This window comes from Pelobates fuscus, chromosome 7, assembly GCF_036172605.1.
Source record: "Pelobates fuscus isolate aPelFus1 chromosome 7, aPelFus1.pri, whole genome shotgun sequence".
Lineage (NCBI taxonomy): Eukaryota > Metazoa > Chordata > Amphibia > Anura > Pelobatidae > Pelobates > Pelobates fuscus.
The window spans coordinates 124,455,502-124,527,590 of record NC_086323.1 but is presented as its reverse complement, the minus strand read 5'-3'; the positions used below and the strand labels follow the sequence as shown (position 1 = coordinate 124,527,590).

Genomic DNA, 72,089 nt, shown 5'->3' with positions numbered 1-72,089 from the left:
TATGGCCAAACTGGTGGCAAGTGGCATCTTGGCAGCTGCACGCTTGACTTTTCTCAGTTCATGGGCAGTTATTTTGCGCATTGGTTTTTCCACACGCTTCTTGCGACCCTGTTGACTATTTTGAATGAAACGCTTGATTGTTCGATGATCACGCTTCAGAAGCTTTGCAATTTTAAGAGTGCTGCATCCCTCTGCAAGATATCTCACTATTTTTGACTTTTCTGAGCCTGCCAAGTCCTTCTTTTGACCCATTTTGCCAAAGGAAAGGAAGTTGCCTAATAATTATGCACACCTGATATAGGGTGTTGATGTCATTAGACCACACCCCTTCTCATTACAGAGATGCACATCACCTAATATGCTTAATTGGTAGTAGGCTTTCGAGCCTATACAGCTTGGAGTAAGACAACATGCATAAAGAGGATGATGTGGTCAAAATACTAATTTGCCTAATAATTCTGCACTCCCTGTATAGCGTTAGGAATACAGATAATAGGAATACCATACTGTTTAAGTTTAATTGATGGATGGAAAGAGTTAATAGAGTCATAAATATACTTTAGTGTTTCTTCTCCTGTCCAAATAACCAACATGTCACAGATGTAGCAGTAGATTTTGTAAGGTTTGTAGTTTTGTGTTAGAAGAAATTTCTGTTCTAGATCAGCCATAATCAGATTGGACTATTGTGATGCCAATATGCCATTCTAGTACCCGTAACAGTATTTATTTTTTATAATTAGAGGTCCTAAAGTAGTAATGTATGAATATGAACTGTGTTCAGATGGTTAAGACTACTGGTCTTACATTGTTTGCTGGTTTGATTGTGTTCAGATGGTTATTTCTTAAATGACTTATTGTAGCTCTTCCCCATGGTGAGAGATTGTGCTCTGTTTTATCGTCATTTTGTTTAGTCCCCATGGCTTAGGTAGCAGCTTTCTGTAAAGGTGTGCAGTTTATATTGCATCCTGATGTTAGAGTGAAACCTGGGTTCTTTTTCTTGTTGCTGTAGTTTACCATAGTCGCATTATGCTCCTTATCAAAAGTAAAAGAAAACTTAAAGTGCGCTTATACAGAGCGAGAATTTTTGAATGCATAAGTAATGCATGAAGGGAGGTTTGGCACTAAGAGAAGAGATAATGTCAACATTTTGGAACCAAACTGTCTTGATCTTAAAGGAACACTCCAAGCATCATAACTACTATAGCTCACTATAGTTGTTATGGTGCCTAATAATGCCATGGTGCCCCCCATAGCAAGGAATCGAACCATTTTAGAATGCTTTGACTTCTTACATTGGGTCTGCCGAGTGCCACCCCCCACCTCCACTACAATATCCTGAAAGCCATTAGTTCCTAAGGAGGAACTTCCATTAGCTCTCCTGAGCCAAGTATTCCAATGCAGAGATAGCTCATTGACTGAGTGCTTCAGCTCATTGATAGCCACTACAGCAATTTTGTTTGTGACAAACCTGACATCCTGATACCGGAGAAACTGACGGAAGCCAAGCACAGAGAGATGGACACAGGTTTCTTCAGAAAGGAAGAGATTCTTTATTCGATTCACCGACCGGGACTCAGAGGGACTAATGTCACCAAAAAACAGCAAAGTCTGAGTACTGATCATACAGTGTAGGTCCCTTATATAGGCATGTAGCTCCTCCCATAATCAGTTCAACCTACACATACTCTTATCTAATCAACCGAATAGAGACTAAAATACTGTTTGACCACATGGCTTGCCCAGCACAATGGAGGAGGGGAAATACTCGTATATCCTGTATTCCTACTTATGCTCCTTACACTACTGATTGTATCTTAGCTACGTGTAACTGACTTAACTGGTACATCAACATGTGCAAATGCACATGTTATGGTACTTTTTAGTAGTAAACCAAAATGTTTAAATGTCTATCTGTTCCTGTCCAAATTAAGAAAATTGAATTGCGTATATACGCTGAAGTAATTCAGTCTGACACACGGAGTTCAGGTTAAAATAACTTCGAGAAAATTAGTGGCAAGTGAAGAAAAGCGGGCGCGCAGGCCCTTTTAAGAGGCATTTTGCGTCATCATTGATTATCAGAATATCAGTAAATACACATCTTTAATTGGATTAATTGTTAAGTGTCTGGATTAGTGTCCACCTATCAATATAATTAATTGGCTCAAAAACGAAGTGGTTAGCTATGTGTCCACCCACCGAGAGGTGGTATTGTTTGGACACGGGTGGGGACAAGGGGCTCAAGCGCCATTTCCCTTAGCATGAGGTTTACTCGGTGGAAAGGGGGGCTTGAGCGTCATTTTACACGGTCATGATGTCAGGTCTGTGGTCAGGTGCAAGGTCTCTTATGAATAGAACATTTCATTACTGCAGTGTTCTCATGGCCTTCAATTTATACTATGTTGCGAGTTAGGGGAAATTCAGCAGTTCCTGAGTTAGTCATGTCTTTATAGAAAATACAGTCTTTGTCCATTGTGTTAGATGTGCTGGGAAATTCTGTCATGTAATGTAGTTTTAAAATGAAGAAGTCAGGTTATGAGGACAAAATGGAGGATTTGTCACAGTATGAAGTTAAAATGGAGTTAGTGCAATAATTCAATACAAGTTCAATAAAGATTTTTAATAATTCTACATCAGCCCCCCCTATGAAATGTTAGATTCTAAGAGATAAAACTTTATTTGTTAGTTCCAGAAGACGTGTTAACCCAAAGGCACAGAAACCCCGTGGCCGCTAGCTAGGTGTTAATGCAAAGTGCAAGTCTGTCCCTAGATCTGACCCTAACAGGCTAACTCATCGTCAGCATGGCTCTCGAACACTTCACTCCCATGGGTGGCCCATGGTGGCTTGCCCACCACTTCTCCACACGGGTTCTTTACCATTCACTGACAGATGCTGTCCCTAAGCTGGTCCCTTCCTAGAATTCTCGCACTTTATCAACAAAAGGGATAGTTTGCAGCGGTAAACAGGGTGAGTTGAGATCTTGGAAATCTTGGTCATCAACTTCGAGATGTGTGAAAGTGGGTGCCGCTTGGTCAACAGTCTTCATGAGGGATTTTCTCAGACAAGGGAGGACACAACAAAAGAGAAGAGCAAAGATAAAAAGAAAAATTAGTATTGCCATACCAATATGCATTAAAGCCTTTTGCCATCCTGTCATCCAACCAAACCATCTTTCCCAGGGATCTTTTATTCCAGAATTCCTTTTTAACTCTTCAGAAAGTTCATTCAATTTTTCTATGGCTAATGTAAGTTTACCATTAGGGCCTGTGTTTTCTGGGATGTAGGTACAACATGTCATGGTGTCGGGCAAAATTTTACATACTCCTCCTTTTTCAGCTAGAATCATATCTAAGGCCATTCTATTCTGGAAGGCCATTTGGGATGTGGCCTGCAACTGTTCGGCCAATCCCTGGAGGGCATCTCTGGTATAATTAACAAAACGCTGTTGATTATAATAAATGTAATTTATCCAATTTAAATTCTTGTTTGCGGTAACTATGGTAAAAAGTGATTCAAATCCTGCAGCAACCTCACCTCTTTTTTTAAATTCATTGGGCACCCCCCTAGGCACCCCAACGGCATCAATATAAACATGAGGGTCAAAGCTTCCTTTCACTGGGGCTTCGCGCTTAACCTTAGTGTGTCGGGACTCATGGGTGTTGAGGTGTGTGTCAGAGATGATGTGTATGGGCATAATGGCTTTAGTCAAAGTACACTCCCCCCACCACTCTTTGTCCATTCTGGATCTCTAGCTGTAAATCCCCACACAACCAGTAAATATCCCCTAATGACCTAGTGTGAAACTGCAACAAGTTCATGGAGACATTTCTGTAGGTAGCACAATACCCCTTAGAGAAGTTACCCAAGAATTTACCAATTCCATCATAATTAGCATAACAAGTGTAATTACCTTTATATACTGTAATACCATCTGGGGGTTTGACATCCTTGGTTAGGAGAGGATACTCTTTTGTCCATGCTTTACATATGGACCTGTTGAAATCGTAGTGATAGGCAAAAAGGCTCAAAACACATTCTTCTATATCTACTGGCAGGGTTAAAGGCACAGTGCCCAGGTGAGGCCGGGCACCGCCACACACATAGCATGCGGTCTTATTATGCTTATTAGCATTATATTTCATCCATTCTAACCATAGATTAACATCATTAAAACCTGTTTCAGCGGCCATGGTATCTTCAAAGGTGGGGTTAGCAATGGCCATCATGTCTTGAAAGGTCTGGATGTGTGGTTTTAATGGGTTAGGGACCATATGAGTGGCCCCTTGCCACTCAGAAGAGTTGCACATATCTTTGAGGTAGAAATGCCCTAACTTGTGGTAGGAACCCTTTTTCCAATACATTCCCATCACATATTGGTCTGCATCTGTTGGACTTGGATGCTCAATATTAAGGATTAATTTCATTGGTGTACCCCCCCCAGGCTTTCTCAAAGTCATTCTCTGGAGAAGGGATCTACCATGATCATCTACTTTAGATAAGGCACTTTTTGGTTTGTAACCCCAGGCAGGCCCGGCATTCCATCCCGCCGCCCCCCAATGGTCACAATTGTGCCCCCATTGTTTGTCAACTACACAAACATATGGGTCTTTTGCATGAGGGATATCTCTATAGATATTCTGAATTTGTGATGTAGGGAATGGGCATTCTACGATGTCACAATAATCAAAGGTATAAGTAGCCACATGGGTGCATGATGAGTTATACCAGATCTTTGGTGATGGCTACTTGCTGAGCCGTAATTAGGCTAATTAAGGAGATAATGTACCAGAGGTACATGCTTGTGCGGTATCTGCTTCCTCTGGGGCAGGAGACTTCTTGCAGTGGGAAGCGTGGATCCAATGTGGCCTGCCGGCCAGTTTGACGGAGGTTGCAGTGATCAGAAGAACTTGGAATGGACCGTCAAATCTTGGTTCCAGGGTATTTTTCCGCACAAATTTCTTAACCAGAACCCAATCTCCGGGAAGCAGATTGTGGGTGCCTGTATCCAAATCGGGATCTGGAATTGAAGAGAAAACTTGGGCATGTATTTTGTTTAAGGCACTTGCAAGTTCAGTTACATAGTCTACTAAAACATCTGATTGGAGCTGTAACTGTTGCGGAAAATAACAACCTAGTCTGGGTGCTGTCCCAAATAGAATCTCATATGGGGATAATGAGTGCTTCCCTCTAGGTGTGTGCCTAACGCTGAATAAAGCTATTGACAGGCTTTCTGGCCAGGGCATCTTTGTTTCTTGTGACATTTTTAACATTCTGGCTTTCAAAGTGCCATTCATGCGCTCTACTTTACCACTACTTGGTGGGTGGTAAGGGGTGTGGAAGGCTAGGGTCACCCCCAGAGCAGTCCAAATTTCTTTAGTCACTGTTGCTGTAAAAGCTGGACCTTGATCACTTTCAATGACTTCTGGAAGTCCGAATCTACATACAATATCTGTAAGTAGGCGTCTTGCGGTTGTTTTTGCAGTGATATTGGCCACTGGGTAGGCTTCTGGCCAGCCTGAGAACATGTCCACTATTACTAGTGCATATTCATGAGGCCCACTCTTGGGCATTTGGATGTGGTCAATTTGAATTCTCTGGAATGGGTACATGGGTTTTGCCAGGTGTTTTGAAGGCACTTTGATTGGTTTTCCTGGATTGCATTTTGCACAAATGACACAGGCCCTACAGAAGCTGTTGATCAATGTTGTGATTCCAGGTGCTTCATAATACTTTTGTATGAGGGCAGCCATTAAGTCTTTTGACAGGTGTGCAGGCCCATGTGCCCATTGGACAACTGCTGGATATAAATTTCTTGGAAGGCAGAATTTAAAGTTGTTGTAATATATTCCGTCCTTTAGGATAGCTCCTTTCTTCTTCCATTTCTGGATTTCTTCAGGGGTGATTGCAGCTTGCTGTTCTCGCAAAATTCTTAAATCAGTAGGAAGGGTTTGCAGAGCAAAAACAGGGACTTCTTCTTCTTGTCCGGACACTTCTTCATCCACTTCCTGCAAATCTCTGGCTGCTTGCTTAGCGGCCTGATCAGCCAAATGGTTGCCCTTCGCTTCATCTGTATCCAATTTCCCATGTGCCTTGACTTTCAAAACGGCCACTTCTTCAGGGAGTAGGAGGGCATCCATTAGTTCCTTGATTGCAGAGCTGTGTTTAACTGGTGTACCGGCGGTGGTAAGAAATCCTCTTGTCTTCCAAATGAGGCCGAAGTCATGTGCCACACCCAGAGCATATCTTGAATCTGTATAGATGTTGGCACGTTTTCCTTCGGAAATTTTGCATGCTGAAGTCAGGGCTTGTAATTCAGCTTCTTGCGCAGACATTGCTGGCGGTAAAGATGATGATTTGATAACTTCATCTGTTGTGGTTACGGCATATCCTGTATGGTATTTTCCTTCTTCATCAGCATATCTTGAACCGTCCACAAACAGGGTGAAATCTGGATCTGGTAATGGATTCTCATGCACAGTTGGTAAGTGCACTGTCTCCATTTTCATCTGTTCAAAACAGTCATGAGGTGTTTCTGGGTCATAATCATTCACTATGACCAGATCTTGGAATTCCTTTTCCAGGAAATGGCGTGGCCATGCTTCCAGAAGGTCAGTTGTTGGGTATTTGGCAATACCATTTTCCTGTAGCTGTGTTTCATCCATGGTGGCCCATAACTTTGCCATGGGCCCAAGATCATTCCATGACCTTGTTTTCAACTTGGTAACAGGAATATGTGGGATAGCAGTATCCCAATGACGGTACAGGTAATTGAGTTCTGGAGGTAATTGGATCAGAACCATGCTATTGCCTTCAGAGTCACAATAGAAATCTTGAGCAGTGAGCTTCACATCAATCCAGTGGTAAAGCTCATCTTCGTAGCAAGGTTCAGGGGTAATGTTTGGCTTGTACCACATGGTACAGAAGGCGTAATCCGGGCCTTCACAAAGGGGTGTCTCATCTTCGTAAAATGTTAAATGTGGATGCATGATTTTCTTGATACATCCACAGAGCAGGTAGATGTAGGTCTCATCCGTGATAAATCCATAGTAGATACCCCCCTCAGGGAGTGGAAGAAGAGTGGATGGATTAAGGACTTGACATCTTTGTATAGAAATGTTGTCAGGTAGAAGAAGATGACATTGCAGGCGCAAGTGTCTAGCAGGAGACACGTGCTTGAGCTGGACTTGGTTGATAATGGCAGAGATGTCATGAGGGGCCAAAACAACCAGAGGGTGGCCAAGGACCAGGTCTGAAGTTCTTTCAATGAGTTCTCTTGCAGCAAAAACAGCCCTAAGGCATGAAGGAGTCCCTCTGGCCACAATGTCCAGTTGACATGAGAAATATCCAATAGGCCTCTGGCGGCCTCTTAAGTCATTAGTTTGGGTAAGAACTCCTGTAGCATGGCCTTGTCTTTCAGAGACAAATAATTTGAAAGGCTTGGTATAGTCTGGTAGGCCCAAGGCAGGAGCAGAAGCAATTGCACGTTTAAGAGATTTGAAGTTATCCAGAGCTTCATTGGTCAGGCAGAATGGGTCTGACTTGAGTGCATCATAGAGAGGTTGCATAAGCAGAGAGGCTTCTGGGATCCATGCTCTGCAGTAGGAAATGAGGCCTAAAAAGGCATGAAGAGATTTTGAAGTCCTTGGAGGTGGGATATCCAGTACTGCTCTTAGGAAATACCCCAGCAACACAATTATTATGATACACAAACAATTTCACACCTTTGTGATTTATTTCTTCCTCAACCCAACCTTCCTGCTGAATAGCCTTCGCTACTCTGTACCATGCTTCAGCAGTCTTTAATAAATCGTTATCTGTGAGCTTGCCTTTCTTCTCTGTCAGTAATCTACGCCAGCTTTCTGGTTGTAATCTAACACATGAAGGCACAGCAATTTTACACACTTTAGCAATTCTTTCAACACCTTTAACCATTTCCTCTCCCTCTCTGTCTTCAACTAAATCACATGCGAGCCAGCCCCTACCGGGCTTACTCAATTCTTGCCCCATATTCCCCCCCCCCCCCCCCTACACCAGCGTCCTAGATATAGGGAAAGAAAAGGAAAAAGGAACAAGAACGTCTACAATGCTCGACTGCCACTCGAGGATAGGGGTGGGTCCCCCTCAAGTGCGTCTTCCCAAAACGTAGACTAGTCACTGAATCCGCCTACCCGGGGTGGTAGACACGGATTGGAGCGAGGTGAGAAGTGTGTGACCAATCACTTCTCTATCAAGAGAAATAGGAGTGGATAGAGTAATAATACAGGAAGTGTAGAGAAGGTAAAAAAAAGTAAGGAGAAATCCTTAGAGACAGACACAGGAGTTTGAATGACTCCTAATTAAACAAACAAGACAACAATACAATTGAAATACAGTGCATGCATTACAGTTCAAATAAAATCAACAGTAATTCCTTTCCTTTACTCGTGTGCTTACTCCAAAGTCACCTCCCTCAACCTCGTAGTGTCCCCGCTCGGAGAACGACTTCCTCAGGTCTCACTACCAACGGCCACGGAAAACAACTGACACCGGTCCGAGATCCCTAAGCCTCCCTCGTTACAGCAGTCCACTAAGAGTGGCCACCTCTATCCTCACCCTCGTAGTGCCCCTATGAAACCCACTCATAAGTCTCACTACCCCGTGGTGATGAAGACAGCAATGCCTGCCCGAATCCACACACCACAAATAACAATTGGAATGACTCCAGCTCGGCGCTCAAAGCTAGAGGGTACCACCTCTCTGCAAGCAGAGTTATGTGCACAATGAAGCTAGCTAGGCTATCAAAGTAACACCAGAAGGATCCCCAGGAAACTATGAGTCTACACAATCTCCACAGATCCAACACACCTCTTTTTCCATACAGCCACAGCCACGAGGCTCCTAAAAGAGTTAAACAGGCAAAGAAGACCCCCAGGAAAACTTCCACAGGTCAACCCCCCTTTTTCCCTACAGCCACGGCCACGTGGCTCCTAAAAGGAGTAAAACAGGCAACAGGACTCCAGGCAAATCCCCCGGGTCCACCCCCCTTTATCCCAAAAGGAGTAAACTAGCAAACAGGCGAACAGAGGACCCCAGGCAAAACCCCCGCAGGTCCACCCCCCTTTATCCCAAAAAGGGGAAAACAGGCAAACAAAGGACCCCAGGCAAAACCCCCGCAGGTCCACCCCCCTTTATCCCAAAAGGGGAAACAGGCAAACAATTCAAACACACCCAGGCAACAGATAGACTAAATGCAGGTAAACAAGTGAGTAACGAGACACCGGGCAAGATATTACCTGTCTTTGATGTCCTCCCGGGAAGCAGTCACAGACACGTGGACGGGTCAATCAAAGGGGCCGGAACATACCGGTGGCTCTGCAGTAGTCTCTACCGTGTACCTGGAGGTGATCAATCTCCTTTCCTTCCCCCCGGATTCCTCCGTCCAACCGCGTCTTCCTTAGGACGGCTCACCGGCCAGACATAGCCCGATGCCCCACGTTGGGCGCCAAAGTTGTTATGGTACTTTTTAGTAGTAAACCAAAATGTTTAAATGTCTATCTGTTCCTGTCCAAATTAAGAAAATTGAATTGCGTATATATACGCTGAAGTAATTCAGTCTGACACACGGAGTTCAGGTTAAAATAACTTCGAGAAAATTTATTGGCAAGTGAAGAAAAGCGGGCGCGCAGGCCCTTTTAAGAGGCATTTTGCGTCATCATTGATTATCAGAATATCAGTAAATACACATCATTAATTGGATTAATTGTTAAGTGTCTGGATTAGTGTCCACCTATCAATATAATTAATTGGCTCAAAAACTAAGTGGTTAGCTATGTGTCCACCCACCGAGAGGTGGTATTGTTTGGACACGTGTGGGGACAAGGGGCTCAAGCGCCATTTCCCTTAGCATGAGGTTTACTCGGTGGAAAGGGGGGCTTGAGCGTCATTTTACACGGTCATGATGTCAGGTCTGTGGTCAGGTGCAAGGTCTCTTAAGAATAGAACATTTCATTACTGCAGTGTTCTCATGGCCTTCAATTTATACTATGTTGCGAGTTAGGGGAAATTCAGCAGTTCCTGAGTTAGTCATGTCTTTATAGAAAATACAGTCTTTGTCCATTGTGTTAGATGTGCTGGGAAATTCTGTCATGTAATGTAGTTTTAAAATGAAGAAGTCAGGTTATGAGGACAAAATGGAGGATTTGTCACAGTATGAAGTTAAAATGGAGTTAGTGCAATAATTCAATACAAGTTCAATAAAGATTTTTAATAATTCTACATCACACATACCATGTGGCAATCTTGTCCTAGTAAATTTATTTTTACTGAGATTCCACCACAATCCTACTCAACATGCAGGGCTTAAAGAAGTGATGCCCTGTGTGTTTTGTTCTATCTGAACTTGTGATTACATTGTTTATTGTTAGATTTGTGTAATTTTTACAACCACTTCCAGGAGTCAAACTTTAAAGAAATACCAAAACAACTTAATAGCACCAAAACAACTTAATAGAGTGTAGTGGGGGGTAGTGTACAGGTGCCTATACTTATGTGCACGCGGAACTAGCTGTGGGTGTGGCTTGCGCCCTCTCCCCCCCTCCCCCAGTCCCTTTCCTTCCTGTGCCTCCTACCCCTTTGTAGAGTGGCCGGGCGGCGCGGACCACGGCACAGGAGCATCTGTTTCCTGTACATGACCAGACTGACAGGAAGTGCTCACTGAGAGAGCACTTCCTTTCAGTCAGGCCGGGTACAGGAAACAGATGCTCCTGTACCACGGTCCGTGCTGCCCGGCCACGCTACACTGAGTGACTGGCAGGAGGGAACGCATTGCGCTTACCTCCTGCCGGGTCACTCAAATCTTGCGCCTCCCTGGCCTGTGTGCCCTAGGCGACTGCCCGAATCACCTATAGGACACGTCGGCCCTGCTACCTGCATACACAACATCATTACACATATCCTGTAAAAAGAGATCTAATGTTTGAACGTCCTTCATTGTGCAGTCTAATTAGATTTTCATATCTCCTGTATTGTTAATAGCCAACAAGTGTGTTTGATTAAAGTATATTTATTACACACCTCCCCCAAAAAACATATATCACTGAAAAAAAAAGTCAAAAGTCTATCATTTGCTCAGGTTTTTCATTGGTAGCTCGAGCATTTCTTGCTGGGGTACTCCCAGAGAAATGAAAACTTGGAAAGTGCAATATTGCGAAAAAAAAAAAAATAGAAAACATTTTTCAACTCTATATTTTTTCAACAGCTATATTTCCATCTGGGTTATTTTTTGGCCTGGGATTTGTATTTCCAAAATCAACTTCCAACTTAAAGGAACACTCCAGGCACCAAAACAACTTCATACTGAGCGCATTTTTAGTGTCAGGGGATTAACCGCTTTCGTTTTAACCCCTCAATTCCCTCCCTGGCAGCCTCCGGCTTCTGAAATTTCAGAAAGTTTCTTTCCAAGCCAGTTTTTTGATTGGAGAGTTACTCGATCCGCGATTCCTGAATCTGAAATTTCAGAAGCCAGGGGCCAGTTGGTAAGTATGCCTTGCGGGAGCAGAGAATCGGGCTGGAGGCAACTTCGGGGTTAAGTCATTCAAAAACAGTTTAACCCCTGAAGGTAAAAAGGCTCCCGGGCCCCCCTGGCACCATAACAACTTTATTTAGTTGAAGTGCCTTATTATGCCTAAACTGTCCCTTTAATGCTGAATAAACCCTTATTTGAATAGTGCCGTAAAGCGAGCCCTTCCATGCGGCAAGGGGAAATTGAAAGTGAAGGGGGATTTACGAACTGAAAGGGCAGCACTACACCCGCGCCTAAGCGCGTGTCCTACCGTCACGCGCAGCCATGCCTCTTCCCAACGCACGGGCTCGCGCCCCTCCCCTTTCCTTCCCCATGTTCCGCTTGAGAGCGCGCGCACGCTAACGTGACAGCGGGGAGGGGCTGAGAGCGTGTATGTGCGCCCAGGAGTACGTGCGCGCTCCCCAGAGCCGAGAGCAGGAACGCAGCGATGGCGGAGGGGGGAGGAGGTGGTGGCGGCGGCGGTGGTGAACCGGGCCCGGCACAGCCGCAGCGATCAGCATGTACGCCGTCCCCAGGACCGGCACCGGAGCCCGCCAGCAGCCCGGAGCCCGAGACCCAGAAGGCCGAGCTGGGGGAGATGCTCAAAGCGCCGCTGAAGAAGGGAGATGAGTGGTGAGGGACAGGCCGGGCAGGGCGAGGAGGGAAGTGACTGTTAGGGAGGCTCCGGCCACCGACAACTGTCACCTGGGGAGTGGCGACGGCTGCCTGGCCAGCGGGCTGGGAGTGCTGTGTCATTGGGCCTGGCAGCAGCCCAGAGCCGGGAGATAGGCCTGGACCGGCACCACGAGGGGGGCCAGCATAGGACACTCACTGAGTGACCGCACTCACACTCGCTGGGTGACCGCCCTCACACTCACACTCGCTGGGTGACCGCCCTCACACTGACACTCGCTGGGTGACCGCCCTCACACTGACACTCGCTGGGTGACCGCCCTCACACTGACACTCGCTGGGTGACCGCCCTCACACTGACACTCGCTGGGTGACCGCCCTCACACTGACACTCGCTGGGTGACCGCCCTCACACTGACACTCGCTGGGTGACCGCCCTCACACTGACACTCGCTGGGTGACCGCCCTCATACTGACACTCGCTGGGTGACCGCCCTCACACTGACACTCGCTGGGTGACCGCCCTCACACTGACACTCGCTGGGTGACCGCCCTCACACTGACACTCGCTGGGTGACCGCCCTCACACTGACACTCGCTGGGTGACCGCCCTCACACTGACACTCGCTGGGTGACCGCCCTCACACTGACACTCGCTGGGTGACCGCCCTCACACTGACACTCGCTGGGTGACCGCCCTCACACTGACGCTCGCTGGGTGACCGCCCTCACACTGACGCTCGCTGGGTGACCGCCCTCACACTGACGCTCGCTGGGTGACCGCCCTCACACTGACGCTCGCTGGGTGACCGCCCTCACACTGACGCTCGCTGGGTGACCGCCCTCACACTGACGCTCGCTGGGTGACCGCCCTCACACTGACGCTCGCTGGGTGACCGCCCTCACACTGACGCTCGCTGGGTGACCGCCCTCACACTGACGCTCGCTGGGTGACCGCCCTCACACTGACGCTCGCTGGGTGACCGCCCTCACACTGACGCTCGCTGGGTGACCGCCCTCACGCTGACGCTCGCTGGGTGACCGCCCTCACGCTGACGCTCGCTGGGTGACCGCCCTCACGCTGACGCTCGCTGGGTGACCGCCCTCACGCTGACGCTCGCTGGGTGACCGCCCTCACGCTGACGCTCGCTGGGTGACCGCCCTGACGCTCGCTGGGTGACCGCCCTGACGCTCGCTGGGTGACCGCCCTGACGCTCGCTGGGTGACCGCCCTGACGCTCGCTGGGTGACCGCCCTGACGCTCGCTGGGTGACCGCCCTGACGCTCGCTGGGTGACCGCCCTGACGCTCGCTGGGTGACCGCCCTGACGCTCGCTGGGTGACCGCCCTGACGCTCGCTGGGTGACCGCCCTGACGCTCGCTGGGTGACCGCCCTGACGCTCGCTGGGTGACCGCCCTGACGCTCGCTGGGTGACCGCCCTGACGCTCGCTGGGTGACCGCCCTGACGCTCGCTGGGTGACCGCCCTGACGCTCGCTGGGTGACCGCCCTGACGCTCGCTGGGTGACCGCCCTGACGCTCGCTGGGTGACCGCCCTGACGCTCGCTGGGTGACCGCCCTGACGCTCGCTGGGTGACCGCCCTGACGCTCGCTGGGTGACCGCCCTGACGCTCGCTGGGTGACCGCCCTGACGCTCGCTGGGTGACCGCGTGACCTGTAAGAATTAGCTTGGTAGTGCTATAGGGTCAAACAAGGTCCTGTCCCTAACATGGCAAAATCATAACTGTATTTACGTTTATATTAGTAACATTTGTGTATGTTTCAGTATTCACTCACAACTGATTGAGACCATTCTTTAGGTCAGGTCTAATCCTTGTCACAATGTTTGCCTGTTGCAAGCTGATCTGTCAAGTGTCGAGTTTGATTCAGACTAGGCTCACTCTAAAAGAAAACCTGCTGTTTATTGACAGGTCTAAAGTTATGTATTTATGAATTACATGGTGATCTCTGCTCTTAATATTTTAGCATTGGATGATAGTTACTTGTTTTTTGTTTACTATAGGGTAACACTTTCTTTGGCATGTTAGGGCGGGTTTGGGAAATAGTATGTTTTAAACATCCATCACAGAAGGACAGGGTCAGGCAGTGTTTTGTTAGCATAACTTAGTGTGACTTGAAGTGTTTTTGACTGTTTCTCCCATCAAGCTCCCACATAGTTTTCAGTTGGGATGCTGTGCATGTGCTATAAATCCCAGCTCAAGCCAAGTTGAGTAGTGAATACCGTCAAATATATGTTTTTTGTTTTAAATACATAAATGAAACCACTCGCCATGCCAGTAGAAGCTGCAGAATAGTTTTTTTTTTTTCACTTACCAAAATTATTTTGTCTTCATGATTGAAGTCTCTTTAAACTACATGCATGCAGCGTCTGTACAAGTCCTTCCATTCTTATTCACTTTTGATTTTTTTTTTCAAGTTTGTTATAATGAAAAGGACACAAGCTCCTTGCACTGCAAATAGTTGCGATGCTTGTTGTATCCCTTTAATAGCTGCGCATATTCTTTTGAGGTTTTCCCTCAGGTTTTCCCTGCAGAATAGCATTAATCTCAATGTCCTGTGCCTTTTCTTTCTAGCACTATTGCCTGTGTTTGAATGATCTCAGCATGAGTCCTATTGGTGTGATTTTTTTTGTTTTGTGTTTTTTTTGTCTATCTTAAGATGGCACATCACTCACTAGACTCCTGTGTAATTAGTTAACCCCTTCAGGAAGGAGTCAATAGTACACGTTCTGATCAAAACAAAACGTAAACAAAAACTGGAATTTGCGCTATATGTCTGTTAAACCGTAATTCACCTCTTTCATATTAAATGCACTGACACTTATATATCATTTTGTTCAGGAGAAACAGGGCTTTCATTTCATATCAAAAAGTTAAATATGAAACATAATTTATTATGAATAAAATTTAAAAAAACAGACATTTTAAAATTTTTTTTTTAAAAAATTCTAGTTACGCCTCACATTTTAGCTGTAAATGTCATAATACTGTGCAAAAAAATTCACATATTTGTTATCAGCGATGTCTCATGAGTACAACAGTACCCCCCCATTAACAGGTTTTATGGTCTTTTGGAAAGTTACAGGGTGAAATATAGAACGTTCCATTTTGAAATTGAAATTTGCCAGATTAGTAATGTTACCTTTGAGACGGTGTGGTAGCCCAGGAATGAGAATTACCCCCATAATGGCATACCATTTGAAAAAGTAGACAACCCAAGGTATTGAACGTGGGGTATGTTTAGTCTTTTTTTAGTAGCCACTAAACACTGGCCAAAGTTAGCGTTCATATTTGTTTTTGTCACAAACACTGGCCAAAGTTAGCGTTCATATTTGTTTTTGTGTGAAAAAAGCAAAAATCTAATATTTGGCCAGTGTTTGTGACTAAGTGGCTACTAAAAATGACTGGACATACCCCATTTGCAATACCTTGGGTTGTCTTCTTTTGCAAATGGTATGCCATCATGGGGGTAATTCTTATTCCTGGGCTACCATACGGTCTCAAAGGCAACATAACTAATCTGCCAAATTTCAATGTCAAAAAAATGAAATGCAAGCCTCATATGTGACTCTCTAACTTTCCAAAACACCATAAAACCTGTACATGGGGGGTACTGTTATTCTCAGGAGACTTCACTAAACACAAAAATTAGTGTTTTAAAACAGTAAAACATATTACAACAATAAAATAGTCCATAAAAGTGCCATTTGTTTGTAAAAAAATGCAAAAAACTTCACTTTTTTACTTAAAATATCATCGTTGTAATACAATTTACCAGTTATAAACACTAATATTTGAGTTCAGCGAAGTCTCCCGAGTAAAACAGTACCCCCTATGTACAGGTTTTATGGTGTCTTGGAGAGTTACAGGGTCAAATATAGTGCTTGCGAATTAAATTCTCTGCACTTTCTTCCTGTGTTGTCAGGCATGTCAATCAAATTTTAATTAATCAAATGACATAATTATGTTAAAAAATTACTTAAGTATATACGTAGAATTTTAATATATCTGCATTTATAGGTATTTAAGTTCTACGTGTATACTAATGTAATCTTTTATGTAATTATATGTATTTATCTCTATATATATATATATATATATATATATATATATATATATATATATATATATATATATATATAAAAAAATTTTTGCGGTTATTTGTATTTATAGATATATATAGAATGTCATTCTAAGTGTATTTTGTTACCTATATGTATATATATTAACAAAATACAGTTAGAATGAAATTACATATGAATATATAATTTATTTTAAATTTTGTTTCAATATTTTATTTTTATTTATTTATTATTGTAATTATACATATATAATATGTGTATATATCCATTATATATATATAATATATATATACATATTATATATGTAACGTCATTCTAAGTGTATTTTAATATTAATATATATACTAATATTAATCTTAAAATACACTTTGTATGACGTTACATATATATATATATATATATTATACTTTTAATTTAATTTTACACATGTTTTAATTATTTTTTTTTACAGATCCCACCAGCAGGGGGACTGTCTGACATTTCAGACAGCCCCCCTGCTGGCAGATCCACAGCCAGCTATAGGGGGCCATGTCATCGCTCTTTAAGAGCGATCACATGGCCCCCTGGGGCCTCATTTGCCGTGGGGGGGCTGCCTGGGCTGTCAGGCAGCCCCCCAGAAGAGGATCGTAGCGGAGGTGAGTACCGCCGAGGTCCTGGGGGCTTAAGCCGTTACGGCGTTCCATGCCGCCGCAACGGCTTTAACCCCTTAAGGACACATGACATGTGTGACATGTCATGATTCCCTTTTATTCCAGAAGTTTGGTCCTTAAGGGGTTAAAGCCGCGAGGGCATAGAACGCCGTAACGCGTTAAGTGGTTAAAGGAAAACTACTGTTGGAGTGCTGGGTCACACTCCTTGATGGGGGTTGGGACCTTATGACGTGAGCAGCTAACAATGCTTTCCTATGGGGATTATCGACATGCTGCACGTCTATATGCACAGTGTGAGGATGTCCAGCGTTGTTTCACAGAGCCAAAACACCTAAAATAGCAGGCAGCGACTCTAGTCTTAACACATGCAATGTAAACATTGCAATTTCTCAAAAACGGCAGTGTTTTGCATTGTCGGGTTAAGTGAACAGGGACACTGCACCCAGACAAATTGAATGAGATGAAGTGGTCTGGGTGCCTATCGTGTCCTTAAGCACGGAGGCAATTGTACAAATTGTTACCAAAACCTAGAATTTGAACGGTTTGTTCAAGCATAATTTACTTTTCAATACAATTATTGTATACCATTTTGTTCCGGAGAAATAGGGCTTTCATTTCACATCAAATACCTATGTATGAAACATTTAATGAGTAAAATGTAAAAACGTGTGAGAAATTGAGAAATGTTTATTTTCCAAGTTCTACGCGGCATTTTAAAGGGACACTAGACACCCTTAACGCTAGAGTGGTAATTATTGCAGTTTTTATATACTGCAAGATTTACTTACTAGGGTTAACTCCTCCTCTAGTGGCTGTCTACCAGACAACCACTAGATGGGCTTCCAAGCTTGAAGGCGACTATTGGTCACCTCAACAACGCTGGACGTCCTCACGCTATGCACAAGGGCTACCAGCGTCGCTATTTGAAAGCATTGAATAATGCTTTCCTATGGGGAAATCCTACTTCTAGTGCGGCCATTGCTGCGCATTAGGTCTCGCGTAGGCGGAGTCAAGCAAGCGCCGAGGTACATCGGCGTTGGACCCAGGTAAGTGACTGATGGGGTGCGCATTAACAAAGAGGGAATTTATAGTGCCAGGAAAATGAGTTTGTTTTCCTGGCCCTATAATTTCCCTTTCACTGTTAATGCCATAATTCTGTACGCTTTTAGTGCAATAAAATACACATTTGTATGCTGTGATGTCCCACAAGTACACCAATGCCCCCATGCACAGGTTTTATGGGTTTTTTTTAGGTTACAGACTCAAATATAGGGATTTTCATTTTATACACATTGAAATTGGCCAGATTGGTTTGCTGGGCCTATGTTGTCTTTGACACCGTATGGCAGCTTAGGAATTAAAATTACTCCTGTCATGGCATACTATTTGCAAAAGTAGACAACCCAGGGTATTCAAAATGGGGTGTGTCCAGTCTTGTTTTGTAGCCACATAGTCACAAACCCTGGCCAGTTAGTGTTCATATAGTTTAAAAAAAATGAACACAAAAGTTGCCCTTTCACTGATGATATCTTTGTCAATATACATATTACTGCTCTAAAATAATCATATATGTGTTCTGATGTCTCATGAGTATAGCAGTGTGAGTATAGCCCTGTACAGATTTTTTTTTTGGGGTGGGGGAGGGGGGGTGCGGGGGGAAAAGTGTCAAATATTGGACTTGCAAATTAAATTATCTGGACTTTCTGCCTGGATTGTCAGGCAAGACCCCTAATATATATTTTTTTTTTTAAACATAATTATGTGATTTTACTAATTATATATTTGGGGATCTGCCTGGCATCCCAGACAGTCCCCCTGCAGTGAATCTGTTCATAACTCCAATCTGTCATGTTATCGTGGTGCCATCGCAATCACAGGACTCAGGTGGGCTTGGGTTGTCAGGCAGTTTCCGCAGTTGCCGTAGAGGGTAAGTATCCGGGCTGGGGACGGGACCAATTGTTAGGGCATGCTAACACCCTAAAAATCTCTTGTAGAATGACATGCACTTCGTTGGGAAGGGGTTAAAGGACCACTATAGGCACCCAGACCACTTCAGCTCAATGAAATGGTCTGGGTGCCAGGTCCAGCTAGGTTTAACCCTTTTTTCTGTAAACATAGAGTTCCCCGCCCGGCACTATAGTGCTTCCATGCTTATTCACTTTTGATTATTTTATTAAAGTTTGTTATAGTAAAAAGGACACAAGCTCCTTGCACTGCAAATAGCTGTGATGCTTGTTGTATCCCTTTAACCCGCAGACAAGTGATGTTATTGCATGTAATAAATAAATAATTTCAGGCTTTTCTTGAAGCGATGATGGTAGTGTTTGCTGGCATATTTTGAAAAACATATCATACGTTCTATGTTGTTTTTGTCACGTACTGAAAGTAAATATTTTTATGACTGTGCAGTTTTGTGTTAGAGGCTTTATTACACCTGAGACCTAAGCTATTTTCAATGGTTTTATTTGCAATGAAAACTACTAAATATCAGTATGTTCACGATTGTAATCCTATAAGAAGCCATTTGGTTAAGTTGTGAAATGATTGAGCAGGTTTGCTGTGAATTGCCGGGCCCAGGTTGCTCCAGGCATCCCTGCGCAAGGAGTAGGCGGAAACACAAATGATTTGATAGTTTTGCAATATGATGTGAATTTCTCTATTTTGCAATGTTCTAATGATGGAAAATTAAAGAAATACTATAAATACCAAACCAATACAACATAGTGTACTGGTTATGGTGCTAGGCATTGGTTTTCCTCTCCTACGCTGTATGTTTGTCAGCCTGCCTAAGTGTGAAGGTTACTTAACCCCTTAAGGACCAAACTTCTGGAATAAAAGGGAATCATGACATGTCACACACGTCATGTGTCCTTAAGGGGTTAAAGGACCACTCTAGTGCCAGGAAAACATACTCGTTTTCCTGGCACTAGAGTGCCCTGAGGGTGCCCCCACCCTCAGGGACCCCCGCCCGGCTCTGGAAAGGGGAAAGGGGTTAACTCTTACCTTTTTCCAGCGCTGGGCGGAGAGCTCTCCTCCTGCTCTCCTCCTCTGATCCGCCTCTTCTCCTCCCCGTCGGCTGAATGCGCACGCGCGGCAAGAGCTGCGCGCGCATTCAGCCGGTCACATAGGAAAGCATTCATAATGCTTTCCTATGGACGCTGGCGTGCTCTCACTGTGAAAATCACAGTGAGAAGCACGCAAGCGCCTCTAGCGGCTGTCAATGAGACAGCCACTAGAGGACATAGGGGGAAGGCTTAACCCATTAATAAACATAGCAGTTTCTCTGAAACTGCTATGTTTATGAAAAAATGGGTTAACCCTAGAAGGACCTGGCACCCAGACCACCTCATTAAGCTGAAGTGGTCTGGGTGCCTAGAGTGGTCCTTTAAGTCACATTTCAATGTATAGTTTTACTGTTTGTAACAAGCAGCCTATTATTATCAGTGGCATACCTATAGCTATCAGGAAGTAACGATTCACTTTACTCTCTCTTTTATAGCAACATTTGTGTCATAGTCCTTGCTTATTTTAAGTGTATAAAATGTGTTAATCTGATAAATCTGCTATATTTCTAATATGTATTTATTTGTATATTGGCATCAGGAGGAAGTCATCCATAGATGACTTCCTCCTAATGCTAATATACATATTTTAGACTATAACATTTTTATGTTTTACAGATTATAGATACACCTTATCACTATTCTGTCTTGATTTGCAGTGCTTTGGCTGCTTTTCATTTGTGTGATAAAATATTAGCAACTTTTTGCAACAAAATGAGAAATTAGCAAATCTTAGAATTAGAATAATTCGGTTTAATTTTCTTTTCTGAAGTAACTTTGTAAATATGAATGCTATTGTTCATGTGTTTAACACAGAAACTTTTAGTTGGTTATTAAAATCATCATTGGAAGCATTTAAATGGATACTGTAGTGCCAAGGCTACAAAGCTGTATTCCTGACACTACCAATCCATCTGCCTGCCCCCTCCCTCGCACCTCCTCCCCGGTAAATAAAGGGTTGAAAATCCTTTATTTACTTACCTTATCCCAGTGCGGATGTTCCTTGGCGCTGGGTCGAAGATCCGCCCCCTCCTCCGTCCAGCAACGAGCGGGGACTAAAGCACATGCGCCTTTAATGCCACGTGCGCATTAGACCTCCCCATAGGAAAGCATTGAATCAATGCTTTCCTATGGGGGAAAATCTGACGCTGGAGGTCCTCATGCAGAGCGTGAGGACGTCCAGCGTTAGATAACGGACCAAGCGCCCCCAATGGCTATCTGGTAGACGGCCACTGAGGGCAGACGTAGCGCTGCAATGTAAACATTGCAATTCTCCGGAACTGCAATGTTTAACATTGCAGCACTAGCTGCAAAAGGAACACCGCACCCAGACCACTTTAATGAGCTGAAATGGTCTGGGTGCCTACAGTGTCTCCCTAAAACAAGCGGTTTTTAATACTTCACTGTCCCTTTAATGAGCACAAGAACCAGTCCTGTTGGTAAAGTCATCATGCAATGTTCAGGCTTGCTCACACCTTGATGACCGTACACTTTATTGTGTAATTCAATGGATAATTACCATAGTACTCGCACAGAAACCAAAACCATTTCAAAATAAATCTCTCTCATTCATGTGGTAGTTATCTCAGATGAGTATTTGACACTCCTGCATTGCCCATATCATTTTGATCTTATAATTAAACAGAATAACAAAGATGGGGGCTAGGCAAGGAAAGGGAAGATGAATACCCCCTGCAGTGAAACGTTAAATGGACACTACAGGCACCCAGACCACCTCAGTTCACTGCAGTGGTCTAGATGCAGTGTCCCTGTTCTCCTTAGTCCGGCAATGTAAATCATTACAGTTTTTGAGAAAATGCATTGATTACATTACAGGACTAAGACTCCCTCAAGTGGATGTCAATCAGACAGTCACTAGAGGCACTTCCTGATGGCTAGGCGACTTTTGAGTCGGCATGAGGACATCCAGCATTAGTTAAATCCCATAGGAAAGCATTGAAGCATGCCCATTAGTCCCCCCACCCACTCCTTGTCAGGTGACGTTGGAGGAGACGGAACACTGACCCAGCGCCAAGGGAGATCTGCGCTGGAATCAGGTTATTGTTACATGGTTGTTTTATTTTTACCCTTGCAGTGCTGGGAGGGGGCAGAGGAAACTATAGTGTATGGAATACAACTTGGAATTCCATACACTGTAGATTCCCTTTAATGATAAAAAAGTGTGTCCTTTTCTTAATGACATATATTTTTGTCATTGTGTCAACATTTTCACAGAATGGGATAGTATTGTATCTCATTGTGGCCAAGTGGTTCATTAGGTGATTTTCTTAAATATTAACTCTCACTTCCACAATTGATGGAACCAATGTTCCCAAGCAGCAGCCAGGGCTGTCCTCGCAGGTAATACATACTCTCTTATTAAAGAGCTTTTGGGCACTGCTCTGGAAAGCTTCCAGAGTTCGTGGTGCCTCTGTGCAATTTTTAATTGCTGCATTGTCATGACTCTCAAAAAACAATTTTAATTTGAAATATCGGGGCCCCTATTTAGTGTATCTCTCCATCTCTCATTATTATTATTATTATTATGATATTTATAGAGCGCCGTCAAATTCCGCAGCGCTTTACAATGGGTGGACGAACAGACATGTAGTTGTAACCAGACAAGTTGGACACACAGGAACAGAGGGGTTGAGGGCCCTGCTCAATGAGCTTACATGCTAGAGGGAGTGGGGTAAAATGACACAACAGGTAAGGAAAGTATTAGACTAGTGACAGTTGCAGAAGAGGAATCAATTGGGAGCTATTAACAGTTTAATTGATACGCTTTTATGAAGAAGTGGGTTTTTAACGATTTTTTGAAGGAGTGGAGACTGGATGAGCATCTAAAAGAGGAGGGAAGCGAGTTCCATAGGAACGGTGCAGCCCTCGAGAAATCTTGAAGACGAGCATCAGAGGTGGGAGTACGGACAGAAGATAGACATAAGTCTTCAGCAGATCATAAGGGCCTAGACGGGACATACTTGTGTATAAGGGAGGATAGATAGGTGGGAGCAGCATTATGCAGAGATTTGAAAGCAAGAACCAGAATTTCAAATTGAGCTCTATATTTTATAGGAAGCCAATGTAGGGACTGACAGCAGGGTGAGGCATGGGAGGTGCTGGCAATGTGTAGTGTTTGTGTCTGTGTGCCCACTGGCTGTGTTTAGTATGTGTGTGCTGTGAGTAATATGTATGTGTGATGTATGCTGACTCTGTTTAATGTGTGGTGTAGAAAAAAAAAATTCCCTGGTGGGGGATCTCACAAATCACATAAATAAGGTGCTAACCACATGGTCTGGCCATGTGTCATGACTGCTACTTGCCCACAGAACGGGTGAGGGGGGCAATAGGTCATAAACCGAATTGTTCGGTAGACGAGGATCCCTGGAACCTATGTTTGTGTGAATTCCCAGGACTCTGATTCAGGGGATTCCCAGTGCTAGAGAGCTGGTCATATGTCCGCGCAGTTGTTAAACAAGTGCGTTAAGTGAGGACTATATTAATCCCTGATCATCTGGTGGTGGAACTTGCGACTGCACCTTTTACTTCTCTTCTGTCTGGTTCTTTACAAATGTGTCAGAGCATATGCCATGGTAACCTATGACAATGCTTTCGAAAAGTGGGAAGTGTCAGATTGCAAGGGAGAGTTCCCAGTGCAGACTACAAGCTCCCTAGCACTTTGCACACTGGGGCCCTCTTGGTTGGTTGGATAGATGCTCTGAACTCTGGCCACAACTTGCCCTTTTGGATGGGTCAGACTAGTGTGCCATACAAAGCCATATGCCATATGTTTCTGACTCTTGCACTAAATCAAGATGTCTAAGCCACTTTGTGTGCCATATTCTCATTATCTTCCTTAAACTTTTTTTTCCTTCAGGTATCTCATTGACAGTCGGTGGTTTAAGCAATGGAAGAAGTATGTTGGTTATGACTCCTGGGATATGTACAATGTGGGAGAGAGCAATCTCTATCCGGGACCTGTTGACAACTCAGGTCTTTTTTCAGGTATAGTAGGAATAGTAGGAAAACTGCTGGGGTTAGTACTATGCTTATCTGTACATTTCAAAAATTTCAAGGGACACTACAGTCACCAGAACAACTACAGCTTAATGTAGTTGTTCTGTTGAGCATAATCATTCCCTGCAGGAATTTTCATGCAAACACTGCCCTTTCAGAGAAAAAGCAGTGTTTACATTGCTGCTAGGGAAACTTCCAGTGGCCACTCCTCAGATGGGCAGTGCTGCACTGCCGTTCCGCGTCTCCACGCTTTGCATGGAGACTCTGAATATTCCTCATAGAGATGCATTGATTCAATGCATCTCAATGAGAAGGTGCTGATTAACCAATTACCCTATGTGAAAGCATGGGGTTGGCTAAAATCCTAAATTGTGATGTCAACAAGGAGGTGGGTCGGGGGCAGGGACAGCACTGGCAGGGACACGTGGCATTTGAAATGTATGTTTTCTTACCTTTTAAGGTGGCTAAGGGAGGGGGCCACGCCACCTAAATGGTGGTTTAACATTATATTGTCAGGAATACATGTGTGTTTTTTCTTTTTAAGGTTTTTTTTTCACGTTTATTAGATTCTTTGTGATTCATCTGGTGGGGCTTGTGTGGTTCTTTTCAATTATCCATTTTACAATGTTCAGAAGCACTTTCCTTCTGTGGTTTCTTTCAAATGATCACTTTTTATGTTCTGTATAAAGTTGATCTTGCTACATTACTCTTGAGCTGCCAGAAAAGCTTATAATTTTTGTTTATTATAGAGTCTATCTTCTCTCCTAGATGCTGATACTCAGGCACTAAAGGAACATCTGATTGATGAACTGGACTATGTTCTGGTGCCAACTGAAGCATGGCTGAAACTGATGAGTTGGTATGGCAGTGTAGAAGGACAGCAGCCCATTGTGAGAAAGGTTTGTTTTTGCAGTTAAAAAGCAAAGCCAACTGTTGTGTGCCGTGGCTGCATTTACTGTCCCGTTAAATGCCCAGATGCAGCTTCACAACCCTTAGTGGTGTCTGATTGTAACCTTTGATTTTCTTTCATGTATGTGTAGGTGGTTGAGCATGGCATGTTTGTAAAACATTGTAAAGTTGAGGTATACCTCATTGAGCTGAAGCTCTGTAATGACAGTGACCCAGATACCCTGATTCCACGGCACTTCAGCAAAGCAGACACTATAGGTAAGCTTCCAGAACTTTTAAAAAATGTATTCAGTTTTTGTAGACAATATTTAAATTTATGAATGACCTACTGCTTTCTATTTTATGTCCAAATGTAAATGTTATGTACGTACAGCTCTTAACATGCTCTTTGAATTGTGGGATGCAGATATTTGGGAAATGGGGTGCTCAGCACTTGCTGAGTGAGGAAGAAGCAATTGTCAGATATTTGGTCACATTGGTGCTCTGACTTACTGTCTGTTTCTCAGTGCTTAAAATAATAATAAATGAAAGGCACTTGCATGTTTTTGTCAATAATATTTATTAAGTGAATGAGAAACAGCAAGTGGTCTAGGCACTGTTTCTTGGTCTCTCTTCAATTGTAAGACTGGGAGTAATGCATTTATCTAAAATTTCTGGCATTGCGTACATTAAAATGTGTTGCTCCTGGGGGGCGGAGCCAGCACTCAACCCGAGAGGTCGCATGCCCGCATCGCTCCGACGATCGGCAGCGTTAATACAGCGACTACCGATCGAAACCGGCTACGTACAGCATCAGAACAACACCAATGGGGGGAAAAACTGCGCCCGGATCGGCCGCGGCAATCCGCCGATATCGGCGATCTATTGAGGAGAACGCATGGCGCAACAGGGCCCAAGATGGCGGCCGACACAGAGGAATACTCGGACAGCTCGGACGACTTCCACCTGCACTGCCCGGAGACTCTTGGTTCTCAAGCGCCGGCAAGGCAAGTACAGCCGACAGCGGGCCACCCGGTGACCACAGAGATACTCACCTCCCTCCTAACGGGCCTGCGCCAGTCACTCTCGTCTGAGATCTCCCAAGTGAGGGATGATGTCAGGGAGTTTACCGCCCGCTTAACCACCGTGGAGCAACTTACTCAAGCACAGGCAACCCAGGTGACAGACCTCCAGACACAGGTGAGGGAACTCACCACAGCCCACACTGCACTGTCCCACCAACTGGCTGCCATGGAGGATAAGCGCAGATGGAAGCATATAAAAATCCGAGGTATCCCTGACACGGTGACCCCTGCAGAGTTGCCCCATCTCCTCCGCAGGCTTTTTGCAACCTTGCTGCCACCTAGACAAGCAAAAGGGGTACAGCTAGACGGCATGTTTCGCCTACCCAAACCACCGCAGCTCACTGGCACCACTACCGGGGACCTCCTGGTCAAGCTACAAAATGGGCAAGACAAAGCAGCACTCATGAGTGCCATCAAAGGGAAGAACCCCTACAGATTTGAGGACATGGACATATCATTTTATTCGGACCTATCCCGCACTACCCTACAATGGCGGAAATCCCTTCGTCCACTGACGACTCTACTGGCGGCCAGAGGGGTGACATACTGATGGGGACCGGCCCACGTGCTCATGATACAACACCAGGACACTGAACACAGAGTGACTGATATCACAGAGATGGACACTGTACTGGCAAAACTGGGCCTCACTAACCCCTCTCGAACTACAACTGCTTGGGACCCAGCCAATGTCGTTCCGTTTATCCCGGATCAGGGGGCGCTTCGGAGAAGACAACCTCATGAACCACCACCTCCAGTCTAACATGGACAATAAGTCACATATATTTTTATTTTCTCACATGTTTAAATTTTTTGTTCGTAGGGCCCATGGGCTTCTATTATAGACACCGGGTCAGACCCGGGACGCTGGCTCCAGTATACCACCCAACCCCCCCCCCCCCCCCCCAACTCCAATTGGCTCCCAGCCTATCTTAGTTTAACGACCAGGAGTTGTATCACACGCCATTTAAAATACTATGTATCTCTCTACATAATTTACCTACTGGCCCCTCTGACGGTCAATCCAAGTTGTTTCCCCAACACCCCAACTACATACGCACACCTGCCCTACTCCAATGGAGTGGACCTTGTTAACGCAGTAAAGAATAGCGTAGTAGAGGCATGCGCTAGGCCTCCTCCTAGGCACCTACAGCACCCCCAGCGGTGCCACTACCCTCATTAACGCCACCGACCACGTGGAAACTAATCTCTTTTTACAAATTTACAAGCTACTGCCTTACCCTAGATCTGTCTATTTTCACTTAACAAAATGCGATATTTATAATTGCCATACTGACGCTCTACTAATACCTGTTGCACTTGCCACAGCTGTCGAGGTTTCGTGTATTGGCAAGCGGTAGTTATCTTTTATGTTTAAATATTACCACTAAAAAATGTGCAGTAATTACAATTGCCATACTGTTGTTGTATATGTTACGTATGCGCTTGACCTAGCTGTTGTGGCTAACCAAGCAAGATGTAAAGCTCGCACAACAAAAATAAAGAATTAAAAAAAAAATGTATTGCTCCTTACAAGTTTCCTTGTCTGGGGTTATCTATATCACTGACAGTGGTGTGCAGAACATTGTTGCAATATGATTCATGCAGTCTGCAACTGAACGGGTAACTAAGTCAGAAGTGGGTAGGCAGACTTTATTTTTATTTTTTACTTTAAATTATCACATTACCTGTCCCTTGCTAGTCAGAGGTATATTGTATTTAGTTTATTTTCTTGAAACATGGAACAAAGTTCATATGTGCCACTTTTTTTAATTTTGCATATTCTTGTTGGATTACCCAGAAACTATAGAAAAAGAAATGAGAAATATATTTAGTATTCCGGTGGAGAAGGAGACCAGACTATGGAACAGATATATGACAAATACGTATGAGCAGCTCACCAAACCAGAAAACACTGTGCAGGATGCAGGACTTTATCAGGGCCAGGTAAAGACATATTTCTTTAAATATTGTCTGCTTGCGAAGACACTCTTATTGTCCTTTTTTATTTAATTTCCTATTTTTTATTTTTTTTATTTTTTTTTAAGGTTCTGGTAATTGAACAGAGGAATGCAGATGGTACATGGCCCAGGCAATCACAGTCAAAGTAAGTCCTTAGTGAATATATTCACATGTATGTATATATGCCCTTTCAAAGAAAACAAAAAAATATTTTGTGGCTATTAAGTGTGTTTCATATTTTTTTTTTTTTTTTTTTAAATAAATGCTGCCGTGGCCAACCAGCATCTCCTCAGAGAGATGCATTGCGTCAACTAAATTCTGGAAGGAAATCTAAATGGTTGTCACCATAGCAGGAAGCAATTAGACTTGTTTTGACATTAAAAGTACACTCTAGACACCAAAACAACTTTAGTTTCATTAAAGGACCACTATAGTGCCCTGAGGGTGCCCCCACCCTTAGAGTCCCACTCCCGCCGGGCTGAAGGGGGTTAAACACTCACTTTTCTCCAGCGCTGGGCTGCCTCGGCGCTGGGGACTCTCCTCCTTTTTCCGACGTCATCGGCTGAATGCACATGCGCGGCAAGAGCCGCACACCCATTCAGCCAGTCCATAGTAAAGCATTCTCAATGCTTTCCTTTCACAGTGAGAAGCGCCTCTAGCGGCTGTCAATGAGACAGCCACTAGAGGCTGGATTAACCCAAATGTAAACATAGCAGTTTCTCTGAAACTGCTATGTTTACAGCAGGCAGTGTTAATCCTAGATGGACCTGGCACCCAGACCACTTCATTAAGCTGAAGTGGTCTGGGTGCCTATAGTGGTCCTTTAAGCTGTTTTAGTATATAGATCGTTCCCTGCAGTCTCTCTGCTCAATTCTCTTCCATTTAAGAGTTGTCAACTTGTTTATACAGCCCTAGTCAAACCTCCCTGCAAGTGACTTGCACAGGCTTCCTAAGCAATCCTTGAAAAGGAACCTGTATATTCTAGGTTTCTTTATGGCACGGTATATTTAATCTAGACTTTATCTCCTGCTCTCTTGACGGCCTTCTAGAGCCTTTAGCCTCAGGAGTGTGATTAAAGTTCAATTTACAGAGCAGGAGATACAAAAAATTCTGAAGTAAGTTAAAGCGGCACTGTCATGCCGAACTTACCTTTCCTCAATCTCTTCCTCTTCTCCCCCTCTCTCAGGATCTGTTATTCTTTTCTTCCTGTCTTCTTTAGTTTTCTTTAAAATCATAAGACAAAGTAGGGACTCTTTGTCTTATGGAGGATCTCTCCGCTTGACCAGCTCAGACCAGCGGAGGAGCAAAGTGTGCTTCATTTCCGCTGGTCAGAGCAATTTTCCCATGATCCCTAGCTTTCCTCCCTGTTCCCACAATGCTTCCTGTCAGTATTGCCGAACGTCCTGTCACTTAGACAGAACGCCGGCAAAACTGCCGAATTGCATCCTAACAGAATGAGAAGAGTTTCTCCATTGGTGTTAGGATGCAATTCGGTACTTTGTTTGTATCGGGATTTCATTCTAATGAATGAAACTCCGATCCTATTAATTGACGCGGCTGCATCTTGCGGCCGCTAAGTAGATAACTCCCTAATTCCCACGGTATCAGGGAGCTATCTACTAAAAGGCTGAAAGACCTGAATTGGTCTTTCAGACAAATTTACTAATACTAAGTAAAGATTACTTAGTATTAGTAAATAATATGCCCCTACTCGCTATATCGCGAGTAGGGGCATGTCTAGTGAGCAGCCTGTGGCTGCTCACTGTAAAAAAACAAAAAACACTATAAACACTCCCCCCCCACCCCCCCCCCACGCGAGGGTTAAAGATGGGGTGGGACCTACTGTCCTCCCCCCTGGCCCCCACCCCTGAGCGGTGGGTGGGGGCCCTAATAAAACAATAAGGGGGGCCTATTGTCCTCCCCCCCTGGCCCCCACCCCTGCGCAGTGGGTGGGGGCCCTAATAAAACAATAAGGGGGTGGGACCTACTGTCCTCCCCCCCCCCCTGGCCCCTACCCCTGAGCGGTGGGTGGGGGCCCTAATAAAACAATACCGGGGGGGACCTACTGTCCTCCCCCCCCCCCTGGCCCCCACCCCTGCGCGGTGGGTGGGGGCCCTAATAAAAAAATAAGGGGGGGGGAGACCTACTGTCCTCCCCCCCCCGGCCCCCACCCCTGAGCGGTGGGTGGGTGCCCCTTATAAAACAATACGGGGGGGGGGGGACCTACTGTCCTCCCCCCCCCCCTGGCCCCCACCCCTGCGCGGTGGGTGGGGGCCCTAATAAAACAATAAGGGGGGGGGGGGGACCTACTGTCCTCCCCCACCCCTGAGCGGTGGGTGGGGGCCCTAATAAAACAATAAGGGGGGGGGGGACCTATTGTCCTCCCCCCCTGGCCCCCCACCCCTGAGCGGTGGGTGGGGGCCCTAATAAAACAATAAGGGGGGGCCTATTGTCCTCCCCCCCTTGCCCCCACCCCTGCGCAGTGGGTGGGGGCCCTAATAAAACAATAAGGGGGGGGGACCTACTGTCCTCCCCCCCCTGGCCCCCACCCCTGCGGTGGGTGGGGGCCCTAATAAAACAATAAGGGGGGGGACCTATTGTCCTCCACCCCCCCTGGCCCCCACCCCTGCGCAGTGGGTGGGGGCCCTAATAAAACAATTAGGGGGGGGGGCTATTGTCCTCCCCCCCCACCCCTGCGCGGTGGGTGGGGGCCCTAATAAAACAATTAGGGGGGGCACCTATTGTCCTCCCCCCCCGGCCCCCACCCCTGCGCGGTGGGTGGGGGCCCTAATAAAACAATTAGGGGGGGGGGACCTATTGTCCTCCCCCCGGCCCCTCACCCCTGTGCGGTGGGTGGGGGCCCTAAATGAACCCCCCCCCCCCCCCCCCCCCATCAAGGTGACTAGGGGTCCCAAGCCCCTAGTCACCCCCACCCCCCCACCCAAAACATTCTATCCCCTACCTACCCCCCTCACCCTAAAAATAGTGAGGGGGGAATAAAATAACTAACCTGTAAAAAAAAATTAAACTTACCATTTGACGTCTTCTTTTTTCTAAATTCTTCTTTCTTCAGCCCCCCAAAAGGCCAAATAAAAATCCATCATACCCGTCGCACTTACAAAAAGAAAAAACCGAGCTCAAAAAAAATTAATCCATCTTCACCCATGGAGGGCACGCCGCGTACTGAGCTCCGCAGGGCGGGTCAAGGCTTATAAAGCCTTGCCCCGCCCTGCAATTAGGCTTAGAACACACTGATTGGTTGGTTTAAGCCAATCAGAGTGTTCTGTGTCATTTTACACAGCGTGGGAAAATTCCAAAGAACTTTCCCACGCTGTGTAAAATGACAGATCACCGTGATTGGATGGTTTTCAAGCCATCCAATCACAGTGCTCTGTGTCATTTTACACAGCTTGGGAAAGTTCAATTTCCCCACGCTGTGTAAAATGACACAGAGCACTGTGATTGGATGGCTTGAAATCCATCCAATCACACTGCTCTGTCATTTTACAAGCGTGGGAAAGTTCTTTGGAATTTTCCCACGCTTGTAAAATGACACAGAGCACTGTGATTGGATGGCTTGAAAACCATCCAATCACAGTGATCTGTCATTTTACACAGCTAGGTTAGTTATTTTATTCCCCCCTCACTATTTTTAGGGTGAGGGGGGTAGGTAGGGGATAGAATGTTTTGGGTGGGGGGGGTGGGGGGAGGGGGTGACTAGGGGCTTGGGACCCCTAGTCACCTTGATGGGGGGGGGGGGGTTCATTTAGGGCCCCCACCCACCGCACAGGGGTGAGGGGCCGGGGGGAGGACAATAGGTCCCCCCCCTAATTGTTTTATTAGGGCCCCCACCCACCGCGCAGGGGTGGGGGCCGGGGGGGGAGGACAATAGGTCCCCCCCCTAATTGTTTTATTAGGGCCCCCACCCACCGCTCAGGGGTGGGGGCCAGGGGGGGAGGACAGTAGGTCCCCCCCCCCTTATTGTTTTATTAGGGCCCCCACCCACCGCTCAGGGGGGGGGAGGACAGTAGGTCCCCCCCCCTTATTGTTAGGGCCCCCACCCACCGCTCAGGGGTGGGGGCCGGGGGGGAGGACAGTAGTAGGTCCCCCCCCCCTTATTGTTTTATTAGGGCCCCCACCCACCGCGCAGGGGTGGGGGCCGGGGGGGAGGACATTGGCTCCCCCCCACACTTATTACCATTTTTTTTTTTTACAGCTCACTGTTTAGTGGACATGCCCCTACTCGCGGTATAGCGAGTAGGGGCATTGGGGAGACTTTAATCTCCCTTGTGCTATTATGGGGGTCATATTGACCCCCATAGAGTGAGGGGGGACCTGGGGGGCTTATGAAGTGGTGGGGAGCTCTGCTCCCTGCCGCTTCTATAGTTACATATTACAAGGAGGGAGCTGCACGCCGGTAGCTCCCTCCTTGTAATAAACTGAACGAACAAACGTACACTGATACTCAGTGTTAGTTTGTTCATCTGATTTTTTCTATTCATTCATTCGTCTGTCTGATGAATGAATGAATAGATGAAATTCCCGTTCGCATGTCCAGGTGTTTCACTGGGCATGTGCGGGAATCTCACAGTCTGTGTAGTGTGGGTAGATGACGTGTCCCATAGGGACTTCACCTACCCACACAAAGATGGCGGCGCCCTGAATAAAGATCGGGGTAGAAATAAAGAATTAAAGAGGTAATCTGGGGGGCTTAGGGGCATTTGGGGGTGACTAGGGGGTCGATTGGATGTAGTGGGGGCGGGAGGGGGGGGTTAAAAAAAAAAAACGGGATTCGGCATGACAGTGCCGCTTTAACATATTGTTGAAAATGAAACCAGTCTCAGGAGCTATGGCTAGGACTGCATAAACAGAAACAAGTTATTTAACTCCTAACTGGCATTGAATTGAGCAGTGGAACTTCAGGGTCATGATCTATACGCAAAAACTGCTTAATTAAGCTTAAGTTGTTTTGATGCTTCTAGTATTGCTTTAAAAAAGTAAAATCATTAAGTCATGGGTGTAGCATAATTTACATCCCAGTGAATGAACAGCTAGTATAGAAAATGCAGATTGTTTTAAAACAAAGTACAACACAAACAAAATAAGAGGGCTGAAGTATAGTTGCATGTTATATTAAAACCTCTTGAAAATTAAAGGCTATATACCACCTGACAATTTAACACACCTACTGTGCACTAAGAAAGTATTCCGACACATTTTTCATACTTTTTTTAATGTTTTATCTTTATGCTACATTTTTTTTTTCAATCTACACTGGTTATCCTATACTGACAAAGCAAAAACAGGTTTTTGAAAACTTTTTAGATTTATTAAAAAGTAAAAACTGAAATATCGCACTGACATAAGTATTTGGATCCTTTAATTTTGCTCTGATACATCCTATTTCTCTCTGCCATGTTTGGGATGTTTCTACAACTTGATTTGTGTCCACCTGTGGCACTTTCAAATAATTGGACATGATTTTGAAAGGCTTAAACCTCACAGGTTTCACAGCTATAATTGCATATCCGAGGAAAACTAAGCCATGAGGTCAAAAGAGCAGCCTGCAGAGTTTAGGGCCATGATTGTGTTGAAGCACAGACCTGGGGAAGGCTACAAATAATTGCGGCTCCGTTGAGGCCTCCATATTGTATTGCAGCGTTAAAAGGACATTGATGAAATGGTCTGGGTGATTATAGTGTGCCTTTAAGACCGTTGCTATGTGTTGGTCAACTGTACTTTCCTACATTCCCATCAAATACAGATTATATATAAAAAGGTTTTAAGGAACAGTATAAAGTTAGAAAATCAGTTTTGTATTCCCAACGCTATAGTGTATTACTGTATATTGCTTTAGGCAGCCTATGTCTATCATGTAAATGGTTAAAAACCCTCTCTTTTACTTGCCTCTCTCCAGAAACCTCACACTGATGGGGTAACCTAATGTGCATTTGCAGCAAGTGCCACACGTGCATTAGAGGTTCCCCATAGGAAGCGCTGAATCAATGCTTTCTTATGGGGATTTTGAAGACGCTGGGTGTCCTCATGCAAATTTAAGGATATGCATGCTTTCATCTGATTTCCTACATTTATAAAGCACAAAATTAAGTATAAAAATAATAAAATGGCAGACAAATCAAGTGTTTTTTTTTTTTGTTGTTTTTTATAACTATTATCAATGCAACTATATAAAAAAAATAAAAGCTCCGAATAGATTCACTTGTTAGTCCTGATTGTTAAAATACTGATCCTGATGTATCATGCTTTATCTTGACATTAGCCATCAATCACTGCATAGGGTTGCGGCAAGTAGCAGCAATTTTATCCAGCCATTTAAAGGGACATATAGTCACCAAAACAACTTTAGTTTAATTAAGTAGTTTTGATGTAGAGGGAGGTGTGAATCCTAGTCACACCTCCCTCTATGTGACTTGCACAACCTCCATAGACACTTCCTGTAGAGAGACAGCTACAGTTTATCCTTCCTTTATTGCAAGTTCTGTTTAATTTAGATTTTCTTAACCCCTGCTATATTAATAGCTTGCTAGACCCTGCAAGACCCTCCTGTATGTGATTAAAGTTCAATTAACAGAGAAAGAGATACAATAGTTTAAGGTAAATAAACAAATGATTTAACTCCTAAATGGCAGTGAATTGAGCAGTGAAACCCGAGGCATGATCTACACACACAAACTGCTTCATTAAGCTAAAGTTGTTTAGGGGACTGTAGTGTTCCGGGTGTAGGCAGAGTGAGATCCCTAGTCTAATTTGTATGGTTCATTGAGCATTTAAAGTGCAACTGTCCTCTCTGAGCTATTCATTAAGTTAACCTGATATGAAAAGTGGGATGCCTGTACTGGAATATAATTTTATTCTTCATTTTCAGGATTGTTATCCTGTAGGTGTATTTTAAGCTTTTGGATTTATTTCTAGATCAAGCACAGCAACAAGTAGAAGCTTTACTACCTCTGGAAAATCATCAACATGCAGTTACTCTGCCTCATCGTCATCCTCCTCTTCAACTATTGCAAATGGGGAGAGCAGCAGCTCCTATGCACTGAACAACAGTTCCAGGTTGGGCAAAGGGTAACATTAATCTTCTTTTAAAGTCCATACATGCTACCTTCAAATAGTTCTGATTTCAGAAATGTAATTATTTTTTTGTTTTGCTTTTTTTTTTTTGCTATAGTTAGAATATTGGAAACAGATTTCGGAATTGCTGCTATTAACTTCTTAAGGACATATACGTTTTTGTGCTGCAACGCGTTTGTGACCAAGGCCTTTTTGACACTTTTGCATTATGCGTTCATTCTAAAATTCTATTGTACACAGAAATCAATATTAAATAGGAATAAAATATTTTAACAAATTGGGGAAAAACTATAAATGTGTATATATATTTTAGGTTTACATTTAAAGGGACACTCCAGTGCCCAAATAGAGAATAAATAATCTGTTTACTAGCTATATTCCAAATGAAAACTTGTATGTATTTAATTATAGATTCCTTTTTATTGTGTGTGTGTGTGTGTGTGTATGTGTATATATAAAAACTGCTTGCAGAACCTGCAGATCGTTTGTTAGCCTTCTTTGCAAGTCCTACTTTTCTAACCCTGCCTAGACTTTCTGTAGTTTTGCAATCAGAGGCTTTCCAATGCAACTCAATGAGCATTATTTGCAAGGCAGTTACTGTGGCCCATTTGAGTTTAGCTCAACTTGGCTAACCAAACCAGAAAGCAACTGGACCTGTTGACTGCTTCAAAGCCAGGTGGTGTGTAACAAGGTGAATTTATAAGTGTCAGTTTTTATTGAAATCTGCAGTTTTTGTAACATGAGAAAACAGAGGACACAATTTTCACACACAAAGCTTTTCAGCCAAGATAAAGTGCGTTAGGGGTCTGGAGTGTCCATTTAATAATTTCTACTACACAACTGCAAATAAAGAAAACTAACTCAAAATGTATTCACTAATTAGCCCTGATTGTTAAAATGACCAATATGTCTAGGATTTCAGTACATTTTTAAAAGTTATAAAACAAATACTGCAATGTGTGAATTACACTTTTAAAGCTACAACTTTGCAAAATTCGGCATGCCGAGATTATAACTTTAATAGCAGTCACGGAATCCCAAATCACTACACAAAAGCTTATAACCCGGATTTGCCTGGGTTTGTTGTCATTTAATAAAACGGACAAATGTATCTGGAAGTAGCCCAGAAACCATGTAAAGCAAAAGATGAGCATTTTTGTGGTTGACTTATGGAGAAAAATGAAAATAAATACCACACAAACCTAAACTAGCACTTTTTAACTTTAAAAGTATATTAGGATATTTTTATATGTGACTTACTAAATTGAAATTGTTTTAAGGTTTGTCCTCTGAAAGCCAGAATATGTAATTAGAGCGTTTCTTTATCAAACTTTAAAATTGTTACAATTTTCTTCCTGTTTCAGCGGATATAGCACCTCCTATAATTCATACAGCTACAGAGAACCACAGTCTCAACCAGGTCTTTGTGGGCTCAGCAACCTTGGCAACACCTGCTTCATGAACTCCGCTTTGCAGGTAGGCACATTACCTCCAAAAAGAGGTTTACTGGAGTTGTGGACCTAAAAAATTAATCTTCTTGTCCACAGGACTTAAGTGGAAACCTAATCCACTTGTCCCTCATGACCAGCAACTTGACCTGACGCACAGACTAATTTTAATTAGAAATACTGGGGTCCCTACATAGTCTCTCTCCTTCTGTCCTCCCTTTGTAGTGTCTGGTATGTGTATGCACACTGCTGTGTTTAGTATGTGTGTGCAGGGCTTGTTGGCTGTGTGCACTGGCTTCATGCTATGTCTGTGTGTAATGGGGGGGGGGTGTATGCGGTGTGCTATGTGTGGGAGGTTGTTGGGGTGAGAATGTAAGGATGCTCTATGTCTTGCGCCCCCTCTTGTTTACCTTTATTCCAGGGAGGGTGAGTGTTTTTTAGAGGAGGCAGTGGCTCCAGCAGCGAACAGAATGCAGATAAAGCCTGATGCCACCCCCCTAGGTGACAGGAGCATTACGACTGCCTGGGCAGGAGAAGGTAAAGCAGTCTGGACACACTTGTGTCAGAGACTGTGGTTTGCACCTTAACCCCTTAAGGACACACGACATGTGTGACATGTCATGATTCCATTTTATTCCAGAAGTTTGGTCCTTAAGGGGTTAATCAGGACTATTACTGTGCTTTGCACCCAATGGAGGTGCACACTCCCATGCCTGGTCCTGTGCCCTTTTATCAGTCCTGTTGCTTGTTCGCAGGAGAGCTAAAGGGATAAAAGAAAAACTTCCTGCAAATGGCCCAGAACGGTCTGTCCCGGGCGTCGGGCAGTAGGAATTCCCTGTGTGACACATACCAAAGGGCATCTTCACATTGTTCCCTCTTTAAAGGTCCTTGCTGTTTTCTCTCTGTCTATGATGCTTATTAGGACTTAATTTATTGCCTGGGGTGGTCAGCTGACATTCTCTGCCAGTGAGTTCTCTCCAAAGATGCATGAGATTTATATGCTAATGTATAAGTGGAACTTCAAATATAGCAATACCAACTATGAGGGCTCAATGGATCCAGAGTGTCACTCTTTATCATGTGACAGGGTATGTCTGGCACCATAACCATTCCATGGTGATGTAGTGGTTATGCTTTAAAATTGGTTGTGCCATTCGTAATTTCTACATGGTCATCTACTGCTCATTGAATGTTAATCCATAAAATGTTTTATTCCACACAATCATGTTTAATCATAGAAACAGACATGTTTTTGTTTGTAAGTCAGAAAAGGTGGTCAATCTTGTAATATTATTTTTTTTTTTCTCGCAGTGTCTGAGTAATACTCCTCCACTGACGGAATACTTTAGAACAGATGAGTATAAGAAGGAGATTAACCGAGACAATCCACTGGGGATGAAAGGAGAGATTGCAACGGCCTATGCCGATTTGATCCGACAAATCTGGTCAGGGGACCACTCCTATGTGGCTCCACGAATGTTTAAAGTAAGTGAGAATGCATACATTTTGCAATTACTGGAACAAAAGAAATCTATAAAAAGTCTGAAAATATACTGGTTGAAGAGGTAGCAGAGAAGCTTTTAGAATTTTGCAGAGTTTCATGTTTAATGTCAAGGTTGGAAACTCTTAAAGGAACAATATAGTGTTGTGAATACAAACCTGTATTCCTAACGCTATAGTGTCTCTATTCCTAACTTATTAGGTCTGCCCCACCGTCCAATCAGTAAAGGGTTAAAAACATTTTTACTTACCTTAATTCCAGTGCCGAGACACCCTTGGCGCTGGCTAAGTCTCCACCTACAACAGCATGATGATAGTGAGACCTAATATGCTGTGCACGCATTAAAGCTTCCACTTAGGAAAGCATTGAATCCATGCTTTTTTTTTATAGAGCATTTGAAGATGTTCGACGTCCTCGTGCAAAGGCACTGCACCCAGACCATTTCAATGAGATGAAGTAGTCTGGGTGCCTGTAGTGTCCCTTTAATTAATGGAATAGACGATAATTTGGATTACTTTAGGTATATTAAAAACATATGCATTAGAAATTGAGTTGGGTAAAAGCTGCTCAATGAGTGAATTAAACATCAGAGCAGATGTGTGATTCAACAATGGACAAATTAAAGGGGAAAAAACAAATTTATAACGCAGCATTAAAAAGTTTTCATTCTTTCTTGTGCTGAAGAAGGAAAAGTGTGGGAATATTCTAAATTTGTATAAATCCCTTCACAAAAGTAAACTATATCACAGTTTAAAGTTACTGCAAAATTTGTAGAATAAAATGCAGATTTCCTTGAAGTCTCTGAACAGCTAAGGGCACAGTATTATTGACATTTATACAATGCCAATATATTATTTACTAGTACAGTTGGACTTTGAGAGCAGAATTGGAAAGGATTTATTCCAACAGCATTTTGCTCAAGATCCAATGGTGTTACTATACTTTTAAGGTGCCACAGCAAGTATTAGCTCTGCTAGTTTTGGGAAGTGGCTTGGTCCCCCCTGTCAGCCCCCCCCCAATGTTACCAACAATTAAGAGATTTTAAAAGACCTACCTGTTGTGTATTGTTTTCAACTTGCTCCCATAATGTCCCACCATACAATGGTAAAGCAATGTCTGCATCTCAATAAGTTCACTTTACTCCCCAGTCAGACCTAACCTTGGCTACACAACCATACAATCTGGTTTAGCAAGGTGGATTATAAACTTTTTTAAAACATTAGCACATTAAGTACTGATAACAACGACCGTCAATCTGCTTAAATTGCTCCTAACGCCTTCCTACCAGGAAATGCATCGCACACCATGGATATTATTTTCCTCAAAAAATATTTCCTTATACTCAACTGTTTAAAATGTGAGACAGATGGAGTAGACCTCTAACATTGCTTTGGGGGATGTGAGACAAAGCTATGGTGTCTCCTGACATTGTTGGGGCGTGGTGTTAGGGGAGATTGGAAGGTCTTCCTGGGCCGCTACCAAGCGGACTCTACGCAGAACTTCCTTACTCGCGTCTGCTCCAATTGGCGGCTCCTCTCTGAAAGGCTCTAAATCCATGGGATAACTGTATCCCTCTCTTTCCTACAGTATAGCCTCATATCCATTTTGTTAATTATTTTTAAAAAGTGGGCATAGTTATCTAAACAAAAACATATTTAATGGCTTTTTAATATTTTTTTTATTAGTGTTTGTAAGCAAAGTAAAACCTTACTGGCAAAAGCTATATTACTAAAAGGGAAAGCAATTTGCAGTGAGACTTACAGTCAAGCCCAATCATCTATCCAAATATAAGACCAGTGTCTAAAAGATAAAGACTGTGCATGAATGTGTTGATTAATACATCTGTTTTGACTTTTCTACATCTTTATCTTTTTTGTTAGACCCAGGTCGGCAGGTTTGCACCCCAGTTTTCTGGCTACCAGCAGCAAGACTCTCAAGAGCTGCTAGCTTTTCTGCTGGATGGTCTGCATGAAGATCTCAACAGGGTTAAAAAGAAGCCCTATTTAGAGCTGAAAGATGCCAATGGCAGGCCAGATTCGGTATGAATTGTCCATGAAAAATCCTACATTAATACGCATTCAATGTATAAAATTTACCATTTCTATTGGAATCTGCTCTTATTGTAAAATGGGAAAAAAAGTTAAAGCTAAAGTGCTTTAGTGGTTTGGATTGTCCAGCTGATATGCTTAAGGGCTGTTTTAATCCACAGTCTTGTCTGAATTCTTACTTTTTACTTACATTTATAGTTAAAAATTATTTTCAAAGTCCAATACAGCAAAGCTGGTTATGATTTGACTTGTTGTAGACTTTTATTGTTATTCAAATGTTTGAGTAAAAATGCATGTGTGATCCAGACAGTGATGTTTGCTATTTTTACTCTTGCTCCCTGACGGTTATGTTGGAAGTGTAATATGACACCATACTAATGTCCATGCTCAGTCAGTAACTTTTTCTTAATATGGAAATTAATGTCAAGTGAACTGATAATACGTACTCATTCTTGCAGGTTGTAGCCGTAGAAGCATGGGACAATCATCTGCGGCGGAACAACTCTATCATTGTTGATATTTTTCATGGCCTTTTTAAATCCACACTGGTTTGTCCAGAATGCTCTAAAGTCTCTGTGACCTTTGATCCCTTCTGTTACCTGACTCTTCCACTACCGATGAAGAAAGACCGGACTATGGAAGTGTTTTTGGTCCGTGCTGAACCCCAGTGCAAACCAACACAGGTACACCATTATTTGCATATTAAAGGGACACTATAGTCACCAGACCAACTACAGCCTATTGTTTTTGTTCTGGTGGTATAATCCTTCCCTTCAGTCTTTTTGCAGTAAACACTGTCTATTTAGAGAAAAGGCATTTTTTACATTACAGCGTAGGGATAACTACACTGGCCACTCCTCAGTTGGCTGCTAGAGGTGCTTCCTGGGGGTGCAGCACTGCCATTCAGTGTCACCACCCTCTGCATACATCCCTATGAGGAGATAATGATTGGCCAGGGCTGTGTTTGGCTTCTGCTGGCTCTGCCCCTGATCTGCCTCCTTGACAGTCTCAGCCAATCCTATGGGAAAGCATTGTGATTGGCTCAGAACACAACTTCTGATGTCCGACAACAGGGCAGCCATCAGGGGGTGACAACCATAACAGTTGTCACGGGCCCAGTGGCCCTGGGGGGCCCGGCCGCCCGGGCCCCACGTGTAGCGGCGGAACTGCCGACGGTGCAGTTCCACCGGAGTCCGCACACTGATGGGGCCCATCGGGTGGCCCACGCACTTAGGGCCACCCGATGGGCCCTATATCTTCAGGGGCCCGGTCAGCGCTGTGGCCGTGGTATAGCGCGACCGGGCCCCTTTAAAAATAAAAAACAACCGCGGCAAGTGCTGCTGGGAGGAAGTGGTCACTTCCTCCCAGCTCACTCCGTGCGGGAGGAGCACGCGCCCGGCAGTGAGGAAGAGCCACGCCGACTCCCAATCCCATCAGCCCCAGCCACCCTCCTGCAAAGAAAAGGTAAGAAACAGGAGGGTGGCTGGAAAATGAACTGTGTGTGTGTGTGTGTGTGTGTGTGTGTCAGTATGTATGTATATATGTCTGTATGTCATTATGTATGTATGCCAGTATCAATGTATATATATATATGTATATATGAATATATGTATATATGAATATATGTATATATGAATATATGTATATATGAATATATGTATATATGAATATATGTATATATGAATATATGTATATATGAATGTATGTATGTATATATGAATATATGTATATATGAATGTATGTATATATGAATGTATGTATATATGAATGTATGTATGTATATATGAATGTATGTATGTATATATGTATGTATGTATGTATGTATGTATATATGAATGTATGTATGTATGTATGTATGTATGTCTGCATGTCTGCATGTATGTATGTCTGCATGTCTGCATGTCTGCATGTCTGCATGTCTGCATGTCTGCATGTCTGCATGTCTGCATGTCTGCATGTCTGCATGTCTGTCTGCATGTCTGTCTGCATGTCTGCATGTCTGTCTGCATGTCTGCATGTCATTATGAACGTATGTGTGTATGGATGTCAGTGTCTGTATGTATGTCTGTAGGTCATTATAAATGTATGTGTGTCTGTCTGTCACTATGAATGCCTGTGTGTCTGTCTGTCACTATGAATGCCTGTGTGTCTGTATATATGTGTATGTCTCAGTATGTGTGTGTCAGTATGTATGCCTATATGCGTGTATGTCTGTTAGTATGTATCTGTGTGTGTGTGTGTGTGTGTGTGTGTGTACCTGTGTCCTTTTGTATCAGTGCGTGTGTTTGTGTCTGTGTGTATTCCTGTGGGTGGGATATGGAGGCGGACCCTTTGGGCGGGATTGGAGGCAGGCCTCGGGGGGGCCCAGACCCTGAGCTGAGTTAGGGGCCCCAAAATTTCTGGTGGCGGCCCTGTCCGCCAAGCAGACAGATCAGGGGCAGGACCAGCAGCTGCAGACTTGAACAAAAGTAAGATTTTACTATATCAGGTGGGGAGGGCGCGGGGGGGGCTAGATGTTGGTTTTTAACACAGTAGGGTCAGGAATACATGTTTGTGTTCCTTTAATTTTATTTTTTTCACTGCTAGGGGGTTATCAGTTGTTAGTACAGCTTGACAGTCTACCTCTGGGAGTAAGATTTAAGCAAAGTTAATGAACTAGCAATGTGGCCTTTTAAATGGACAATCCAAGCTGTAGTTGGTTTGTTTTTATATATATATATATATATATATATATATATATATATATATATATATATATATATAATTTTTTTTTTGGATGTGTAATATGATCTATCAAAATATATGCAGCAAAAAAAAAATGCTGCAAATCCCCAAGCATTTCGAGCACTGCAATGAACCTGCCCAAACAAAGAAGTGATTCCACCAAAAATGATTTCCTTTTTTATTTAGCACTGCTGAGCTTATGTTATAAGCAAGGCTTTTATTGGCATAACAGCAGGTTCTGGTAGTTGTAATTCAATTGTCAGGTGTCTACCTTAAAATGTAATTGCCACTTGCCTTGGAGAGCTCAAGCATTTTAATACAATCAGGATGACTAGGACAGCAATAGTGGCAGCATTATTTAGCTTGTCTACCCCCTCATTTATAAAGGTTAAAACTAAAATTGCAGAAACATATTTGATGGGTCAATTGACAGCCACGGTATATAGTTACCTCCCTTTGATCTACAAGATATGGCTGGATTACACATCCGCAGATTTTTTCAGACAGGCCTCGAAGACAGCGTTTCATCGCAAGGGCCCCCACCCTCCGCCTTTATTTTGTTAGAACATGTTTTTGGTTATGGCCAATGTAGTTTGGAAAGCGTTGATTGGGACAAATATCTTGCTTTGTACAGTACATTTGCAATATTAATAAAAATAAACTGTGCCTGATTCACACAGCAAAATCATATTTATTTAAAAATAATTCAAGAATAATAACATAATACAACAAAACCATATGTATTCTATCCTACAAATGGCACTTAGTGTATGGGTACCTGGAGTGTATCTTATAGGCCAATAATTTCTGGTACAGGCAATTGTGTTGCTTGTAAAGTGCATAATCACTTTTTTTATCTTGATATTTATTTTGTTTCAGTACCGACTAGTTGTACCTAAGATGGGAGCTGTTTCTGACTTGTGCGCAGCTTTATCTAAGCTATCAGATGTGCCCGCTGAAAATGTAAGCATGACCCCTTTCGAGGGTGATTTCTGTCAATATATTGTCATTTTAATTCCGCTTACCCTTGTCAACCCATAGCAAGATACCGGTAAGTGGTTTTTGTGAGATCTATACAGTGATAAAGCCAGTTTGAGTGCATAAAAAGAACATTTTTTTCATTTGCCAAAAGGTTTTTAAGAAGCCATAAAATCGAGTGTTGTTGTGTTATCCTAACACGTATAGCTTGGTGGAAAGACGAGACGGGGGGATATGATAGAAACTTTTAAATACATAAAGGGGATCAACACCGTAAAGTATGAGATAATATTTATAAGTAGAAAAACTACCACAACAAGAGATCATAATCTTAGTGGGGCAAAGGTTTAAAAATATGTTCAGGAAGTATTACTTTACTGAGAGGGTAGTGGATGCATGGAATAGCCTCCCAGCTGAAGTGTTAGAGTTTAACACAGTGAAGCAGTTTAAAGCGGCACTGGCATGCCGAACTTACCTTTCCCCAATCGCTTCCTCTTTCAGGATCTGTTCTTCTTTTTTTCCTGTCTAATCTAGTTTATTTTTTTAAACATAAGACAAAGTAGGGACTATTGTGTTTAAAATATTTTTCTTATGCTTGCCCAGCTTTGACCCAGGTGAGGTGCCAACTTCGCTCCATTTCCTGTGGTGAAAGCAATAGCAAAAGAGTAGATGGCTCCCTTATTCCCACGGTATTAGGCAGCCATCTACTAAAAGGCCGAAAGACCAAAATTGGTCTTTCAGCCAAATGTACTAATACGAAGTAAAGATTGAGCGGTGGTGGGTTCCCTAAGTTACATAGGGGGATCTATTGTCCCGTAATGGTCCTCCCCGCCTATTCTCACTAGGGCCCCCACCAGCCGCTCATGGGTGGGGGCCGGAGGCAGTAGGTTCCCATTGTATCTTAGAGCCCCACCTGCCGCTCATGTTTAGTTCAGTGTCCCCCATTCGCGATGCACGAGTGGGGGCCCAGGGGGACAGTCTTTCCTTCCCCATTGATTATTTTTATAGGTGCCCCACTAAGGGGTACTTTATTTGGAATGTTGGGGGTCTTGTTTGACCACAGGAAATGGAGGGGACTTTGCTCCTCCCCTGGGTTAAAGCTGGGCAAGTGTAGGAAAACACATAGGACAAAATAGTCCCTACTTTGTCTTATGTTTTAAAGAAAACTAAAGTAGATAGAAAGAATTGAAGAACAGATCCTGATTGGGGAGAGAAGAGGAAGCGATTGGGGAAAGGTAAGTTTGGCATGACAGTGCCACTTTAAGCATGCGTGGGATAGGCATAAGGCTATCCTAGCTATAAGATAAAGCCAGAGACTGAGAGATATTTAGAAAATTGGGCAGACTAGATGGTCTGAATGGTTCCCATCTGCCTGTTTCTGTGATACACATCATTGTAGCTGCTGAACACTTTATTACACCCCCCACCCCAAAAAAACAATTAGTCACTGTTTAGTAGATCTACCCCAGTGAAAACATGCATACATTACCGTATGCATTTTTTCCCCTTTTGCGGTATATCTAAAAGCAGTCCAGATCTTTGGACTGCAGCCTTTGCATGTCCTCCCCTTACTCCAGTCAGAGCCTCTGTGCTGGAGGCATGATCACACAATTGTGGCTTTCCAATGCTACTCAATGAACTGTAAATGCTCTCATTGACAACAGGGCAAGGCAGGTGTGCACTAGCATAGCCTGCCTGGCTAACGGTAGTGGAAGAAAACCTCCCTGGCTATCTGACAACCAGGATGGCGTTTCTGCTCCAATTATAAAAGTACCAATTTTTTTTTTTTTATAAAAACTGTCACTTTTATAAACGGTCACTAATGTGACAGTCTCCAGACACCTATAGCACTTCAGTAAGCTGAAGTGCTTTGTGTCTGGAGTGTTACTTTAATAGCATGTTGCATAATCCAGACATTACATATTATAGCAAGCCTGCAGTTGTTTTTGTCTTGACAGCCCTGTAACTTTTGTATTACAGATGGTGGTAACAGATGTTTACAACCACCGATTTCACAAAATTTTTCAGATGGATGAAATGCTGAGCCACATTATGGAGAGGGATGATCTCTTTGTGTGAGTGAACTGTTGGTTTTTGTGCATATACAAAGACAAATCGTCGTGCTTAATTTGTTCTGCCATGTTAATATTCTGAGCAGTAAAGCTCTACAGGCTTTGCAAGTTTGTACTGAGGAAAAATTCAGAATCTGTTACATTCTTAAATTAAGACAAATGTTGCATTTAACAATTGCAGCAGTGTGTAGTTTGGTGAGGGTTAAACAGCAATTATTGAAGGAGGGATACATGTATACTGGGAATTGCTACTTATGTATATCTTTTTTTGTGTTCCTATAACTATTTTAATTTTTTTACAAATACGCTGCTGCAACTTCAAAGCTTTATTAATAGATAACTGATCTCTCTAATACAGTACAGTATACAACCAGTCTTTATGCCTGCTATGTGCCATAATTGAGTTATTGCCGAACTGCTTCACAATGAATCGGTCAAGCAATACTGGCTTATCTGCCCCCAGCCAGTAATCACTCTGAGAGCATGTCAAATATTAACAGTCAACCTGTATGCCAATCCACTAAACAGTGCTATGTTAGGGTTAGAAATGGTGTCAGTTTGACAGTTGTGATAATGTTGACACGAATAGTCCGCCTATGGAAATTAGGAAAAGAGGCACATCAAAAGCAGGACATGTCTCAAAATGTTAAACATCTACATTACATTACATTACATGTGGAGTATTAACCCCTTTAAGGACCACGGACGTACTAGGTACATCCGACAAAAAATGGTTCTTGTGGACTGCGGACGTACCTAGTACATCTGCTCAAAAAGTTCGCCATCACTGCCCTAGGGTGTCTACTTTTCAAAAATATATGGTTTGATGGGGGTAAATTACATTGGCCGGCTTCAAATAGGACATGGGTTCATGATGGCCAGCTGTGAAATTTCCAAGTTAGAAAACTAGAATGGGCAACCTCCAAATAAGGTCTTTCAAATCCCTAGAGAACCCAACACACCTATACATGGGTGGTATCCCTGTACTCAGGATATGTTTCTGAACACATATTAGGGTATTCTTTGGCAGTAACCCTTAATGCTCTCAGTACATGTGATCTTAAATTGCTACGTTTGTCGAAAAAAAAAATAACTTTTTTTATTTTTTGGGGCATAGATTGGTGGTAAAATGGTTGCATGAACAGGGTCAAAATACCCCAAGTTTAATACCTTAGGTTGTCTTCTTTTAAAAAAAAAAAAATATATATATACATGTGAAGGGTTATTCAGGAATTCCTGACAGATATCCGTGTAACTCTGATTTTGAAAAGAAATGGTTTGGAAATGGCAAAGTGCTACTTGTACTTATTGCCCTATAACTTGCAAAAAAAAAAAGAAAGCTAAGACTATGTTAACATTGGGTAGTTTTAAACTCAAAAATTTTGAAACTATTTAACACGGGTGTTTTTTGGCGGTTGTAGATGCGTAACAGAGTTTGGGGGTCAAAGTAAAAAAAGTGGGTTTTTTTTGGTTCTTTAATAAAAGAGAGAGGAAATAAATTTTTTTTATATATATATATATATATATATAATTTTTTTTATTTCCTCTATATATATATATATATATATATATATATATATATATATATATATAAATTAATTATTTTTTTTTTATAGTAAATTATATGATGAATATAATGGTATCTTTAGAAAGACAATTTAAAGGGATCCTATAGTGCCAGGAAAACAAACCTGTTTTCTTGGCACTTTAGGCTCGAATAGTGTCCCGTCCCCCAACCCCTCTATTAGACCACTGGAAGTCTCTCTAGGGAGCAATGTAAACACTTATTTTTCTCTAAAAAAAAATACAATAAAAAAAAAGGCAGTGTTCACATGAAACAGTTTTCCTGGCACTGCAGGTCCCCTCTCCCTCCCATCCCCTATCCCATATGTGTGAATAAATACTTGTGCTGCATCTTCTGAGTGCTTTAAACCCTTCGTGTCCAGTTTTCAATTTCCTGACCGTTAAGGACCAGGGCTGTTTTAAAATTTCTGCTGTTTGTTTTTAGCTGTAATTTTCCTCTTACTCATTTACTGTACCCACACATATTTTATAAATTTTTTCTCGCCATTAAAGGGACACTGTAGGTACCCAGACCACGAAAGCTAATTGAAGTAGTCTGGGTGCTGTGGCCCTTTTGCACTTAGTGCTGCAATGTTAAACATTGCAGTTCCAGTTCCTCACGGACCTCCAGCAACAGATGAGTCACTAGAGGTGCTTAATGGGTCAGTGCTGCTCAAAATGCAGCACTGGCGTTCTGCGTCTTTACACACTGCTTGGAGACGCTAATCGTTTCCCAGGTAGATGCATTGATTCAGAAGACTTGCTGCGCATGCGCAATAGCCTCCCAATGTTTCCCTAAGATCTGGATTGGATGAGATCGTCAAGATTCATGCTCTTTGGTACCGATGCTTTGTAAAGCAGCCGCAGCTGTGATGAGACCAGCACACGATAAAGGTGAGTAAAATAATTTTCACTGCTCTGACAGGGGGGCTGGAGACCTACATAGATGTTTGTATTCCTGACACTGTAGTGTTTCTTTAGACTTTTATGTGCAGTGCTGCTCCTTCTTCCTATATAAAGATTCTTCATTTGTTCAGACACTATTGTTCCTATGGTCAACTACATACATTTTAGGCCCTTCTATTGTACAAGGTTAATGTTAAAACATGAATCTGTATTAATGTCTCAAAATGCATATTTCTTCCTTTAAAGCTACGAAGTTAAATCTCCAAGAGCTGATGATTCAGAATGGCTCACACTGCCCATATGCTTCAGGGAGCGGCGTTTTCGTCAGACAACTTCTGCTGGCACAGTTCTATTTGGACAGCCACTCCTAATCTCTGTACCAAGACACAATCTCACTGCAGACACCTTGTACAATGTTGTCTTGGAGAGAATCCAGTAAGTGTTACTTGAACTTAAAAGCGGCCGCAAATACAGCAACAAGTCTCTTTCTATATGCAGATTTTAAAAAGTCTGACAAATTCTACATGTTTGGTTTAACTACAGTTTTACACAATGCATTATAATTGCATAATAGTATACCTTTTACGATTTTTGGGGGGCAATAACATGTTAGGACCGACTTGTGGACATATTATTTCCGTTCTGGGTTATGAGATTACTTTTACCTCTAGCATATTCTTGAAAATTAATCCATTTATTAACCTCATTTAGAAAGCAAGTCAGGTTTAATTTACGATCTGCGGGACTTGGTTAAAGCGTGTGTTTTTTTTTTTTCCTCTTCATTACTAGCTGTCTAAAATAAGTCAATTGAAATAATGAAAGAAGAAAAAAAACACTCATGGAGCTTTTTGTTTAAAGCATGCTCTGCAACAACTATGTTTGTATGTTAATTTTTTTCATTTTAATTTCTAATCTTTTCCTATAGACGTTACTTGAGATCTCCACTGCCGGAGGCGTACAGTTGCCTAAATCTTGATGCCCGGGCATGCAATGGCTCTAATGGAATTTATGATGGTATGATGTGTAATTAATCAAACTGGAACTAAATGGAAATAACGTTTTTTGTTTTTTTTTACTGTATGTTTTGTTTGCGTCCAAAAAAAATCCCCAAAGGTGTATATTATTTCCGCATACACGCATACACGACTCTAGAAAGCATATTTTATTGACACTTGCATCACTTCTGTGGTAGAATGACTTTTGTTGAAGGTTGCAAACAAATTGGCAAATTGTTCATATTTACATATTGAACATTAAACCTTTTATTTTGTATATTTTTGGGGGAACTTTCTTAAAGTCCATTGCATGCAGGCCCACCCTCCCCCCAATGCACTTCCCCTGTAAATATTTTTTTATTTACAGAGGATTTTTTTTTGTTTGTTTGTTTGTTTGTTTGTTTTTTTTTGCAAAAGGGCCTGCTGTATTTCCCATATAGAAACATAGAAACATAGAATGTGACGGCAGATAAGAACCATTCGGCCCATCTAGTCTGCCCAGTTTTCTAAATACTTTCATTAGTCCCTGGCCTTATCTTATAGTTAGGATAGCCTTATGCCTATCCCACGCATGCTTAAACTCCTTTACTGTGTTAATATTTTGACTTTGTTTTTTATTTGTCAAGATGAGGAAATGGATCACGAGGAAGAAAGAGATGAAAGGGAAGAATCACAAGGAGAGTCAAATGGCCAATCAGATGATAGCGTAGAGGATGAAAGCTCAGAAGGCGGCTGTAGCCCTTGTAACAAGATGCCAAAGAAAGCCCAAGATTGCCGCAAGAGGCTATTTACCTTCAGTCTTGTCAACTCCTATGCTACATCAGATGTGGGTACCATGCCTGCTGAAGGATCCATCCTGAAACTTAACTGTAAGTTAAAACTGTAACATTTAGATGTTTGGACCTCTTTTCTTTTCTTTTAAGGGGGTGAGGGACCCAAAAATATTCAGAGTTGTTACCTTTCTGTGGTAGAAAGCATGCAATTGCCTACAAAACCATTATTGTACCCTAGAAGTGCTGTTTTGCATTGGTACATAACGACTGGTAGATTTCCATTCCCGATTTGGTAAGAACTTAGTTGGGATGCTGCACACTTTGTTTTTGCATCTAATACAAAAAATATGTTTGTTATTTTTATTTTTTGCTCTATTTAAAACTGCTAATAACAAAGTTATAAACTGTAATAAATGTATAAATGAGGCACATAGGGAACACAATAGGCACCCACCACTTCATCTCAATAATGTTGTGTGGATGTGATCCTCCCCCCTACACCCATGCAGCTGGAAACATTACTTAAAGTGTTTAACCCCTTAAGGACCAAACTTCTGGAATAAAAGGAAATCATGACATGTCACACATGTCACGTGTTCTAAGGGGTTAAATATGCCTTGAATCTGGACTTTTATAAAGTGACAAAGAAGGGACTCTTTGTTTATTAATACAAACAATAAAAAATCAAAACCGGAAAACCCCGTAATTGGTGTATTCCTTAAAGTAAAAGGTAACTCTAGAACTTTGGTACGTAACCTGTTAATCTTTGTGTAGTCGTCTGGGTTATAGTGATTTTAATGAAAACTACCTTGTTCCCTTTGTCTTAGTGTGGTGTGTTATAGGTTTCCACTGGCGGTGGTGGGGGCTTTGTTACCGTGCCTGTTTTGTATCCCCTAGGTCGCTGGCCTATCCCTGTTGTGGTATGGGTGTATTTTATCGTTGCATTGAAAGCAGTTTTGAGGCTACTGAGGACAAGGGTAGATTAATGGGAATGGTTACACAGACTGCACTACTAGCACATAGTAAACTGGCTTAGGATACTGAAGGCAAAAGGGGAAATGGGATTGCTTGACAAAATGTCAAAATGTACCTAGCTCAATTTCCACGCCCATACCCGGGCTCCAATACCCACCTCCTTCTTTCCCTCTCTTCTACCTCCTGTATGGCGCTCTCTCCCGCAACAAAACATGAGCCTACTCGCCCTCGCCTCATACACAGCTAACGCTCGTGGGTATAGCAGCGAGATGACGACCACCCAGACATACCGAACGGCACCCATCAACCTCCTCTCCATAAATGGTAGAGGCTGTAATATACCCAAAAGGCCCTGAGATATTTCCATAGCCCTAAATCACACATAGTGTTCGTTCAAGAGACGCTCCCAAAATGGCGAATAACTGCTACACACAATGCTTCAAGTAACAACCCAGATTGGAAATCAAAGGGCTCTGCCATCTTATTACATAAATCCCTACAGTTCCTACACAAAGACACTGGTAGTTAAAGGCGGGAGATATATATGCGTCAAGGGCACGGTGCTAACCAAGCCCTACACGCTGCTCAACTTATATGTACCTAACACCAAACAAGACCGCTTTCTAAAATCAACCCTGCGAGCGATTGAAGGATTCGCTGAAGGGTACCTCATTGTTGGGAGGGGGATATTAATGTTGCTCTAAACCCACGCTAGGACACATCCACAGGCACCTCTGCAGTACCCGCACACATCTTACAAACCATAAACAACTCCCTTCGGGACCACAGACTAGTGGACTGCTGGAGGGCTACACCCCTGGAAAGCAGGGACTTTACTTTCTTCTCAACCCCTTCAACATACTCTCGCCTGGATTATTTCTTCCTCCCCCACTATTACCTAACGGACTTAAAGACCATCCGCATAGGCACTACCACATGGTCCGACCATGCCCCACTAATGATGACCCTGACATCCCCACTGTATAGGCCCACCACGATGAACTGGCGACTCAATGAAACCCTCCTGACAATCTGCTGACTCTCCAAGAGATTCGTACCTCCCTCGCAACATATTTTGAAGAAAATGATAGAGAAGAAACTACACCGATGTGCCTCTGGGAAGCCCACAAATGTATCATAAGAGGGGCACTTATAGCTCTTACCCACGGACATAGCCGGTGTCCTTCATGGATATTACTCTGACCTATACTCATTATCCACTCAACCTGCAACCCCACCCAGAAACACACGAAACGGACATTAAGGAATACCTAGACCGACACTTGGATCGCCACTGCAGGGAGGAGTTTATCTAAGAGCTAGAAGAACCCCTCATGGCAGAAGAGCTAGCCTTAGCATTGAAACTTGCAAAGACTGGGAAATGCCCAGGCCCAGATTGTCTGTCTGTGGGCTACTATAAGAAATACGCAGACATACTCACACCACGATTTTTGAAAGCCTATAACTCTCTCAGGGAGGGAAGCACTATGACACAACTGACCCTGGCGGTCAACATCTTATTGATCCCAAAAGAGGGCAGAGACACAGAGTGGTGCACCAACTACAGGCCCATCTCACTACTAAATTGTGACCTGAAACTATTTACGAAAATACTGTCCATGAGACTCCAACAGCACCTACCGGGTCTCATACATGGAGATCAGGCGGGATTTGTTCCCAGGAGGGAGGCAAGGGACAATTAATATACAAGCCCTGGCGGTCCTACACCACTCTACCCTGACCTCAGAGGGTCTTCTCCTACTGTCTACAGACACAGAGAACGCCTTCGACAGAGTAAACTGGGACTACTTGTTTGCAGTCCTGCAAAAAATAGGGATGGGACAGAATATTATGAACTGGATCAAATCCCTGTACTCCTGCCCCACAGCCAGACTTTGTGTCAACGGAGCACTCACAGACCCTTTCCCGATCAGTAACGGCACTAGACAGGGCTGTCCGCTGTCTCCCTTGCTCTTCGTTCTTGCCCTCGAACCCGATCAGACAAAACCGAAACATACAGGGGATGAGAATTTGCAAAACGGTCCACACCGTGGCGGCCTATGCAGATGACCTACTATTTTTCTTGACAAACCCGGACCACTCACTTAGACCTATGACAGAATTTGACACACATGGCTTGTTATCAAATTTCAAAATTAATTACTCATTCTACAATACTCGACATGTCCTTCCCGAAAGAACAGATCATACACATTCAACGCCTCTTTGCCTTCAAATGGACAGACTCAGCCTTGAAATACCTAGGGATCTGGGTCACAAGGGAATGCAGATCTACCGGGCCAACTTCCAGCCTCTCTTAGTACGGCTGGGGGAGGACCTAGAGAAATGGTCACTGCCACACCTCTCTTGGTTTGGCAGGGTGGGGATAGTCAAAATGAACCTCCTACCACGGCTACTATACCGGTTTCAAACCATACCGATAACCATTCCAAAAAAAATTTTGTCCCATTGCGCACGCTGGTCCTGAGGTTTATTTGGCACAATTCCAAAGCCTGCATACGACACGACATCCTCACGCTGCCGAAGTTGGAGGGAGGTCTGGCTCTCCCAGACTTTAAGCTATACTATCAAGTCACACACCTGCAAAGGATAGTAGAATGGTCCAAACAGGCTGTGACCAAACTGTGGCAAGAAATAGAAGCCACACAGGTGGGCAGGCCCATGACGGTCAAACTAGTAGCCAAACACCCACTCATTAAGGCAACCATCACGGTATGGCACACCATGGCCCCAAAACTGGCCCTATCATCATTCCCAACACCCTTGTACCCTGGTTTACAACCCGGCCTTTCCTCCAGGACTAGAAACAAAGACATTTCAGAGGATGATAGGTACAAACATTCCCCAGGTGTGACACCTGTTCACAGAGGGACAGATCAAACCCCTGACAAAGATGCTTAACACGAACACCCCAAATTTCATGCACTGCTTCAGATATAAACAGATATAAAAATAAAAAAAATTCAAATGAGGAGAAAGAAAGGGAAGGGGGGCTGTGCAGAGGTTTGAAGGAGCAGTGAGGTGAGAGTAGAAACCCTATACCACCAACTTTGCTTTCAGAGTGTCTTGTGTTGTGGGAAAATTGAAGACCACCAAAGGATATAGATGCAGGGGTAGCGGTGTCGGAGGGAGAGAGCCATGTTTCTGTTAAGGCTAGTAAGTCAAGGGAACGAGAGATGAAAAGGTTGTGCACAGCAGTGGATTTAGTAACACTGCAAACAGTTCGTGCATCACAGAGGGCAGTATGGAAGGAGGATTTAAAGGAAGTGACACGAGATGGGTATGAGATTATTGTGATTCCTGGAGTTAGCACATGGTGGGTTTGCAGAAGTGGGACTGGGATTTGGAAAGACATCACCAGCTGCTAGGATCAGAAGGATAGAGAGTAAGAGAAGATGGGAGTATGATTTAAAAGTTTTTTGTTGGAGGGTGTGTATTTAGAGGTTTTAGAAAGAGTTGGTGGAGGTAAGCTGGAAAGGTAGAAGTAGTGCATCCGATGAAAAGAGAGGGGAGGGAAGTAAAGTGGAAGCAATGAAAATGGTGTAAGCAGGGACAGGTGAGCAGAGGGATAACGAGCTTTTCCTAATTAGAGAGGTGAGTGTGAAAGAAAAGAATATAAGTGAGCGCATACTCTCAGGAGAATAAAAGGAGTTTATATAATAAAGGAATTAGGATTTTTATTTATGCAAAATTAAATGGGATCTTAGTTACATGAGAGATCAAAAGGGGTCAGGGGTAGCAGGTAGGGAGTGTGGTAGTTGAGCAGGTGATGAGGGTTTGAGAGACATAATTAGTGTTTGGCAAGTCCAGTAATTTGTGCTATCTATAAATGTAGTGAGTTCCAAGGGGAGGGGTGTGTGGGAAACCATCCAAAAGAGCTACCTCTGCATAAGGTTGTAGGTTGTCTTGGTAGCGGAGAATCATGGGAGCTAGTTAATGTTCTGTTTGGGACCCAGGTTGCATGAAAGGATCTGGGTTAGATCAAACGGCAAATAAAGGGTGGGGAAGACACAGATATTGCTGTGAGAAATGGCAGTTAATGAGGGAAAGAAAATAAAGAACAGAGGAGAAAGTATTTGAGATTTAAAGCTATAAGGGTAGGTCATAAATGGTGGACATAAATTAACATGACTATCAGCGCAATACTAACAAAATAAACCATTATCAAAACAAGGCTTAAGCATGGAAGGTAACAATTGAGCAGTAATATTTTAGGGGAGAGAAGTGAAAAGAGAATCTAAGAAATAGAATAATAGAATAAAACAAGTGGTGCAGGTATTCTTATGTAGACCATCCAAAAGAGCTACCTTAGCTACTACCAAGACAAGCTTACAGCCTTATGCAGAGAGTCCTGTGAGCTAGTTAATGTTCTGTTTGTAAATTGATTGCATGCAGAATAACATAAATGTCAAAATACTTCTTTCTTCTATTTTTTACACCTTAGTACATGAAGAGGAGATACCGCGCACAACAGTATAAAATTTGGTTTGAATTGTACCAAGAAAAAATTATATAGGCACATCAGGATAACTCTCCGGAAATGTCCTTCAGTTTGATGTATTTCCGACCAGTGACCTCAGACTTGGAACAATGAAGGAGTAATCCAGACCAAATAACAAAAAAAAAAACCTCAGGAAATTATTTATTAGTTTAGTTTTTATTTAGTCTGGATTATTCCTTTATTGTTCCTAGTCAGTGGTGACCAGTGAAAAATGGATCAAACTGAAGGAAATTTCTTGAGTTATCCTGATTATATATATTTTTTTCTCTTGTAATTTCAAATGTTAATCGATTTTAAACTGGCTTGAACTATGTGTCCCCTCTTCTTCTTCCTCTTCATGCACTAAAGTGGAAAAATAAAAGGAAGGAGTATTTTGCCGTTTATATTCTTGTCCCGCCAGCAATTAATTTACAGCCGTGCAATATATATTCCAAGCAATTTTCTGTGTTTTTTTTTTATTTTATTACCCTGTTTGTGGTAATTTTCCTTCACTTTTTTGTGGTTTTATATATTTGGAAGATTCAGAGGGGGGTCTTTTTATATGATCTGCAAGTCTAAATGGGTAAATTGGGCTTTTCTCACTGTTTGTTATTAGGGCCTCATTGGGTTTGTTGTGTATATGCTCCTTTTGTTTGCCTCCATTCTCCAGTTTAACTGTGTCAGTGCACCTTTTTGTAATGTTATATCATGAGTAACCCAAAACTGTCTGATTTCACTTACAGCATATTCTACTGTTGCAATTGACTGGGAAACTGAAACAAAGAAGTTATATTATGATGATCAGGAGGCAGAGGTAAGTCTAACCTTATTTTTATTACATGGGCCATGTTTTCTTAAAAGTCTTTGCTTTTTGGCAAGGGCAACCCAGGCCTTTTTTTTTTTTTTTTGGTAACAAAGTTTAAGGTGAAAAAAAGCTTTTAAAAATAAACAAACATAAATATATATATTGTTTAATTGACTTTGTTCTTGCATCCAACTGATTCCTGACCTCTGGTCTGTGGATACATTTAATAGTATCTGTAAACTTGGATAGGGAAAACAACACATCTTTATTTTTACTGATCTCTATCAGAAATTTAGCATTGAATTTAATTATTAAAGTTGGCAACAAACCTCATTAGTATAAGCAGTATGTATTATTTTTCACCAGTGGAAATCACATTTAATTTCAAATATTTCAATTGTTGGAGATAATTTCAAATATAATTTACCCTCATCTCTTATATGAAATGACAGTGCTTGTTTAGACCTGCTGCTGTGAAACTGGGTGCATGACAAAGAAAACCTGAAATTAAGAAATAGTCCAGTTATATTTATGTTGTAAGCTATTAATAAATGTATCTTTATTAATAATGTATCTATTATCTTGTACTAGCCCAAATTAACAAATGTGTAAATTACTAGATATTCTTAAAATATAATTTACCCAGGGGGGGCGGGGCCTGACTGCCATGCAGGGCAGACGTGTCCTGCAAGAGCTCCTGAACTTCCAGCATTAAACCGAGGATTTCTGCTAAAAAATCGTCCTGAAACATAATCAACAAGGCAGCTTACCCTCACAAGCGGTATCGGAGCCCGGCACCAGTGGACACACCAAAATCTAAACGACTGACAGCCCGGAGAAGAGGATGTCTGCCCTGCGGCCTGGCAAGCCATGGATCAGCGGCCGATCCGGCATGGGGGAACCCCCAGTCAGCAGCGGACAACACCACCCTGAGCCCTGCAGCCCCCCCCCTATGGACCGGCGGGGGATATCCCGGTCCCAGAAGCAACCCAGCGGTGATGAGCCTCAACGCGAGGCGGCCTCTACAAGCGGGAAACACAATGACACACTCAACATGGCGGGCGCCATGTGCGCAACGCATGAAACTACAACTCAAACCTCACCAGCGACCAGGCTTGATAGAGCTTTTGAGGATTTTTGGGCAAAGCTGAATCAGCTGCTGCAGGCACCCAACCCGCACAGGCCGACACAAGGCACCTCAAGCGAGCAGCCACCGAGAGCTCAGCCTCACCCAGACCTAGGCCGGCGGCATCGCAAAGCAAACCCTCCTGCCGCGAAACATGCCGGGGGGGTGATCCCGGTCCTTACCCTGGGACACCGACCGCTGCGGCACAAGCAAGGCACCTCATCCCAAATGGCGGACGCCATGTGCGCTGACGGAGGAGGACAGGAACACTCTGCCCCCACATCTAAGCCCGACAGCATAGACCTAAGTGCTGTCCAGGAACCAACTACAGCTAACCATCTGCAAGCATTGCAGCACCTCAGCAGGCCAGAAGCCGGCGAAGCCAAGAGGACACAACGAACCAGCGTTCACCCCGCAGGAAAGACAAGCAACGCTCCGCGGATAAAACCCTACCTTTCCGCCAGGACGGGGTATTGGTCTCCGACATACATCTGCCAGAGGACAGAGTTAAGATGGCGGCGGAGAGCACGGCACTCACCTCTTCCATGCCGAGCAGTAAAGCAGAGAGGACCGGCAAAACCACGATCCCCTCAGACACCCACTGCAATAGGGGTGACCGTGATCCATCCGCACAGTCCAGCAATCCAGCGCCAAAGGGACCCGCTCAGTGAATGTACCACAACACAGCAACATAGACACCCGCAGCATGGATGCCCTCAGCCCCAACAAGGCATCGGGTGAGTCACACAGGACTTAGCAGGACACTGGTTTCCTAACCGGGAGACCCCTCAAGCACCTTGAGTCATGGCAAAGAACCCAGGATGATTATGGAGGCACAATTTCTACTTGCTGGCCAACCCAAAGTAGGACTTACACCCGGGAGACCCTAGGGGACTATTATATCGTATTGGTTCACTGGGATTTGATTTATTTGGTTGCCATATTATTATTATGCTCAACATTACACAGCTAACTCCAGACTCCAGGCACCAGCACATCCATGCTCTATCACTTAACTCAGAGCCCGCCAAGACATTGATGGACACCATCTCAACATAATAACACACCATATTATAAAACCTAAACTATGCACCAGCAGACACCAAACCTAGCAAGCCCTACACGTATGACCTTATGCCTCTTACTACTTATGTAGATGATTATCACTCTTGAGTTAAGATGAATCGATATTTCCATATATTTACATAGCGCACCCAGTAACTGCAGTGCAGAGTCCCCCCTGCTGTCAGCTACGCGGTTGACTTATGTGTCTGGCTAATCTCTAAAATCTGGCTAATCTCTGTCTTTGTTTAACCTTAAAATGCGCAATTACACCTGTTTATAAGTTTTATGTTTATTGCCTACATCGATGACAAATGTACTGCTGCTTTGATGTCTTGCTGAGCCTTCTGAGATGATGCCGTATCTACTTAACAGCTGTGGCACTTGCAGTTGTCTTGAACTAGTTAGGCAGTGTTTAATAGCCTTTAATCGTTAGTAAACGCTTCCCATTGTATGGGTACTGCTAAAAGACCCCAACATGACCCCCCACAGTACACATGCTAAGCTAGCTTGTACTAAGCTTATTAAACGTTGAATGAACGACTCGTTACATATTCTAATCATCACACAAAAATGTGCTATGTTTATCGATGCCATGCCGATGTTCTAATACTATGTTTGTATATTTGCTTGCACCAGCTGTTGTGGCAGTGCATACAAGTTTGTTCTCAATATGCACAAATAAAATAAAGAATTAAAAAAAAAAAAAAAAAAAAAAAATATATAATTTACCCAACACCAGGTCCCAGTGCTGACCGCAGATTTAGCTTTACAGACTGTTAGTGCACAAGTGTAACTTACACAATGTCTGGAGCAAAGCACTGCAGGACAGGTGTACATGAGGGTATACCTTTAGGCAGAACCGGATACGACTGAATATTTCTTTGCTATGTAAAGTCCACACATCACCAGCTGATCTGTGGCAGTTCTTGTGATATCTGCACTTGTTATGCCATGTTTGTGTGTTTGGTGACAGTATTTAGTAATACCTGTAGTAAGGTGCATCAGATATTGTGCAGTTTCTGAATGCATATATGGTAGGGGTGTACTGCACCCTATAGTCACACAACAAAGGACTTTAGACAGTAAGGAAAACCATGCTTTTTTTTTTTTTTTTTTTTTTTTTAGCAAATTGCCTTTGTCTGTCATTGTCCGTGTTGCTTGTCGATAATTGTTCCATACATCAGTGTCTCATTGAAAATACAATTAGCCTACTTTGCTCTTATGTATAACTTGCAACCACAGAGGTAAAAATAAAAAGGTGCCCACACACAGTTTTTTTAAAAGCCACCATTATTTGTAGATCTCGCCAGTGTCTGCAGGGTATTGTAATAACCCATGTAGTGTGGCTGTGCTTTGTAAGCAAGTTTAGAGACAAAAGGTACTCGGACATTATATAGAACAATGCTTACCAATTTGGTAGAATTTTCCTTGATGCATTTTGAAGTTAATCTGTCACCTCTAAACAGTAAATGAGTAAACAAGACCTAGCAGCCTATTCTCCCTCCCGTTTTTTGTTCATATATATTTATTTAAGCTCCTATTCTTGGAACAAAGTATGTGTCTATTTGGATTAAATATATTTTCTGTATAAAAAAAAAAACCTGTTAAAGGGTCACTTTAAGCGCCATCATAACTTGGCGTAATTGCAATAAGTACATTGCATAGAGCACCCAGCAACCACTATGAATGCTGAGAATGGCATATTGATTTGTAAAATTCAATACATCTCTCAGCTTGTCTTTGAGCTGTCAGACAGCCCAGAACTAGGTTCTAGGCTGCCTTTGTTAATATTGTCCATGTTTTACTTGTGGTGCATATAACAGAGCTCTGTCTGTTAAACAATAAACTAGGCTATGTGTTAATTTAGGCATTTGCAGTATGAGTGCTTTCAATGTACAGAGCAATTCCATTCATCCTAAATTGTGCTATACAGAGGTTTATGGGATACGTTTTTTTCCTGCTGTGGAAGTAGCTGCTTACAGGTAAACCAATTCAAACTGAAAGCGAGTAACTTGTGTTTATTTGTTGTTTGGTTTTGTTTTGTTTTTCCCCATAGAATAAAACTTGTTTTCCTTTAGGCTTTTGACAAGAATGAATCTATGCTGCAGCCCCAGAAGAAAAAGATCACGGTGGCACTGAGAGACTGCATTCAACTTTTTACCAAGACTGAGACCCTTGGGGAGCATGATCCTTGGTAATTGAAAGAGTCTTTAGTTTATCAGTGGAATTTGCTTTTTTGTGTAGCCTTGGTTGGCAGCTTTTGAGTTGTAAACAACATTAGCACACTATACCATATATACATTATGGTCCATGTTTTTTCCCAAGTTTCTGTGTATGCTGTGTTTGAGTTAATGTGCTGGATTCTTATGAAGCTACATTTCAGTGGTGTCATTGCACCCTAATGATATGGTCCCAATTTGCAGGTATTGTCCGAACTGCAGGAAGCATCAACAGGCTACCAAGAAGTTTGATCTGTGGTCTCTGCCAAAAATCCTTGTGGTTCATTTAAAGCGTTTTTCTTACAACCGCTACTGGAGGGATAAACTTGATGCCGTGGTGGAGTTTCCAATTAGGTAAAACATTAAAACACATATTTTACATATGATGTAGTGGGATTTAGAGTGATCCATAGCTTCCATTCATTTGCATGTCAGTTCATTCATATGCCGTTCATTCATATGCCGTCTTGCTTCATACACTACTTTTCTATGCAGGTACATGTCACATTTTAGCAGACATGTATTGGTAGTATTGCTTTATACAGGTACTCCTCACTTACCGACCAGGTTCTGTTCCACGACACGGTCGCAAAGCGAATTGGTTGTAAGTGAGGAGTTGAGGTATTCCCTGCTCTGGTGCGCTTGTCTTGCAGGGACATTTCCCTGAACATAGACGAACGCACAAGAGCAGGGAATCCCTCTAATCCAGTGATGGCTAACCTTGACACCATAAATTGTTCCTTGACTACATTTTCCATGATGCTCAGCTAGCTTTTAGAGTCTAAAAGCTAGCTAAGCATCATGAGAAAAGTAGTCCAGAAACAATTTATGGTGTCAATGTTAGCCATCACTTCTCTAATCTATGCTTGTGGAAATTTCCCCGACTATAGCTTAGAGGGATTCCTTGCTCTGTTGCACTCGTCTATGTTCGGTGAAATGTCCCCGAACATAGACTAACACAGCAGATCAGAGAATCCCTCTAATTCCCACGACTGCTCGCACTTACCACCCCGCGAGAGAGCGGGTCGTAAGTGCGAGCCGTCGCAAAACAAGGACTATCTCTAATGTATTCTCCTCTCATTTATATCTATCAGCCGTGTAAAAGTAAAAAAAAAAAAAAAAACTAAACTAAAACAGTAGCTCAATCTACTTGTTAATCATGGTATTTTACTTATCCCAACACAGAAAGTAATTTCAGATCGGTGTACTTTACTAAATGCCCGAATTTTCATACAGGGTGCAGAAGAACAGATTAAGCAGTTTTGAGGGGTTATAAAAAAATTAACTGAGGTATATAAAGAAAAACTGTTTTTATTTTCGAATTCTACAGTAAATACCATTTTCTATTCCTTAAGTTTTGAGAATAATGTCCTCAAAGGCAGCCATTAGTAGCCACACACTGTTCTGTGACGATCTTTGAAGTTTTGTATGGCGTTAGCTTCTTCCATAATCTGTTCCCTTAGCTCTGGTAGGGTGTGAGGGCGATGTTTGAATGCTTTTTGCCTTCAGATACCCCCAAAGAAAAAAATCACAAATGCTCAAATCTGGTGACCGCGCCGGCCACCCCACTTAACCCCTCAGAGAGACCAGACGTCCCGGTAACATTTCTTTCAAAACATTGAGTGAATTTCGGTCTGTCGCCTGTTCCCCATCCTGTTGGAACCAGAACTCCCCTAACTCCTCTTCTTCAACAATCTCTTCCATTCTGGCCTGCAGAAAAATTTCCAACATTGAGACAACGTTCAGCATTCACGATCATGCATTTGCTCACACAGGTTCTGCTACATTCAATTCCTGAGCCAACATTATCTTTTAAGGAGGAAACTGCAAATCTAAATGAAGAATCCTCCTCCGACTGCAGTCTGACATTCTCAAAGCAACAGCATGCCTTTGAACAGAATGTCCTGGCGACTGCTCAACTGCTGCTCTCACCAGCTGCACATTTTCCAGTGTTCTTATGGACCTGCGTCGGCCATGTGTACCTCTAAGCGTGGTACCATTTCCTCCAACTGCCTAACCCATGACTGAATTGTTTGCATTAGAAACTGCGTTGTTGCGGAATGTTGAGCTGTCGCCGAAAAGCTCTATGCGTCGCAATCACAGACTGGTTGTTTTCAAACTACGCGCGTACGGCAAAGCCTGGATATACTTGGGTCCAAACCATATTAGCTACTGAAATGGGGTGACGGACGGAACACAATGAGACCAGGTGCACCTGCCTTCTCCACCACAGCCCGAGCATTGACCCCTCAAAATGCTTAATAGGTTCTGCTGCACCCTGTATATCCAAATAAAAACCCAAAGACAAAGCTGAACTGGAAAAATTCACAAAGTTTTTTGTAGTCACAAGCTTTTGCCTCCGCTTTTGCATTCAAGTTAATTGAGTGTATTGAATAAACTTGAAGCTCCCTCGCAATCCTGTGAGTGCAGGTTGTTTATACTGTGTAACTGTTTGTTGATTCATTTGTGCTTGCCTAACCACAAGAGTGATTATTGTGGCCTACATCTTCAACCAGATGTGCAGACCACAATGTCCCCTTCCCAGGCCTTAACCCCCACATCCCATTTAGCATATATATAAATTTATGCATATATTGGTCATATGTTATGTGTGCGTGCACAGATTACTTTTTCTAATCCATGATTGTATAATATGCATTTTCTTCAACCTTGTTTGATGTTTTAGGAACCTGGAAATGTCAGAGTTTGTCTGTGATCGAGAAGCAACTAACTACACATATGATCTTGTTGCTGTTTCAAATCACTATGGAGGGATGGGAGGTGGACATTGTAAGTAATGTACTTTATCCATTAATATTTGTTAGTATATTTGAAAAAGCTTGCTGCACATTGTGTTATAGTTCTGTATATCTCCATACACCTGGTAGTTACAAAACCGTTTCTAGTACTTACCCAGACATTAGTTCCATCAGTTCTAACGAAACCTCTCAAAATGCTACTGTGTAGGTTTTAAAACTTATTTATTTGCTTTTCTGCACTTCGTAATGTAATTACTTTTACAGATACAGCATATGCAAAGAATCATCTAAATGGACAATGGTACTATTTTGATGACAGCAGTGTTTCTCCAGCATCTGAAGACCAGATTGTGGTAAGAACCTTCTTTATTTCCATTAGAATTATAGTGGTAGGATCACTCAAATGCTTTTTTGTAAATCAGTTACAAAAATTTCCAACAGATTAATAATTTGTATTATTTATTTATTTATTTATAAAATATTTTACCAGGAAAGATACATTGAGATTTCTCTCGTTTTCAAGTATGTCCTGGGTCCACAAATCATTGCATTGTTACAGTTAGTGTACAGTAAAATACAAAATATACAATATATACAACATTTAACATAGAACAGGTAGGAAATATATAATCAACCATGACAGGTACATTCTGTTTTGAGGTATGTAGAGAAGGATCTCTTAAAGGACTTTAAGCTTAGGGAAGATTTTAATTTGTGCGGGAGGTCGTTCCACAAATGCGGTGCTCTGTAGGAGAAGGAGGATCGGGCTGCTTTCTTTTTATATTGAGGTAGACTAAGTAAAGTGTTGGTACTGGATCGGAGGTTGTAGGAAGTGGGAACAGCTGGGGAAAGCATTGCGTTCAGGTAGGGTGGTAGTTTTCCAGAAAAGCTCTTAAACACAAGGCTGGAAAGATGAAGGGTGCGTCTGGATTCCAGTGACAGCCAGTTTAGTTCTTTTAGCATGTCACAATGGTGGGTCCTGTAATTACATTGTAGCACAAATCGGCAGAACGAGTTATACAATGTGTTGAGTTTATTAATGTGGGATTGCGATGCAGATGCATATACTACATCCCCATAATCAATGATTGGCATCAGCATTTGCTGTACAATCTTTTCCTTTACTGAAGGGCTTAGGCAGGATTTGTTTCTGTACAGGGCACCTAGTTTTGGATAAAGTTTAGATGCAAGGTTTTCTATGTGCAGGCCAAAAGATAGATTGGGGTCTAACATCATACCCAAGTATTTGAAAGAGTGGACTGCGGTCAGTGTGCCATTTGAAATTGTTTTGATGGATAGGTGAGAATTGTGTAATTTGTGTAATTTAGGTACTGTCCCAAAGATCATTGTGACAGTTTTGTCAGTGTTCAGGAACAGTTTGTTTTTTGCGATCCACTTTTCTACCTCTGTAAACTGGTCTTGGAGCACAGCCTCAAGCTGCGGTAGATCGGAACTGCTCGCATAGATTACTGTGTCATCTGCGTACATGTGTACATTTGAGGATTTGCAGACATTAGGCAGATCATTTATAAATAATGAAAATAGTAGGGGGCCGAGAATGGAACCTTGGGGAACACCACACGTGACTGGGAGAGGGAGGGAGTCGCTGTCAGAAATGGACACATATTGCGAGCGTTCCGATACATGCGATCGAAACCAGTTTAGCGAATGATCACCAATACCTGAGTTTTTGAGTTTGTGCAGTAGAATGTCGTGGTCTACTGTGTCAAAGGCCTTGGCAAAATCAAGGAAAATAGCTCCAGTTAGGTCTCCTTTTTCCATGCAAGTTTGGATGTCATTGCAAACTTTTAAGAGGGCAGTTGTAGTGGAGTGATTCTGGCGAAAGCCTGATTGATCAGCGGTCAGATAGTTTGATTGTTGGTAATACTCACATAGTTGCGTATGGACACATTTTTCTAAGATTTTTGACAATACTGGGAGCAATGATATAGGGCGATAGTTAGAAACCAAGGTAGTGTCACCACTTTTATGGATAGGCACTACTCTTGCAGTCTTCCAAAGTTTGGGTAAGTATCCAGACACCAAGGATTCATTAATTAGAGTTGCGACGGGTTTAGCAATTGCCGGCGCACTGAGCTTCAACAGCATTGCTGGGATTTGGTCAGGTCCGGACTGGTTTTTCATTTTTAGATTATTAAGATGTTTTTCAATGACACTAACAGGTACAGGTCTAAAAGTGAACTTGTCTATATTGGGAGTTTGCAAATTTAGTGAGACCTGATCCACATTTGTAGTTTCAGGATGTGTGCCATTTATTAGCTTGGCAATCAGGGCAGTAGAACATCCGACAAAATAATTGTTTAAGGCATTTGCTACATCTAAGGGAAGTTGCAGGGTTTGGTTATCCACTTTGACAGTGGAGGGTTGGGAGTGGATTGGGGGAGTTTGTAGTTTATTTATGACTTTCCAAAAGTTTCTAGGGTTTGAGATGTTATTGTTCAGATTGTCATAGAAATATTGGGCCTTGGCCATTTTTGTTTGTTTTGTGCATATATTTCGCCATTGTCTATACGCACAGTGATCATTCATAGAGCCAGTACGCTTAAACTTTGACCACAAAGAATCCCGAAACTGGTACATTTGGATGAGGTCAGCTGTGATCCAGTTCATATGTGCTCCTTTTACCCTCACCTTACGCAGCGGGGCATGCAGATTCCAAATTTGTAGGAGTTCAGACTGAAAGAATTCAACAGCACAGTCTAGATCCGGGATAATGTTTAATCTGTGCCATGGGAGGTTCTTGATGTCCTTTAGAAAGGATTCAATATTACATTTTTTGAAGGACCTAGTTATTTTAACCTTGGGAGAGGATTTAATAGCCTTTATTTTGCGCACACAGTACACTAAACAGTGATCACTGAAAGTGTTTGGGAGAACACCGGCCTCCTGGATTCTATCAGGAGAAGTGGAGAGAATCCAATCTAGCAGGGTATGGTTAAGGCTTTTAATGTTTATGCGAGTTGGGGAGGAGATTAATTGCGTTAGCTGCAAAGTCTTAAAAAGCGTGCAAGAACTATTATTTTTAGGATTCAGCCAATCAATATTAAAATCTCCAAAGACCAACAGTTCACTTTTAGGGTTTTGAGCAATGGTTTCACTAAGGAGATGGGCTATGTCAGAAAGAGTATGCACATGGGAGCTAGGTGGGCGGTAGATTCCTGCAACAATGATTGAATTACTGCACGGGATCTCAATTGTGCCAGAGAGGAAATCAAAGGTGGCAGGAGGACTAAGGTTTTGTAAAGGGGTAAACTTTATGGAATTGTAGTAGTTTAATTTACAAGGGTAGTAATCTTTAGGCTTTGCAGCTTCTGCAGTTAGCACTGCCTAAATCCTGGAGTGACTCGGCGTAGTAGGCGTCTTACTTTTTACAGCAGGGCAAAGTTTTAACCAGTAAATCCCCACATCATAGTGCATTACTGGAGTTGTATGTATTGTAGAAAGCAAACATCTTAGCTAGAACTCTGAGGACCGTACGCTTTTTTTCCCCCCATTTACAACTGTTAAATTGGAGCAAAGAGCCAGAAACGTAGCAGGCAAGAGGGGAGAGTTCTAGCAAAAAAATTTTTTTCAAAAGATAACCATAACCAAAAGTGAATCACTGCCTTATGAAAATTACATTTACTTGCAGCCTTACAAGAGATGAATGTCACGTGTGTAGTGCATTACCTAGCTAGTTAATTGCAAAATAGGAATCACCATTTCAATGCCAGCACTTACAATGGAAAATAAACACTTAATGCGGCTCTGTCACCATCTGGGGGCGTCGTAATGGAAGGGACCAAGATTGATCACGGTGGCTCCACCTTGTGTCAAGCTTTGTCAGGCCGAGGAAAAATACTGAGACAAAGTGTCTCTTTAAATCTTTTGACTGTGTTGGAGTTTTGGATTTGCAGCACAATTTGACCACAGTCAATCTTAATACTTCATACAGATATATTTTGGGGTGGCAGTGCAACTTTAAAGGAACACTCTTGCCAACAACACAATTCAAATGCATTGGACAGATTTTGGTCTCAGATTCATACAGTGTTTTCCCTCTGTTTGAATCTCTTTTGTTAAAAAACAAAACAAAGATTTCAGCTTTCTGCTGCATAATGCCACTGTTTAAGCCTCAATCCCCCTTTTCACAAAACGTCTTCATGATGGGAAACTATAGAGTGTAGTTCAGCAAACGTGGGCTCAGTTTGAGTGGAAGTCAGTCTGAAGTCATTGTTATTCACTAAAGTGAGAATTCAAGCGGATTTCACAGTGAATTTTAAATTTAAGGTCAAAATATGGAACTGGAAAAATTCAGTTGGTTATTCTTTCCATTCAGCTACTCTGGCCTTACATTTTAAATTCACTTTAAATTCTCACTTTAGTAGAAATTCATGGCACATTTTAAAATGATTTGCTGCATACGGGTTGAAAACTACTGACCTAACATTTGGTTGCTTGGAGTATCCATTTAAAAATGAAAAGGGCAGGAGGGAGTATTAATTGTACTAGAACCAGATTTGTTGTGTGGCTCCCAGCTTCACACTAGGCAGGCAAGAGTTTAAGGTAGCTTGAGTAAAACCAAAAGTTAGCTAGAAAGCTTTGTATTTTTATGATAGTTTCACTTTTTGGGTTTATTCAGAAATTAATTTCAGTTGGCATACTGACCCCTTTTACTTTTAAACTAGTGAAGAAATAAATGGCTGTGGCAGATTGTCCCAGCAACATTCATATGTCTTGTTCATCATTATTAGAAAAATTAAAATGGTTCCCCAGGCAGATCCTGCCATACCTACCCAGTAAAAGGAAATAAAACTGGGTGTTGATGGGGGCGCAGAGGCTTTTGAAATACTTCTGCCTCATGTAGTGTTTGCTTCCTTTATACATACTTTAACTCAAACTATCTGGATTTTAGCTTGTTGTTTTTATGGTTTATGTTCTACCATAGCATGCAAAAAGAGTGAATGTTCAATGATTTTAGATGCTATGTACATAAATCTTGCCATATGCTAAATCTGTATACATTACATTTTGCTATACATTAAATGTGACATGTTAATCAGATGTATTCTACTTTTTTAATGTAAAACATGTTTTTTTTGCCTCGCTATAAACCTTAAATAACTAAACAAAAAATAAACAACAATGCTACTCGGTCATGTACCCTGCTATCCCACACTAGAAGAAATCAAATCGATCTTCCTGCTGCACCACCCCTGCTTGCTCGCACAATTCAGGATCAAGGTTTTAATTCAATTGTTTGTCCACTTGTTAACCTTTCAGATGTACTTTACAGCCCATCAATGCTTAGCCCTTGGAAAATAATGATCTTGGGTACTACAACATAAAATTAATAGACCCCCCATGCCACTGCATCAGTTAGTAAATAAATGGACCACCAATGGATGTTTGCCAGCATGCGGAGTACACTGAAAATATTCATTCTATGCACATAACTGACATTAGCAGGTCATAACACTTGTTAGCTGCACATACGAACTCCAAGCACTGTGACCGCTTTAAATCATTGAAGTGGTCATGGTGTTTGGAGTTTAATTCTTCAATTGCCAGTTAGGATTTTGATCTTTGGCTAACGTTTCATCTTAACCGATCTCTAAGGTATCTTACCTTCAGTATATAAGGAATCCGTAGTTCTAAAACATCTAATTTAACTGTATCCTTTTAATGATAAAATATGCCTGACCAGTGTGAATGTTTTTGTTTTTCCAGACAAAAGCTGCCTATGTTCTATTCTACCAGCGTCAGGATAGTGAACACTTTAAAACCTCTTTGCCTACTGTTTCACTTGGCACATCTGCAACAGAGGAAGACCTGGAAGAACAAGGGAAGCAGCAGGAAATTGACTCTATGGACACCAACTAGCAATTTAATATTTTTGACCTTGCCATGTGCAGTTGTAAAGCCCCCATGCCAGGCAACCCCTGGGACACCTTAATCAAACCCCTGTCATTCTGCTGCAAGATGTACATACTTCCCTTGAAATCTGGGGAGCAGACCCCACAAGCAAAGATGAAATACTGCTAAAGAAAGCTGATTTCTATGGATTTAAGATTTTCCTCAAGAGAAATGGGGAATATGAATATATTAAAAAAGAAAGAAAGAAAACCCTTTTCATGCATTGTTCTTATATGGAACAAACAACTGGTGATCTTGGATATAAAACCCCAAGTTTGGGAAACAAAAGCCAAATCGTATAAAGAACTATTCAGTCCAAAAGGTATTGCTAATGTATGGTTTGGTGGCCCATGCTTAGCAAAGGAATTTTCAGTTTTAAATGGCTTTCAAAAAGAAAAAAGTTTCTTCCTTCTTCCCATCTAGCCTTGTTTAATTTGAGCAAACAAACACCAGCAGCCTTTAAAAAGTATATTTTTAATACAGAATATGGTAGCCCTTGATAACAACTGTTTCCCAACTGTTTTGTTGCTCCACGGGGGTCGTCTTTGTGTGAGACAAGGGGTGGGGCTGGGCATGCTATTGATCCTCTATTGACCCTGCGGAGTAGTGGAATTCAGGCGCTTGCTTCAAGATTGCAAAGACCATTAAATAGTAAATTAAAATGCATCTGCTTAGGAAGCAGGGTTTCTTTTTTTCCCCCTCTTTTTGGGTGGGTTGTATTTATTGCTCTTTTATTTTAAGAGGACAGTTTCCAAGTGTTTAAAGCGTTATACCGTGTATAAATGTGAGGACATAGTTTGCTGACTTGTGTGTTTTAGCCTTCAATGCATCACGCAGTCTGTGTTACTCGGTGAGCTGTGGATACAAAGAGATGTATCGATAGAGAGCATGGTAATACATTGAAAAACTGTTTGTTCTGAACTTCTCCGGCAGCTAAGGGGTTAATTAAAAGCCACGCTCAAGCACTCTTCTACTGTTATTTACAAGTGTCACACATTAGAGCAAGGTTTTATGTCGACTGTGCAAGGAGTTCATATAACCTGAGAGGTGAACTCTATAGCTGTTAATGGCATTACACTATGCTTTTGCCGCAGAGTCAAGCATTGATGTATGTGCAGTTCCACAAAACTGTAGAGTTGCCTCTTTGCTAGCCCTGCTCTAGAGCCAAGCGTGATCTGTACATTGTGTTCTGTCATTTTAACAAGTTCTAAGTAAAACAACCTACACTTTAAATTTATTAAGACCTATCAACATTTTCTGCCACTCGTGACATTCGCTGCTGATGCAATGCTATTTATACCAGTATATATTGCACTTACTACCTACATTTCTTCAGGGATTACAAAGAGGCCAAGCAGCTAAAAGTGACCACCTGGCTTACAAATACCTAATATTAATCAATATTCTGTCTTGACACTTCTAAAATGTAATAATTTTTCAACGTTGCTGCTTTAGAGTCATGCCTCTGTGGTTGTACACACCTAATTTGATTGAGAAAATCTTGAACATTGCTCCTAGCAAGCAAACAGTTGTAAAAGGGTTGATATGACTCCTGCTTGTTATTGTTCTTTGATTAGAGTCCTAAATGCTAGAGTCAGGTAGGTGAACATTTTTGATCTCTTAACATGCTATAATATGATATATTAAAAGAAATAGAAAATTAATTTAAAACTGTTTGTCAAGTGATCTATTTTTTAGAGAATTTCACGTAAAGGCTTCCCCCTCTTCACTTACTGCATAAAATCAATCAATGTACATGTCACTTTTAACTGAGCACATTATTGAAGTAACAATGAATGTAATGTTTAAATAACCGTGGCGGAGGTAAACATTCTATTGAGTTATACCAGCATGTAATAAGTGATTATTTATGGAAACTTTTACAAATCAGTGCAGGGATCTCCTTGTTTTATTTGTTGCTGTGAAAAAGATGGTGGTGAGTACTTTCTACATTGAGTAGCTTACAGCTGTGATGACAATTTTAAAAGTGCTTAGGCTGTCAAACAGAAAAACAGGAGTTGCAGACAAAGAAAAATACATGTGTTAGTCGGTTAACTTTTTTAACCCAATTTTTTTTTTTTTTTTTTGTGTACCTTCACAAAAAAAGATACTATACACATACGGAGTTAAACTCTGAATCTGCAGGAAGCACCGCTAGTGATTATCTTGCTTCTCTAAACCTGCAATGTCTTACATTTAAGGGTTAAGGGGACAGGGACACAGCACCCAGACAATTTCAATAAGATGATGTGGCCTGGGTGCCTATAGTGTCCCTTTTAATTAACCCAGTAAATCTAATTCCTTGTACCTGAAAAATCCATTATTCTAAAGTTTTAAAGAGTTATGCTTTTTCTTAGGACATCATGTAAAGCTGTAAGTCTTGCTGCATGTGTGCCTGACTTAAGAGCTGTGTTGTGAGTGTAAAGATATAATATTCTGGGGTGGTTTTTTTTTTTTCTCCTCTATTCACAGCACCGAAAAGAAGACCTTCAATCCTCTGCTTTGTATGATGCAGCAAGTAGCAACACATGTAGCTTAGTAACCATAATTTCCAAACAAAATGGCCATTTATTTGAGAAGACAATGTTCTACACCAGTGGTTACCAAACTGTGTGCTGGGGCGGCACAAGTTATTTTCCCAGTGCTATGATGATCGCACCGGGAACTGTGCTCTCCCCTTCTCCTCTCAC

The 72,089-nt window shown here is 42.5% G+C and overlaps 1 protein-coding gene across 2 annotated transcripts; it reads left to right on the top strand.

Annotated features, from left to right (window-relative positions):
* Nucleotides 1–11,949: 11,949 nt before the first annotated feature.
* Nucleotides 11,950–70,634, top strand: USP4 (ubiquitin specific peptidase 4). 2 transcript variants are annotated; one of them, XM_063426542.1, is made up of 22 exons: nt 11,950–12,170; nt 23,859–23,986; nt 24,767–24,897; nt 25,039–25,165; nt 27,773–27,918; nt 28,020–28,078; nt 34,867–35,007; nt 36,390–36,501; nt 37,785–37,958; nt 39,855–40,013; nt 40,481–40,705; nt 43,626–43,709; nt 45,705–45,799; nt 48,512–48,700; nt 49,191–49,279; nt 49,887–50,129; nt 56,253–56,323; nt 60,584–60,699; nt 60,929–61,078; nt 63,411–63,514; nt 63,748–63,836; nt 69,214–70,634. In XM_063426542.1, the coding sequence occupies exons 1-22, from the start codon at nt 11,986–11,988 to the stop codon at nt 69,364–69,366; spliced, it is 2,970 nt and encodes a 989-aa protein (XP_063282612.1). In that variant the 5' UTR covers nt 11,950–11,985; the 3' UTR covers nt 69,367–70,634. The 2 variants fall into 2 exon arrangements, with proteins under 2 accessions (XP_063282612.1, XP_063282611.1); XM_063426541.1 differs by having other exon boundaries at nt 34,867–35,019.
* The last annotated feature ends 1,455 nt before the right edge of the window (nt 70,635–72,089 follow it).

Coding starts and splice junctions, on each gene's coding strand:
- USP4 (XM_063426541.1), top strand. CDS start 11,986: ATGGCGGAGGGGGGAGGAGGTGGTGGCGGCGGCGGTGGTGAACCGGGC. Junction 36,502..37,784: donor TCATGAACTCCGCTTTGCAG/GTAGGCACATTA, acceptor TTTTTCTCGCAG/TGTCTGAGTAATACTCCTCC. Junction 61,079..63,410: donor GTGGTGGAGTTTCCAATTAG/GTAAAACATTAA, acceptor TTGATGTTTTAG/GAACCTGGAAATGTCAGAGT.